General features: G+C 35.0%; 2 protein-coding genes and 2 pseudogenes across 2 annotated transcripts; 1 reads left to right on the forward strand and 3 right to left on the reverse strand.

Annotated features, from left to right (window-relative positions):
• The first annotated feature begins 1,033 nt into the window (after window positions 1–1,033).
• LOC125658670 (uncharacterized) lies at window positions 1,034–23,412 on the forward strand (annotated as a pseudogene).
• A 7,334-nt stretch (window positions 23,413–30,746) lies between these two features.
• LOC125660392 (neuronal acetylcholine receptor subunit alpha-6-like) lies at window positions 30,747–33,997 on the reverse strand. The gene is made up of 2 exons (XM_048892201.2): window positions 33,663–33,997; window positions 30,747–31,661 (listed from the first exon to the last, which is right to left on the reverse strand). Exons 1-2 carry the CDS (start codon window positions 33,963–33,965, stop codon window positions 30,753–30,755), a joined length of 1,212 nt encoding a protein of 403 aa, XP_048748158.1. The 5' UTR covers window positions 33,966–33,997; the 3' UTR covers window positions 30,747–30,752.
• A 9,488-nt stretch (window positions 33,998–43,485) lies between these two features.
• LOC125658669 (neuronal acetylcholine receptor subunit alpha-6-like) lies at window positions 43,486–47,966 on the reverse strand. The gene is made up of 2 exons (XM_048890004.2): window positions 47,545–47,966; window positions 43,486–44,385 (listed from the first exon to the last, which is right to left on the reverse strand). The coding sequence occupies exons 1-2, from the start codon at window positions 47,845–47,847 to the stop codon at window positions 43,486–43,488; spliced, it is 1,203 nt and encodes a 400-aa protein (XP_048745961.1). The 5' UTR covers window positions 47,848–47,966.
• Window positions 47,967–51,932: 3,966 nt separating this feature from the next.
• On the reverse strand, window positions 51,933–56,539 carry LOC125658668 (neuronal acetylcholine receptor subunit alpha-6-like; annotated as a pseudogene).
• Between the last annotated feature and the right edge of the window lie 15,550 nt (window positions 56,540–72,089).

Consider the following 72,089-nt stretch of genomic DNA (forward strand, 5'->3'; position numbering starts at 1 on the left):
ACAACCGCCGTCGTCCCGGGACTAAACCCCGTCCGTACATGGACACAAAGTCCCAGCGATACTCTATCAGAAGCAGGCCTCCCACCAAACATCAGCCACTACCCTGTCACGATTTTGTAACGTGCAGCGGTTTGAACACACTCGCCTTTGCTTTTGCGTGATCAAGAGAAATCATCAAAAAAAAAAAAAGAAGCTATCTCAAGATCGAGGCAGTAGAAGTTCCCTGTATAAATGCCAACAAGTCGATATTACATATATTTAACGATATCGTGCTTTCATACCATACGCAAGTTTAAATGTCCAAGTCAGCCGTTGATTGTGAAAGTCAGCCCTTCTCGCAAAAGTCCACTAGGAGTTACTAAGTTAAATATACAAAAACAAAGGTGTCCATATAAGCTAAGATCACTATTAAATCAGTCCTTTTTATACAAATACGAAACTAATAATTGCATAATATTCCTGTAAGATAAACGAGAACATATATCACTCTTTCGATGTTGAAATCAGATTTCTTAGGAGGTGATTAAACGAACCATTAAATAAGTTTTTAGTGTAATGACTCACCTTAAAATAACTTGAATATTTAACACTGACACCTTCCGACTGATGGTTGCAGACAAATGGGCGTGCTGAATCTTAATATATACATTTCTTCTATTCATACCCTGACAGCAATAATTACACACCAAGATCTAAGGCCTTAGCGTCCATTTATAAAGATAATTAGTAAGTATTCCGATATACATCAAAGGAATCTGATGTTATGGTATTTATCAATTATTTATAGAGATTTATAGTCTGATTTCATTGGCATGATTGTATGTTCCTAGGAAATGGAGAATCGTTAATGAGGTGAAAAATTAATTTTCAATACAGACAATGAGATGAGGGAGAATCCAGACAAGGGTACGCGATCAAATAAAGACAGCTTCGCGTATGTTAGAACTCTGGATCTAGACAAGGACTGGTCGCTTTTGTCTGGTAAAACGAAATAGACCTTGATTTGACTAAATCAATAGATCCTGCTTTGAAAATGTTCCATATATTGTGGTTTTGCACATTGTTTTCACCTCATGTTCAATCATTTTCGACATTTAATGGAAAATATTTATCTGGTCATTCTTTCCTGACTCTGGATAACATGGGGATGCGGATGTGTGCGCGGGACTGTGAAGCTTACGGGGGGGCTGTAAGTCCGTGAACTTTGACCGTGACCACTTCGTCTGTGAATTGAACGCAAAGAATTCGACAGACAATCCAAATGATCTGGTAGATAAATCGTCCAGTGTCCATATTCAAATTAACCAGTCCTCCGTAAGTGTATCTATATGTTGTTTTTGGAAAACAAGGTACCTTAAGGGTCAAATTGGACCCTTTTTAGGAGTTAGTAATTCTATGTCCTAGTACCATCTAAGGTATGCAAATTCCATACGTACATCTAGTAATTATATCCATGTATCTAGTGTGATATGAAATAGCGAAGTTGATATGCTTTGTGAGTAAAAAGTGGATATATCACTATCAAGATATGTTTTCTCTATTTTATACGGAACAAACATTAGTTTGATTTATCTGGTGGCTGTTAGAATGCTTTGAAAGTGTAAGAAATGGTTATCAAACGGGTTGTATCCTTAATTAGGATAAACAAGACCGACAATCGGATGTGAACAGTGGGATAATGAGATACAAATTAACATGAAACGATTAATACTGCAACATTATGGAGACAGCAAAAGGAATCTTTGTTTCAAAAGCCAAAATTAAGAATATAAAAAAATTTAATCAAGCAATATTTACAATAACAGTCAGTTTTGTTATTCCCTGTATTTACCTGATTAAAATTCAACACATAGATAATGGCTTCCCGAACCTACAAGTTTTTCTCCATAGTCAAAAATAATTATGTTGATTATTTAAATTTATACATGTAATCATTAAATGTTTTCTTTAAATGGTTTATAGCAATTCAGTTTTTTGAATGAGAATTTAAAAAGAATGGAACAGATTGAACGTATTCATCTTCAAAGCACAATAATAAAAATCTCGTTAATGTAAGTTGTAATTATTCGTCAATTCGGGATTCACAGTACTGTACAAAATGTTTCCAATATCTACCATTTCCGATCATGAACAAAGAGAAAATAATGGATGGATTATTTGTCAGAACTTAAACCATCGGATGGTGATGGAGAAAGGTTTGTATTTAGCCAATTTATGAATGAGTATGTTACGGCACATGCTATTTTTTAAATACTGAAAACATCATCAGCTTTTCTCTGTCTCTCGAAATGGAGATTTTGCAAGCATGTAAAATGCTATGATGAACACAGAAGAGTTTTAAAATTTACAATCCTTATGAAAATCATATAAATCATGAATATTGTATTGTAAAGTGTTGTAATATTTATTCCTTTATTATCAATATACATATAAACATTTTAGATATAGTATCAATAGGTCAAGTGTAATAAAAATAGATTTGAAAATAAAGTTTATAATTCATTAAAACCCGTTTTGAAAAGTTTATTGATGTGTTTATTCTTTTTTAAATCCAGGTAAATGCGCAAAATACCTATTCCAAAATCGTTGTTTATAGAAACGAATGAAGGGATTGTCACCCTTTCTTATGACGTCATCTGAGACAATTGTAGTTGTTTACGCCTGTATATCATCGTTTTAATTTCTGTGAGAAATTGCCAGTTTTAGCAACACCGTGGATAGTGACGATGAAATACCGTAGATACACTTGAGTTTAGGGATTCAACCTTTATAATGTTTGTACCTACACCCGTTTCGAAACCATCAGATAGTAATATTTATATGATATATACATTTATATGTTCGACAAATATCTCATTGGAATCTCATTTAGAAATTATTTACCGGGCCAGTCCATAGAAAATTGGGAATAATATTGGAAAAAAATGTTCTATCAAAAGGTAACCTTTGTGTTTTACACAATCGAGGCTAATCAAAATCAGACTTCATAGATACTCGCCGTATACTCTATTGTAGCGATTGTGAGCGTATTTAACTAGATTGACTCTCACGTTTGTATTTTTCTTATTATGGGATTTATTTGTATGAGATTGATCAGATCCAAATTATAATGTGTTTAGCTAGATATATATTTAACTTTAAAATGCCTTTTTGAAAAAAGAACAACAAAAGAAAAAAACTTATTGTGCACAACGTTATTTGTACCCCCCCCCCACCTCCCTTTAAAAAAACCCCAAAAAACATCTACATGTAGATACAATACCATAAAATGTAAATTGGGCCTATTAGTACATGTAATTTCTTCACAACACACGTCAAATGCGAAATTGATATATTAAGGCACAATGTTAACGAATTGTAGCATTTGAGGTGTGAAATTTTGCCTTAATGATTCATGATATATATGTAGCACATTAGGGATGTAGCATATTAGGAAAAGGAAAAACTTGTACTTGTTTTCATAATGAACTTGAAAAAAAAAGCTTTGGAAATTTGACTGACCTCGCAATAAATAAGGTTTTATCAAAATGGGTTTTTAAAATTAAGTTCATTTCCATTTTTACTATATTTTATTTTTTCAATATATATATAGTGAAGAAATGAAATGATGACGATGAGTCCCTTATAAATATAGTATGAGTACGACAATATTCGAAAGATATTTCATTTAATAAAAAAAATAAAATCAATTCGAACTAGGTAATGGGTGACATTAATTTTTATGTGCAATCGCAAACCCATTGAATATAATGTCGCATTAAAGCATTCAGTGGTGGATGTAGAGAGGGGTGGATTGTGGGCATCCCCCCTTTTGGGTTGAACTTTTTATATAATTAAAATACATCCCTCCACTTGTTTTGTAGGATGTCCAGTTAATCATCACTTTGCACTTTGTTTGGAATCAAACAGGATGATGGAAACCTGATCCTCGTTAATTAAAGTGTCACTCACTGATCCTCGTGGCTTGTCACAACTCTCAGTGTCTCTTTTCAGTTTCAGTATCCAAATTCTTAAAAATTTAGTATCTTTTGGGAAAAGAAACATACTTAATCCCTGTCCCGATTTCACATTGCAGTTCAAAGCAGCGCATTGTACCATAAATACAGGACTTTTCTATGTAAACACTATAAAACCCTATCAATGCAGTCGAAAGTTGTCTCAGATGACGTCATAAGCTACGAGCGATAACTCACGTCACAACACATTTATCGATCGCTCAGGTAAAAGTTTGATAGTGCCGTGTAATTCACACCTAGTGATTTTTATCAAAATTGCCATGGAAATTAATCCATAAGTGTACGACAGACATTTTTCTGTATAAAACTCAAGTTTTAGGAAAATCACCGTACTTGACCTTTAATTTGATATACTCGCACAGCACTAAGTTTAACATGTATAATGGGAGGGTAAAATTATACTCCGGAATCATATTGTTTGCTAACTGACCTATCTGCATCCATATAAGATGATATAATATATGATACGCATATAATAAGAAAGGTTGGTGCAATAACAATATAATTGAAAAAGGTTTTGAATTCAAAAGCAATACTGACTGATGAATCAATCATACATATTTTTTGCTGCTAAAATACACGTACTCCGTTTACCCGATGAAGACATAGGGATCACGGCGGGTGTTACCGGTCGACAGGGGATGCGTACTCCTCCTAAGTTCCTGATCCCACCTCTGGTATGTCCAGGGGTTCGTCTTTGCCGAACTCTTTATTTTGTATTCCCTGTGGAAGTTATGAGATTGATCATATTATTCACACTTTGAAGCAGGTTATGAAGTACATTTTTTTTAAATACTTACAACATATCAGATATTTACAGGTTTACATTTTCAATAAAAATCCATTTAACATGATGTAAATCTGGAAATTCCCGAAGTCTCTTAATCCTATCTAATATTAATGTTAAGAATAATGCATGAATACATTCCATTGCAACTATGGCGTCTATCGCTAGATTATGTCAAGTCATTAAGAATATGAATAATTGAAGCTTAAGAAAATGTAGAAATAAGATGCATGATACAGAAAAGGCTTAACCTAGGCTAATAGAAAGACGGAGCAGCAAAACTGACTGTGCTTTTATAATATTTGGTATACCTCTTTCCAGTAACAAATGAAATGAATAAAACTGATCTGAATACAGAATAATGATTGAACAATGTATTTGTAAATAAAAATCAGATAAAAAACATTTCTAAGTCCATACTTTTTGGAATATGTATAACGTGTCAATTTACTTATGTTGGATCTTATAACACATCAACGTAGAAACATAAACTCACAATAGTGCAAAGAGTTCAATATTAGCAGAAGTTCAAAAGCACCAGTACAGGGGAGGCGTCTAGTTAGTAATGTTATTCTTAGATCATGTGGTGTAGCAATGTGCCAAAAGTTCACAGAATATATACCCAGGTCATGGATACTGTCCGTTAGTATCAACAACTGGTAAGTCCTTGCCAATCAATACTCCGATCAGGATGACCTCCAGGTAATTTTGCACTTTTTAGTATTATAAGTCTGTTATAGGATCCATTAGCCATTGAGCTACCAATACCACATCTCCCCCCATTGGGGAATTTTCGAGACAATATGTTTTTGAAACCCTATTTTCTCGTTAGTAAATTGGCGGTTGTAGGCATTCTTGACAGTGGGGCGTTTGGGGGTTAAGGCGTTTAAAAAGTGATGTGTCAGCATTTCTCATGTTTTTAATACTGCTGTTGTGTGTAGTGTTATATACAGCTCCGAGTACCAATATTTTGACTGAAATATTTGATATTTTAATGATTAGATTTACAACACATATCTAGATATCTACAAAATTTGTAGACTGTTTTGAATCGAAAATGGTTGATTAAAGCCCTGTGAGCTGGTTTTTTTTAAAATTGTATTTTTTGTATTTTAGCAGTTTTGTTTTAGTAGATATTCAGTGGAGGTCATTTATGAAATTACATAAATTTATGTTTTTATTTAAGGATTTATCTAGTTATTATTTGAATTATACTAACATGAATTGAAGGACAAACTGTTTAAACACTTTTGGTCTGAAAATACAGTTTTGGCATCTATCTAGTCAAAGTATAGTTCAATACTGTTCATACAGGCCAGGCTGTTGAAATGCCATTTAAGATTGCATTATCAGAATATAGGACAATGGAAGAGCAGGTACCTAGGCATCCTTCAGGAACTATGCTTTCATTTGACGAAAGGAATACTCTAGATATACTAAACTACTAGACTGTTGCAAGTGGTAATGATATAAAGATGCTTCGTTTCTATCAGATCGATTTATGTGACCATGTCCACAAGATACAGGTTATACAGCAACAAAAGGTACATGGATATTGTCAAATCACATTATTTTAGCTATGTCCATATGGCATCTTATTGGATGCTCCGACATGATAACCATTTTATAAAGATTTTGTCACTGCCAGTCTATATTTTCAAACACTGGATTTGGAGACTGCAATGTGCAGAAGTGTCCGGTCAAGGTATATAGCTTTACCAACAAGTAAATCGCCAAACAATAATGCAACATTTATTGAAATACCTAATTCGGAACAATTAAATCTAGCTGCTGCACAGGAGAATGTGCAGATGTTGTACAAGATGTATACTTTGCATAAAGGAACTATCAGGGAGGGTGAGTTTGGGAAGACAACAGTTTTGGTTGAATTATATGGAGACTATGTGGTTAATCCTGATGTGTATTCAGGCAACTAACGAAAGCAGTTTGGAACTGCATATAGCCTCCCTAGATATCTGACAGGGGTAGTTCTTTCTTCTCAATCACGAATGACTTTTTGGGAAAATTTTCAAAGGCTTCAATCGTCTTTGTCACATCATTTTCACAGGTTTTCTGTTGAAATATCTTATGAGCATCGCATTCTGCAAATGTCCATCTGCTATATTCAATGTTGCTTTCACATATTTTGCTCTTGAATGCCTTGTTAGAAGGAAACGTTTTTAACTTTAGCTTCTTGAGAGGATCATGGAATTTGACAGTCTTTACTATAAACCACTTCAGTACAAAATATGTCATAACTCTTGTGTCAAGAAGAGGAGCTTCCAAAAGGTCATGGGCAACATCAAGAGAACCTGATACACCTGAAGACAAATGATGTGTCGGATCTGGATCTAAGACAAATAGGCCAAGATACTGGAAATATTTTATGTCAAATGATGAGAATAAATGACACCTTATGAAACTGCTGTTTGAGTAGTGGAAGAAAGGCCAGTATGCTCCAAGACTTGTTGCTCAACAATTGTCTGATCTCTGTGGAGAAGAATGCTTTTGTCTCCGTAGTGGTGATGGTACAATAGGTAAGACTGATCCAGTAAGGAATTTCTTTTTCCCCAAGAAGAGACTGGTATGATATGTTTCTTCAACGATGCCAGACAAAGGAAGAAGCACTATTCACCACCTATGATGGAATATATCTCGGCTTACTGCCACTATGTATCTATTCTTTTATAATGTATATTGCCAGAGCTAACTATCAAACAGTGATCTGGAACAGGGCACTTCAGAAGTATCCCGACATCCCTAGTCCACCAGAACATGGGTGAAATGTTGATGAAGCTGGCAGTATCAAATTCATATGGTGTCAGGGTGACATCTTACTTCAGCGGCTGGCTGATAATGTTTGTGAAAATTCCAGAAGTCGAGTTATTGAAGATGGACATGAGTGAAGGGGGCAACATGGTGGACATTGTAGGAGTCATGGTCATGATGATAGTGATAATGATGAGGGGGGAGTTGATATTCAGTAAGACATAGTGTATGATGACAATGATAGTGAATAATATGCCTATTTAATGATATACAAGTGAATAGAGTGATGATGATCCAACAGTGATAGATACCCTGGCATTTGGAATGTGTATGAAGTGTTCGTCATAATTTTGATGATTTGAAATGATAACGATTTTGTCATCAGCGTAATATAGGTGTTGGAGGGTGAGGCTGGATCGCAATGAGATTGATAGTATTATGTCAGATAATACATTCACCAATCGGTTAACGATATATAGTTAACCAATCCTACGAATATCAAACAAACAAGTGAAATAAATGCATTTTTGTCTGATTTTTAGAAATGATGATTTCATTTCAGTCTTCACTTTTGTGTACCTGTATTTGCTTTGGTGAGGGAAAAAAGGGGGGGGGGAATGAATTTGTGTAGTACGTTGCATAACAATGTTTGCAGAATGTTTTATAATGATCCATTAATTGACAATTGATAAAATAAAAATATCCATTGAAGGTCTTTTAAAAATATACGTATTTTTCTTATTATTTTCAAACATTTTAGTTTGCTGACGTCACTATGACGCAACGTTAGTCATTGTAGGTCTGAGTCGAGTTACCCTCTGGTTATCTTCATTCCTCTGATGATAAATATTATATTTCTATTTTTGATGTAAACATAATATACTTTATTTTCCCCTACCCATCTTTGTTTTTATACATTGAGACGACGTGTACTTAAATATCTAGCATTATGACTCTTTAAAGCCCCTCTTGCCAAACTGCAAACAAGTTGTATTGTGTAAAGGACATGATAAGCTTTCAATAAAACATAGTGTAGAAAATTCAACAAGGGAGGATATCACATATCCAGCTCATGGCCTACATTTCGCATTGTCCAGAAACAGCCCATTTAGCAAACCCAGTATCACGTAAGACTTCAAAGTATATTTATGAATAACACACAACACAGATATAAACAGCTCTATATTCACATCTGCAATTTGTTTTTATTGTACATTGCAAATAAAAAAGATTTACTACGGATAACTCCGTTTACCTGATCAAGATATAGGGCTTTCGGCGGATGTGACCGGTCGACAGGGGATGCTTACTCTAACTAGCCACCTGGTCCCACCTCTGGTAGATCCAGGGGTCCGTGTTTGCCCAACTGTCTATTTTTTATTGCTTATAGGTGTTGAGATTGATCACTGTTCGTTACCTTCACCTTTCATATATACTCTCGACAGCAAAAAAACAAAAACAAAAAAAACACCACCACCCCCCAAAAAAAACAAAAAAAACACACACAACCAACCAACCCCCCCCCCCTCCAAAAAAACAACAACAAAAAACAAAAAATCATACAAACAAACCGTAAGAATTCTACAGTTTCTTCTGATATTTGATGCAGGTTACTGGTACTTGTGGCTCCAAGATGTGTTCTACCTGGGATAAATGTATCGTCACACACTCAGGATCTCAATGTGTTCTTATGGGTAAGTTATATTTAAGTCTCCGCAGATTTACAGGCATAGTATCGAGCGTAAGAGGAGTATCAAGAAACAACATAGTGAAAATGATGTAACAAAAGGTAGATCTAAGGTATATCTTCAAAGGTATTTCCACTTCCGGTGGATGATGTTCATTTTGTATGCTAACTGATGGCTCTATAGTACCTGTAGATACTGACATTATATAGACTGTACTGTAGATGACTGATGACTATATGAACTGTACTGTAGATAACTGATGACTCTATAGACTGTACTGTAGATGACTGATGACTCTATAGACTGTACTGTAGATGACTGATGACTCTATTAACTGTACTGTAGATGACTGATGACTATATAGACTGTACTGTAGATGACTATATGAACTGTTCTATAGATGACTGATGACTATGTAGACTGTACTTAAGATGACTGATTACTATACAAAATGTACTATATATGACCGATGACTATATATACTGTACTGTAGATGACGGATGATTATATAGACAGTATTTTAGAGGAATGATAGTTATATTTACTGTAATTTAGATTCAAGGTGGTTTTTCGAGTGCAACAAGCTTTCAGAGAAATTTTGAGTTAAGACATATGCCCAATGACTTTTTGGTGTCCATAAAAAATCTTCTATGATCTTAACAACTGTCCCTTTTTATCTTGCGAAGTTATGTCTCGTTAATCTGAGATTACCAACTTGCGCAGATGATCTCAATTTTATCCTAGTCTTATGATCCCTTACAAAATACAATGTGCAACATCAGGCCAAATTCATAACGAATTTGAAATGTCGATCACAACCACGGCAAAGCGGTATGCATGAACACAGTAGAAATCGACCATGTCGCTTAAGTTACTGTGACAGAGACGTTGTGCTTATGGTTAAGGGACCGGTCAATATTTATTGGGAGTTGGGACCAGTGCATTCCATACTTCTATATTTAAAAAACCCTATGTCCTATCTTCTAAAAATACAAAAAAAAAAATTGTGCTGCTCTATAAAAGATGTGTAATTAAAACCTGTATGTCCTATTTAATGAACAATTATATGTATGTATTATTAAACATCATATTTACTTCATTTTGAAAATCTCTGGAGTTCTTCAGAATCGTCTCTCCACTTATACCAGCTGAGGGATTTAAGCTCCTGAGAAACTATTGTTTATGTTGTCATCTTTGTTCGATAATTTGTCTAGTGAAGTTACAAATCTCATTATTTTCATCTTATTTTTTTGTTTTTACTGAATTGTTGTTTAAAGTGCTACATTTTGCATATTTGTAAATTACTGTTTTACTGAATTGATGTCACATGTACTTGCAAGTATTTTTCACATCTCAGTATTCTCTATGAAAGGTGAAGATAACGAACAGTGATCAATCTCATAACTCCTATAAGCAATACAAAATAAGAGTCGGGCAAACACGGACCCCAGGATATACCAGAGGAGGGATCAGGTGCCTAGGAGGAGCAAGCATCCCGTTTTGACCGGTCACACCATCCGTGAGCCCTACATCTTTATCAGTTAAACGGAGTTATCCGTAGTCAAAATCGGTGTGCCAAGAACGGCCTAACACTCGGTATTAAACAATTCACAATGATAGATGTAATGGCAAACTGTCAAAATTAAAAAAGCGTTTAGATTTTAGTTAAATTCTGGTCTGCATCTTTCAAGTTATGACCAACATGATATGCCATTTTTATTTTCTATGATTGCAATCCATATGCCATGTAAATCTTACATGTAATGTTTGCAATTTTATTCACAACTGAATACTTCTTTTGTGATTTTAATTACCTGTTTTAATATTAAATTTTTTTAAAGGTCCAGTATTTTATTGGAATATTTTATTGTCTCTAGGATATTCTACTTGGACATGAAATAAAGCATGTACACAATTCAGCATTATTGTTTAAAGGATAGTTGAATTAAAAGTTTGAAATATTTTATAATATTTTTTTGTTAATTGATACAATTGCAATATATATATATATATATATATATATATATATATATATATATATATATATATATATATATATACGACAGGGGATGCTTCCTCCTTGTAGGCACTTGATCCCACCTCTGGTGTGTCCAGGGGTCCGTGTTAGTCCAACTATCTATTTTGTATTGCTTATAGGAGTTATGAGATTGATCACTGTTCGTTATCATCGCCTTTCATATAGCAGTGTGGAAAAAAACCAAGTTGAAGTCCTGTCAGTATGTAAGTCAAAATAAATGTGTGTCCTATTACATTGTGCACCGGTCCCAACCACCCAATAAATATTGACCAGCTCCTAAGAAAAGACGTAACTGAAAGCTTCATATGTAATGATCATGCGAACACACAAGATTAACATAGATCATTGTATTTTCCAGATAATCCCAATCAATATGTTTTTATAAAAATAATTGCAAAATAATGAAGGCAGAACTAGATTTAAACGTCCAATTGAGAGAGAGAGAGAGAGAGAGAGAGAGAGAGAGAGAGAGAGAGAGAGAGAGAGAGAGAGAAATTCAGCTGATGTTCTCTCTATGATCGGTTTTAAATCGAGGCAGGCTACCTTTCATTGGGTCAAATGCTGTCTGACGTGTTTCATACTAATTATTAGGCCGTTCTTAGCACACTGATTTTCACTACGGATAACTCCGTTTACTTGATCAATATAAGGGGTTCACGGCGGATGTGACCGGTCGACAGGGGATGCTTACCCTCTTAGCCACGTGATCCCACTTCTTGTATATAGAGGGGGCCATGTTTGCCCAGCTCTCTATTTTGTACTGATTGTGGGAGTTATGAGATTGATCACTGTTTGTTATCTTCACCTTTCATCAGAGAGAGGGAGAGATAGAGATAGAGAGAAAGAGAGAGAGCTCATCTATGATTATAATTATCTATATTAATTTAGTATGCTTTTAATTTATTACAAACTAATCCACATTCAAAACACGGATTATATGTATTTCTTATTATTAATATCAACGAAATTAAGAAAGGGGATTAAATTGAAATTTTTCAAAACCAAGTTTTCTCATAAACATATAGTGTTTGGTATTGTTGTAGTCGCCTCAATAAATTGAAAAACGATACATATATTAGGGGGAAATATTTTGAAAAAAAAAACTTTTTTGAAAACATCCATCAATGTAAAACTCATACGGTATCAATTTTGATGCACCAGATGCGCATTTCGACAAACAATGTCTCTTCAGTGATGCTCAAACTGAAATGTTGGAAATACGTGTATTTAGCCTGTGGCATATTTTCCTACCTCCTGCAAGACCACCAACAGCCACAGCATTTATTAGCATTTTGCAGTACCGACAATACTTTCCTCAGCACTCATCAGTAAATATGAGAACCTACAGTACAAATCATAGTAAATATCAGCAATTCTCAGCACCGACAGAAATTATCAATACCAACAGGCAAAAATATCAATAATTATCAGAACTTATCAGCACCAACAGCACGATAGCAGTAATTATCAGCAAATGAGTATATCTGCTAAAATGACACTCCTAGTGCATTTTCTGTCTAGTAGTGGCTGTATTTACAAATACAACCTGTCATTACATATGTAGGTCGAATGCTGTCTGACGTGGTTCATACAAGTTGTTAGACCGTTATTTACATGGGCACGAACTGTGTTCCTTTGTTAGCTGACTAGATCTATATTCATATGAAGCAGAATTTATTCAAAAACTTCTACGCGAGAAGAAAAAATCTCTCGCTGTGATCTTCAATTCGACATTTAGATATATCGATGACGTTTTGTCTATTAACAATAATAGCTTTCATTCATATGTCGATTTGATATATCCCTGTGAGCTCGAAATAAAGGACACCACAGAGTCGTCCACTTCTGCTTCATACTTAGATATTTTATTGAAAGTAGACATTAACGGCAAACTGACAACTCAACTGTATGACAAACGGGATGATTTCAGTTTCTCCATCGTCAACTTCCCATATTTATGTAGCAATATTCCATTATCACCTGCATATGGTGTTTATATATCTCAACTAATTCGATATGCAAGAGCTTGTTCTGTGTATAGTCAGTTTTTAAATCGAGGTAAGCTACTGACAAATAAGTTGATGGTACAGGGGTTTCAACAGTCTCGATTGAAGTCAGCATTTTGCAAATTATATGGTCGTTATAACGATCTAGTTCGTCAATCCAACCTCGCATTGGGTCAAATGCTGTCTGACGTGTTTCATACCCATTGTTAAGCCGTTCTTGGCACACTGATTTTGACTGCGGATAACTCCGTTTACCTGATCAGGATATAGGGCTCACGGCGGGCGTGACCGGTCAACAGGGGATGCTTACTCCTCCTAGGCACCTGACCCCACCTCTGGTGTGTCCAGGGATCCGTGTTTGCCCAACTATCTATTTGTATTGCTTATAGGAGTTATGAGATTGATCACTGTTCGTTATCTTCACCTTGCACTAGCTTTGACTACGGATTAATCTGCTTACCTGATCGATATATAGGGCTCACAGCGGGTGTGATCGGTCAACAGGAAATGCTTACTCCTCCTAGACACATCGACCCACCTCTGATGTGTCCAGGGGTCCGTGTTTGCCAAACTCTTTATTTTCTATTTTCATAAGAATTTTAAGATTGATCTCTGTTCTTTTTTTTTTTTTTTGCATAATGTTTTACAATATTTATCATGGATTTTTACAATTTAGATTATAAAGTGTGTGTGTTATGATGTATTATGTGTATATAATTTGTACATTACGATGGATAATGGTTGTGGGGTTCGAGATTGATCAATGTTCCTTACCTTCACCTTTGATGATGGGTATAGAGTTTATGCGGGATGATGGCTGTGAAGTTTGTACATTATGATGGATAGTGAGTATACAGTTTTCTGTTATGATGTATGATGGGTATATAATTTGTAACGTTATGATGGATGATGGTTGTGGAGTTTGAGATTAATCACCGTTCGTTATCTTTACCTTTCATGATGGGTATAGAGTTTGTACGTTATGTCAGATCATGAGATAGATGATGGTTGTGAAGTTTGTACATCAGGACAATTGATTGTTGTAACTTGTTTATGTAAGGATGGCTAAAAAGCCAGTAATTCGGGATGGCCCAGCATGAAGAAAATTTTGGTTTGTATTAGGTTTCAATATCAATGATTTTATGAACTATCAATGGTGTTACGATATTAGACCTGTGGATAAAAGATATTGAAAAATGGGCGTGCTTCGAACTTACCTAATTCGTCATTTCTCGCTAATACTATAGCTAGTTTGTAAAGGTAATTCATAGCTTGTCGCTAGTATCATAGCAAGTTTCTATGCCTTAATTATCTAACACATTGAGTAATATAGGTACAGTTGTTATTTATGTATTAGGACCATGTTAGAAGACAAGGAAACCAATTGGTTTACTATGCACGACCTCACAAACACTCGTCAAATTAATGATTTGTCAGAATTATTCGTTTCAGAAGACATAAATCAAACCAATCGACCATGATCAAATTGAGATTTTAGTAGATTAACGTTTACGTTGATTAAATTCAGATTTTAGTAGATTAACGTTTAGACTCTCATCAAAATGAAATTGCGGTACATTAACGTTTAGACTCTGATTGAATTGGTTTAAGATAACACCAAATAATTTCACGAGAAAACAATGAAGGAAACGATTATCAAAGCGTTGACTGTTTCAAAATAGACGAAGTACTGAAGTCTATAGAAACCGAAGTAGGTTTGTCTAATAATACACGTACCAATGTCAGAAATGGCTGTTGTAAAAGCTAGTTCATTTGCTTTGAGTGCTTTACTTCTCCTAGGCACCTGATCCCACCTCTGGTGTGTCCAGGGGTCTGTGTTTGCCCAAACTCTCTATTTTATATTGCTTATAGGAATTATGAGATTGATTATTGTTCGTTATCTCCAGCTTTCATTTGTAGGTTGTGAAGTGCCTAAGATTAAGAATGCGGTCTTCAATAGTGGTTTTCTTCCGTTCGGGAAGTCTCTGCAATGTCAGACTGGATATCAAAATTTAATAACTTGGACATGCGCAGACAAAGGGCTGGGCAAGGACCCCACTGACTTCAAATGCTGTGAGTAATTTCTGAATTTTACGTGACGTCAATAGCCTGAAAAAACATACAAACAATCCTTTTAAAAAATCCATGTTAAACTTGGGGATTCGTTTGGTAAACATCAGTTTACAAGCACACTTCTGTCCTGGTTTTTCCATACCGTCTCTAGACAATAGGCGTTGCAGACTAACTGAGTTGATCTACGAAAGGTATATTCGTTTAGAAAGTTTACAATAGCATATTTACATTTCCAATGTTTTTTTCTCTGATATCTTTACAAATTGCAATGATAAGTATTTCTTCCTGAAAACAATGCATGCAAGAATACAAAATTGAATGTAAAATACAGTACGCTTATCATACCTGGGAATTCCGACAGAAATGTATTGTAAATATGAAAAAAAAATAATTCAAAAATACACGAGGATACGAATTGCAGCGCTTCACACCAGCACACTATGATGCGTTAAAGATATGAGTGAAAGTTTGTAAAAAGGCCATAAAGACAAATCAAGGAAAGATGAATTTGCTGTTTGCTGTATCTGTATATGAAATAATGTTCTAAAATATGCATCAAATTTAACATAAGGCTTAGATATAAATATATACAGTGTTCGCTTTCCTTTGCTTTACCCCTTAAAACATTCTGGCTGAAAAATAATCATTAGAAAAAATGGCCAGAACGTATCTATAGAACATATTTTTCTGGACATTTTGAAAGGTATTCATCTCACCTGTCGGGCTTGTGCTACCTGCAACAAAGGTGACTTTGAAGTATGTAAATGGCGGTCTATTAGATAACACCTTTCGCTTCTCCGAGAAGTCATCGATAGATATGTGAATACTAACCTGAATTTGGCAAAATTATCCGCTCATAGAAACCCCATGCTTATTTCCTATAAGACAAACCCTAAAAGATATTTATTCATCAGATTATATCATTTCTAGCATTTAAAAGTTTTATATCAAGTTGGTAGGACGATGTTTTGAATAACTTTTGGAAGATATTCGATCAAAAATTGCAAGAATCATAACAGGAATAAGGTACGATTAATCCAGGCCTCATAAAAAATAATATTGTACACTGCATCGCTTACCGCCGGCATGTTCATAACAAATAATAGTGTACACTGCATCGCTTACCGCCGGAATGTTCATAGCAAATAATAGTGTACACTACATCGCTTACCGCCGGAATGTTCATAACAAATAATAGTGTACACTGCATCGCTTACCGCCGGCATGTTCATAACAAATAATAGTGTACACTGCATCGCTTACCGCCGGCATGTTCATAACAAATAATAGTGTACACTGCATCGCTTACCGCCGGAATGTTCATAACAAATAATAGTGTACACTGCATCGCTTACCGCCGTCATGTTCATAACAAATAATAGTGTACACTGCATCGCTTACCGCCGGCATGTTCATAACAAATAATAGTGTACACTGCATCGCTTACCGCCGGAATGTTCATAACAAATAATAGTGTACACTGCATCGCTTACCGCCGGCATGTTCATAACAAATAACATTGTACACTGCATCGCTTACCGCCGGTATGTTCATAACAAATAATAGTGTACACTGCATCGCTTACCGGCGGCATGTTCATAACAAATAATAATGTACACTGCATCGCTTACCGCCGGCATGTTCATAACAAATAATAGTGTACACTGCATCGCTTACCGCCGGCGTGCTCTTCAGGAAGCGCTTCATGAAATATGTCGCTGTTCAATGTACTTTTCAAAATATCAACTTGGAGACCAAACTAGTAACGTAAATACTGATTTGTTTTGTTAAAATGCTTTCTCTCTGATGACTCGCCAGTAATTCTTCTGTATAAGTGTATGGTATAGACAGGACCGCAATGTAAACTAGCTTGTACAACTAATTGTGCAATCCTGTATAAATAAAGAATATCATTATTCTTTGTACACATTCACTGATTTACAATTATCTGTTCAAATTCTTCTATAGTGGAATAAATGATTTCGGCTATTGTAATTAATATTGTTTTATGCTGTACAAACCTATATACATGTACACGTATAAGAAATAACCAATTAAAACAATTTCCTACTACGGTAGTATTTGATTCCTTTAACATTCACCATATAGATGTATCACTTGTATCTTTTCTTGTCTGTGTAGTTTAAAATTCAATTATTGAGTAAAGCCTTCTGTTTTTTATTCATTAAACCTTTTCATCTTAGTTTTATGTTTCGTGTCATGTTTCGTTTATGTTTATTGTTTTGGCGTATTGTGTAAGATATGTACCTTTTCCTATACAACATACATCATATGTGTTACAAGATACTTTTGTAATCATATAAAATGGAGAGGGCGTTTATAAGCATACCGTCTGTTGTCCAGTTCTTTTCTGTACTGAATAACGATATTTATAGACTATGATTTATCGAGAAATAGAATACATTGTAATATTCAGATAAGGTGTCATCAGGATGGGTGCTGATTTACCGAAGTCAGACGGGTGGAGATATCTCCGATTATTTATCGTTCATTTCCAATGGTACCAGCGATGAAACTAATGACGATATCGTCGACGAACATTGTACCGCTACCACCAAGTCCGCTTTGTGCACCTCCAAGTACAGAACATCGCTGATCGACCAATGGGAATCGCTGGATATTTCACAAGTGAGTATAGATTTACCCAAACCCATAACAACGTAAAGCATTTCCACGATTAAATCCCCACAAAGAGAAAAGTGGTTTTCCAGTGAATTTAACTACTCATTGTAAGAACAAATGTACTCACATGCACTTGTACCAAAGTGCTTTACTAGATAAGGTTACAGTTGACTTATTAACATTAAAGCAGATAAAATATTCAAAGTCAGATTACATTTGTCGTTCTTTCTCATGAGATTTGTTTTTGAAGTTTTCTTTTACAATCTATAATGAGAACAATTATAATTATCATAGGGAACCGAAATTTCCATTGCCGATTTAATGGAGATGATACCGTTAAGATACTTTAAATCAAACCCCACTAGTGTTTAAATTCATACAAATTGCAGTATTGTGGTAATATTTGTCCTATGTATTGACGAATGAACTGCATAGATATTGATTTCAAGTCAATTTATAAAATGTCGCTCTGGGTGAGTTATATAAGGGCGTTAGCTCCTCAACGTTTGAGCACAATTGCGCAGGATGCTACAACTACGTATTTACTGGTTCAATTCTGATCCCATTGGTGCAAACATATTACACATCTATTATTGAACCTTATCCAGCTGGAAAAAAAATCTGTGTCAATTCAAATTTTGAAAGGGTTTCGCAGGGACAATATTTTGTGCCGTAAGGATTGATCAATCAAAAAGTTTTGAATCTGCATGATATTGCAGTTTTCTTTTCACACAATATATCTTCTTTTTCATACTACAATGCGTGTATTTCGAATGTATGATTTATGATATATGTAATTAAGACTTAAAACTAGTTTAAATGTTGTAATTAATTAATTTGGGTGATATATTTTCCCAAACAGAACGCCGATTCTTACAAAGATCTCAATTAATCTACTTGAAATTTTTAATTTTTTTGATTTAAAACTTTGATCGCTTACCCCACTTGTTTTATTTCCATTTTGAATTTCAAGACATGACCTTGAAAATTATGTGAAATTTTAGAAATTGACATTATTGACTCCGAATATGTTCTTTTAAATCTCAAAGATATCATGAATTGTGTCGTCTATAAAGTGCAAAAAGGTCATTATTTATTTATATTACTAGTATTAAACATTTTGGTATTTGTAGTGTTAGAAGACATAATTATGTTTATTTGAGTAATTTTTAAGTGCAAAAAGGACATAGTTAGAACACTGTAGGTCAATAAAAAGCATTTTCTCGATCCCCAGTTTTTCTTTTTAATTTTCAAATTCTCCTTTAGGGTCGAAATCAATAATACACTTCCCCAAAAATTGACATTACTCCAAGTATCAGATGCGAACCTTTTTAAGCCTGAGAATTATGAAAAATCCGTGCTTGTCAATAACAATTGTATTTCACTTTATCACGAAAATGAGATACATGTTTCTCACATTATCACCAGTGTGAGATAGACTTTACCCATGTGAGACAGCCATGTGAGATTTTTCTGTCTCACACTGCTGCGACGTCATTTGATTGTGACGTCATATATTTTCTATGATTTACGTTACACGCAAACTCCCCGTCGAGGCCTCATTACGTCACCTACGAATAGACCTCTCCTATGTGACGCACCACTGTATACAGATTTGTATATTGTGAGTCCGCGATTATCACGCAGACAAATTACACTAAACAAGTAGTTCGCAATTAAAAGTTTGAAGATATTAATATTAAGAACATTAATATAAAAGTATGGATTTTATCTTAAACATAAAATGATCAAAAGATCATTAAAAAGTAGGGAGACTCTGTTCAAATTATTGTGTAAAGTAATGAACTTGATGTTTACGTTCTTGTTTTGAAAGTTGTTTACGTTTGACGTTATGTTTTTTCGTCATTCTACAGTGACGTCACAGTATACGCGGCCTAAGAAATCGCTATCCCATAATGCCTAAGTGGAAGAGTTTGGTTTGTGAACAAACGAACTCTGGTGGAAGTTTGACGTTACACGGTGAAGATTTATGTTACACGGTGAAGCAAAAATATTTTGCATTGTTATCTTTAAATTTTAATGTATATAGCTTTCTGTTGGACAACCTTGGGTTTTTTAGTTTACATTTACAGTGTAAACTTATATCATCGTTTCAATAACTGAGATTGGGCGAAAGTTCCGTGTACGGACGAGTCGATATTAATAGAATCCTTACACTTACACTTACAGTGTAAACCATTTTCGGTTATGCTCTTTCTGCCTATCTAATTAGTTTTTGCATCGAAGTTCAAATGAGGATTTTGATAATTTAGAATTTTCTCAAAGCTCCTAAATTTATGCACTAAACTGTAGGTAAAATGTGAGAAAAATAATCCTTCATTATTTACTCGTGTGGGATAGGGAAATTCCACCTCTGGAAAAAGATTCGTTGTCTAGGACTCGGCAAAGCCTCGTCCTAGACTGCGAATCTTGTCCCCTCGGTGGAATTTCCCTATCCCACACTCGTACTAATGAAGGATTCTATTAATATCGACTCGTCCGTACACGGAACTTTCGCCCAATCTCAGTTATTGAAACGATGATGTCTGCTCCACCACGCTTACCTCGCAACGCGGTGACGTCAGAGCAGAACAGGACGGATAGCAGGACATCGAGGACCGGATGTTTGCCTCTCGCAATATGTTCCTTACAGTATGATGACTTATCCGTCGATGCCCATGGACGCTTCTAGCGCTCAAAGAAGTCGAATGGAATCGATTACGCAAATGTGACATCCGTATATACATATCCTGCTGACGTGACGTCAAACGCGGGCGTCCAGATCGTGGGCGGTCCCGAACGGTGACTGTTTGCTGATGTCGTCTCCATAAGGCATTTACAGTGTTAACATAAATTCCAAAACTGCCTAGCCACACTGCTTTGAGACATCCCAGCTTCCACCACTCATTACACACGAACGATAATTTTCAATCATACGAGTTATCTCTCACTTAAAATTGCATTCCAAAAACCAATGTTTTTCTGTTTCAATACATTGGGAACTCTTGGAAATTCTAACCGATTACTAACCACTTGTCGCTTAGGCTCAAAACTCAAAAAAAAAAAAAAAAAAAAAAAAAAAGCGTGTTGTGGCTATCAAGGTAAATCGACCGCGATATTGAACAAATTGAAAACTCAAACACGGCGTTTAGTATATCAAACTATACACAGTTTCTTTTTTCCGCTAGTATGATACAAGAAGTAGAGACCTTGAACTAATACAAATGTTGTAACTTCATTAATTTGCTCGATATGTGATTGTAAACTGAACTCTGATTTTGACACCCATTTTTATATTAAATGCAAGAATGTCAGTATTTAATTCCAGTCTACTAGCATTAAACTTTTTATACATGTATCTTTATGCCTCCTATGAGAAGAAACCGTCCAGGCCGTAACAAATAACCAAACACTGTAATGCAGTTTTGTCGAATATGTCATTTATTGAATGACATAAGGTAAATTGTTAAGTAAAATGTATAACATATTGTTACATGTTCTTATATTATAAGTGTTTTATTTCAAATAGACATTTTATATTGACATTTCTTTATTCAATTTACATGAAGAAATATTTTCATTTGCTCCTTCAAAGGTTCAACTTCATTTATACAAGAATGGTACAAAAGTGGCGGAGGTTGTTTTTAACGGGACAGGAAGCACGAACATGGACTGGTTCTCCAGAAGCAGAGTCGTGTCGAGCACGTGGACAGATGTGACACCATCGCAGACATACAATCACTTCTCAATTGAAGGAGACTACCCCAACAAGTAATTATAATACACACATATTAGGCACGTAGAATCGGCTTCCACTTTTTCAACAATGATCATTATATGTTATTTTGATCGATTGGGAGACCCCCCTCCCGCAACTATTTTTGATACATGTAGTAAATGAGAAGAATGAAAGCTTATAACTTGTGTTTCCAACTAAAAAACGATGATATGTCTAAAACGATGATATATGTCTGCATATATTGTAGTATAACCCAAAGTTCATTAGGATTTCTTTTAAAGCAATGAATTTAACAGAATTTGCTGCCCATTAAAATATATTTTTATTCCATCGAAAGGTTGTACATGTACCTTGATTTTTTTTCATTGAGAGTCGAATATTTTATCTAAAATTCGTAATGGACTGCACCATACAGAAAGATGTTTTAAAAATCATCACAATTCAATTCAACGTGAAATAGAAAAGGATTTTTCGTACATTTAGACTCGAAAGCTTTTAAATGTAATTTTCTAGCGTTTTTGAACGTTAACTCTTAAATGCAAGACAACAAATGGATTGCTGTGTAGAATACAATTACATTTCATGACACTGTTGTACATCTTTCAGATTGTACTAATTATCTCATTGTGAAATGTAGACGCTAAAAGGTATTTCAGATTGCTTATCGAGACGGGTTACAGTGTATAGTTGCCTTGTCGTTAGGGTTCAAATCAGAATCGGAAGTGACGTCATAGAAAACAATTCGTCAGATAACGTTCTAATTTGACAAAAAAAATATACGAAACATTTTAAAATATTTAAAGATAATAAAAATGAATAACAGAATCAGTATAGAATCTTACGTTGAATTACATAGATATATAACAGCAAAACTCTGAATACTTTACACTCCTTTCACATTCAATATATATAATTCAACAGAATAACCAGTAGGCCTAATGGGTTAATTCATACTAATAAGAATGAAGTATTATTAGGTTTTACCAACAACAAAAAAACACAAAAAAATGAAATTCCATAAAATTAACTCAATTTCTGATTTATAGTCGAATAATTAATCATCTGAAATATATATATATATAAGCAAATACTGTATCACATTCGCAACTTTTGGGGTCATCGCTCACTCAAAAGTGTCAACCTGTATTAAAAATGATGATAATATCCCCTGTACACGAGGTAAATGAAGTATTTTTTGTAATGCCCTTTCAGTAACTACTGGAGAAATTTCCAAATTTGGCACAATTATGGAGGTTGTCCCAATGACGTGTTTTGGATGGGATCATCATTTGCTAAGCCTGGGCATAGTTGTCCTCTGGAACAGAAGAGTAAAATACAATACTTTTATTGTCCGCAGACAACGAAGTGTAACTTTGAAGATAGTAAGTACAATAAAAGTCTCTATGTCTGTATGAATATAACTTATTGTACCGCTCTATTTAGCTAGATCCAAACTTACCTAAGAAATCCAAGGAAGTGCTATTAAAAAAGTATAGCTTACAAAAGAAAACGGTGAGAAATGATATGAGAAAAGAAATGAAAAAGCATTATATCATTAAACATTTTGTCTCTTGAAGATATAGACTTGTATTTTCAGATCACGAGTTGGCTGACGTCATGACCATATCCATTCAGGTCCCAGGTGCAACTTAATGGAGACTTGCTGAGAATACTGCACAACACGTATCAGTCACATGCCTCGTTTGTGGAATTCATCGTGGTTGTTTAACATACTATAATATCTTACATTCTTATCATCTACAGTAGAGGGAATATTCATCTTGTGATACGAGACCATTCGGGAGCTATGGCTGACTGAATGTTTCGTGAGTTATTGAACTTGATCGGTATTTCTAATGGACTTACCCCACTCCTTGGACTGAAATAGATACATGTACGTCATAAGTCTACAATAGCATGATGCAACATGTTGGGCTGTGTTGAGAGAGAGAGAGAGAGAGAGAGAGAGAGAGAGAGAGAGAGAGAGAGAGAAAACCAGTATTGTTTAAACAGGTTAATTATAGAGCTTATATTTCTGCTTTTTACTTTTAGACTTTTAGTGCTTTATCAAGCGGCCGTGTGATAAAGCTAATGCATTATCTCACCACATGTATGGAATGAATATATAGATCTTTATTTATTTCGTGTCGTTGGTCATTTTAGTGTATATCTCTATGCACATGGATATATTGGATATATATATATATATATATATATATATATATATATATTACCTAAAGAATGCCTTCCAACGTTAACACAAATCTTGTGTTATATAAGGTGAAAATAACGAACAGTGATCAATCTCATAACTCATATAAGCAATACAAAATAGAGAGTTGGGCAAACACCGACCCCTGGATATACATGTACCAGAAGTGGAATCAGGTGCCTAGGAGGAGTAAGTATCCCCTGTCGACCAGCCACACCCGCCTTGAGCCCTATATTTGATCAGGTAAATTAATAGTTTAATATAAGGAAAAATTGACATCCTGGAACTTAGGCAGGGTACTAAGCATAACGCACAGAAGAATATGACAAGATTCGGGGTTAAAGTTAAGTATAATATACAGGAATAATGACTAGTGTAGTACTTATGAAATATAAATGATATAAAATTTGAGAAACCCTCATGTCATGCAGCTTTTCAGTTTTTTCGAGGTGACGAGGGGGCGGGGGAGGGGTTTACGTAATTGGTCGTTTGTCAACATTTTCTAAATTTGTACTCTCACTAACAAGGGGAAAACTAAAGTTTATCAGCATTGTTTTATGAGTTATTTGATACAAAAATGAAAATCAGTTACATTATAATTATATGCAATTTAGGTATGCATCCGAACGCTAGTAACTACACGTGTGTTTGTTTATTGTCGACATATTCTGGAATACTAGTGACTACACGTGTGTTTGTTTATTGTCGACACATTCTATTATACTAGTGACTACACGCGTGTTTGTTTATTGTCGACACATTCTGGAACGCTAGTAACTACACGCGTGTTTGTTTATTGTCGACACATTCTGGAATACTAGTGACTACACGTGTGTTTGTTTATTGTCGACACATTCTGGAACGCTAGTAACTACACGCGTGTTTGTTTATTGTCGACACATTCTGGAACGCTAGTAACTACACGTGTGTTTGTTTATTGTCGACACATTCTGGAATACTAGTGACTACACGCGTGTTTGTTTATTGTCGACATATTCTAGAATACTAGTAACTACACGCGTGTTTGTTTATTGTCGACACATTCTAGAATACTAGTAACTACACGCGTGTTTGTTTATTGTCGACACATTCTGGAATGCTAGTAACTACACGTGTGTTTGTTTATTGTCGACACATTCTGGAATACTAGTGACTACATGCGTGTTTGTTTATTGTCGACACATTCTGGAATACTAGTGACTACACGCGTGTTTGCTTATTGTCGACACATTCTGGAATACTAGTGACTACACGCGTGTTTGTTTATTGTCGACACATTCTGGAATACTAGTGACTACACGCGTGTTTGCTTATTGTCGACACATTCTGGAATACTAGTGACTACACGCGTGTTTGTTTATTGTCGACACATTCTGAAATGCTATTAACTACTCTTTCGTTTGTTTATTGTCTACACATTCTGGAATACTAATAACTACATGTGTGTTTGTTTATTGTCGACACATTCTGGAATACTAGTAACTACACGCGTGTTTGTTTATTGTCGACACATTCTGGAATGCTAGTGACTACACGCATGCTTGATATTGTCGACACATTCTGGAATGCTATTAACTACTCTTGTGTTTGTTTATTGTCGACACATTCTAGAAAGCTAGTAACTACACGCGTGTTTGTTTATTGTCGACACATTCTGGAATACTATTAACTACTCTTGTGTTTGTTTATTGTCGACACATTCTAGAAAGCTAGTAACTACACGCGTGTTTGTTTATTGTCGACACATTCTAGAATGTTAGTAACTACACGTGTGTTTGTTTATTGTCGACATATTCTGGAATGCTAGTAACTACACGTGTGTTTGTTTATTGTCGACATATTCTGGAATACTAGTAACTACACGTGTGTTTGATATTGTCGACACATTCTAGAAAGCTAGTAACTACACGCGTGTTTGTTTATTGTCGACACATTCTAGAAAGCTAGTAACTACACGCGTGTTTGTTTATTGTCGACACATTCTAGAATGTTAGTAACTACACGTGTGTTTGTTTATTGTCGACATATTCTGGAATACTAGTAACTACACGTGTGTTTGATATTGTCGACACATTCTGGAATGTTAGTAACTACACGTGTGTTTGTTTATTGTCGACATATTCGGGAATGCTAGTAACTACACGCGTGTTTGATATTGTCGACACATTCTGGAATGCTAGTAACTACACGTGTGTTTGTTTATTGTCGACACATTCGGGAATGCTAGTAACTACACGCGTGTTTGTTTATTGTCGACATTTTCTGGGGAGGAACGCTGGTCCCGCTCCTAACAATCGAAGTCACGGACAGTTCAGGATTTTTTTCGATAAAATCATTTATTTAAGATATTCAACTTTCCTCTCAATCATTCTGTAAGTAAAACGTTTAACAAAAATAGACATGACGTCTATCGGCGGGCCAATTTGAAGTAGATCAGAATGCAGAAAATCGTGAGTCTAGGGCATTTAAGTCAGATGAGTAAGGGACGCTTACTACTCCGAGACATCTGTATCCAGGGGTCCGTGTTTGTCCATCCATCTATTTTGTATTGCTTATAGGAGTTATGAGATTGATCACTCTTCGTTATCTTCGCCGTTTATGCATTATTGCACATCCGTAGAGATTTTATATCAATTAATCTGGCTAGGTTATTTCATTTACATTATCTGTTACGTTTTGGCATTGATTGTTTAAAGCGACCTTGTGCCGAGGTTGCTTTCTTAGGAACATAGCTTCAAAAAGAATATCAGAAAGGGTGACTGGAAAAAACTATTGGCCCTCTATGAAGTATAGCTTTTTTAAAAGAAATTAAATGACATTTGTTTTTGTTTGACATTTGAATGTCCTGGAGAATTTTTTGAAACTAATTATGTTATTGTTGTTAGGTAGTAGAGTAAATGTTGTAGAGTAAATGAATTGTTCTGTCTGTAGGGTGTGTACTTGTATCTACTATGAAATTGTACAGTGTTTCAATTTGAGACAAAATATGAATGAGAGGGGGGGGGGGGTATTACTGTACAGTATTTATAATTAATAAGTAAGAATTATTAATGTATGCCCAGGATAAAATTTTACAATGATTGATATTTGAAAGATGCAAACAGGTATTGGTTATCGGGGAAAAGTGGATTAAAATATATGACTGAATTCAAGAGATAAAACAACACATAATTGATAAGAGGTGAAAAATTCAAGAGATGAAATATTGATATGATTTGCAGGAGTTGAACAATTCAAGGGATCGAATATTAATCAAAATGATTTGCAGGATTTTATTATATTAGGAAATGAAGTGCTTTTGATTTGCAGGAGATGAACAAATGCAAAAGTTGACACAATCTATGATATGCAATTAAGAGATCAACAATTCGAGATATGACAATTTGGAAGTTAAAAAGTAATTAAAAATTTAAAGAGATGATACTTATAATTCTAAAACATTTTGAGCAGTATGTGTTTATCATTCAATAACTTTTCAAGTGATGACTTAACAACGATGTTGATTGGATGAAAAATTCGTTTGCTTTCTTAGTCAAAAAAAAAATTGTCCGGAATTCATCTGCACTAAGCACACCTGACTGCTTTCTCTGGAAAGCGTCTTCCCATTCTTATTTTAGCGATATTTATAGAACGGGAATTTCCACACAAGCATTATAACATTTGATGCTACTAAGGCCTTTTTTTTTTATTGAATTGGTTTACGGATCCGCCGCACTGATTTTTGGGATGTTGGAAAAAAAATGGTTTTTCACTCCTTTTTATATTTCCGACGCTGTGAGTTTTCCTTTTGACAAAATAAAAATTAAAAAAAATTAAAAAAGAGAGAAAAAAAAATAGATTCCGCTGGACTGAATATTTGGACAGACGCCTCCGTCGAAATCTCAGGACAGTCTATAATATTCATGTGTCATGTGTGGAATATCAGTCAACTTTAGCCGGTGCTAACAATTATTCTGCACCTTAGTGACAATGCTTTTTGCTTCCAATAAGTTATTTGTTTATGAAACTAACTTCTAATTAGCATTAGTTATGTATTACATACCATTTAGATATGTAAATCCCAAAATAAAAACAAACACTTGTTTTCAGATGGCATCCATGACCTACGTTGGGTTGCACTAATCACCTAAACAAGTATAACCCTGCCTGACCTTACCATGCATACATTTTGCCGAGGATACACTTTTAAAATCTTATTAATGAATTTTAAAGAAATATTCTTCATAATTAATATTTGTAATTCTGCATATATTGAAGGAGGTGAAAACATATTTAACATTATTGAATTCATTCATTGTATAACATTTGTTGACTACTAACAATAAAGTGATCTGACCTATATAAAATTCAGAATTTTTGAATAAATGTTTATAGGGTTCATGAATTTTATTTATAACTTTACTTGACTTCATAAATAAGACTTTAAAACTTAAAAGTAAATTTTTAGACAAAATATATGCTTGGTAAGGTCAGTCAGGATTTTAGTACTTCAGGTTATTAGTGAATCCCTATATACGTCATGGATGCCATCTTTTGAATGGAAAAACGATGTGGTTCTTTATTTTGGGATTTACATAACTAAACGGTAAACAATGGACATTTGATAATGATAAAAAGTTAATTTAATAAACAAATAACATTTTTGAGGGAAACAGCATTGTTGCCAAGGTGCACAATAGTCACTATATATACCACCGTCTTGACAGTGAAGAGAATATTAAAGTTGATAATAAAACATTGACCTCAAATCAAGTTAATATTTATTCTTAGCATTTTTTGTCATTTGACCTTTTTTTTTTACCTCCTCCGAACGGATTTGAAAATTTTGAAATCCGTAAACCATTTTAAAAAAAAAAAAAAAATTGTCTTAAGTATAAATACAACCAAAGATATGAATAAAATATAAATTAATTTAAAGAAACAATACATATAGGCCTAGTGATGACGTGGCAGAATAGTCAACTTGATGACGTAGGACACTGACTGGTAGAAGTAGACAGATTGTAAACACAAATTCCCGGTATGTATAGTCTGCTTTACCAGTTCGATAACATGACGGAGCAAGCAGCGATTTTTGATCTAGGAGGTATTAATGAAAATGAACTGCGTTATATGGGGCTTAGTCAACGAGGGCAATTTAGATTAAGAGGTGTTGATCTTTTTACTGGATGTTGAAATGGAACTGAGTTGCATTCCACCGTTCCAACGACACAACCAGTGTTCAACGTCTCCTCGAACGCAATGCAGCATAAATCCAGTCACCACTTGTTCTCTTCCTTTATATTTAATTCAGCTTTTAACCATTGTACCTTTAATGTGGCGTTTAATCCATTTAAATCTGCACAGTAACTGTACCTGACCTGAACGCACAGTTTTGTTGTTTTCATTGTTTAAATATGTATAGATATTCCTACGCGCCATTTCAAAAACGTTAATTCAGGCTTTTTGATGAGAGAAACTATTTGTTTTTCGATTTCAAAAAGGTAATTAAATGATAAGAAATAAAACTTATCATTCTTTATTTGATGCATGTATCAAACGAAAAATTGGATGGAAAACTTGTTCATCAATGCTACGCGGATTGATGAAGTTTTCCGTCCAATTTGACATTTGATACATGCATCAAATAAAGAATTATGAGTTTCATTTCTTAATTAGTTGTAGTTAATTTTTAAGTAATGTGAGTAAACTCAGGTGTCCTATTGTTAATGGTCAGCGCCAGAATAATGGACTCGACCTTTCGTTGACCTCTGCAATAGCCGTGATATAATGATGAATAAATATTTAATGTTGTCATGTTTCGTTAAGATATGCTTGAAATATTTGCATCTTGTCAAAAAATATTTATTATTTGATTATTGTTCATGCCCATTTTGAATTTGAAGACATTTGTAAAGTACAATAAAAGAATGAAATAATGTGTTTATTTTGCTGCTAAGAACAGTTTCATTCTCTAATATGAGATGAGACAGAATTTTGTTGTTGAAAATACCAGTCCTGTTGAATGTTGTTTGAAAGGATTAGGAGACGGTAACCGAAACGTCTAAAAGACGATTTGATGTGTTGATCCAAAACGAATGGTTTGTAACAACAAAACCTTACACCTTTTTGATATTTCTAGAGCGTACTACGACTGGCTGCCATGATTGGCAATCTAATTAAAATCAAATCCTAAGATACGCTCGCAATCGCTACAATAGCCATTTTCCTTGAATTGTGAACACCGACGAATTCATAGGCGACGTGCTGATTGGCTAACATAAAGTTCACATCTTCTTACGCAGAGTATACGGCGCGGATCTAAGAAGTCTGATTTTGATTAGATTGCCAAGATTGGTATGTCACTGTTATATCTGGTTTTGTATGAGCACCTGTGGGCTAATTTTCTTATAGTAATAGCGGTAAAATATCGGTTAACATAATGGTTGTCATTATACAGAATGATCAACTGCAAGACAATTTGCACTAAAGATTGGGGAATAGATTTTTCAAAGGCATTCTTCTCTAGCTGTTGTGCACTGGAAGAGAAAATAAAAGTCTGAAATGCAGGAAGATATATGCGCTGATGAGAGTTTATTAATCTTGTTTCACTCAATATCTCAATCATAACTTTTGTGCATTAAGCGTGACATGCAGTTTGAGGTTCTAGTATTGCAGTATTTTTATCAAACGAATACCATTGTGATATACAGTACTGGTGAACTGAAATGATGATAATTCTCAAGCTTCAATTTCTCGTGTAGGTACATGACATGTATTGCAGCTGAGTGTTAAGATTTTCTCATGATACAGCTGACACAGAAAACATGGTGACTGTAATTATAACGTTGGTGATCAGGAAAGACCAAAACGCGAAAAAGTCTATGGAGGAAGCAACATGGTTCCAACCACAAATCACATCCGGGCTATCGTCATCGGTATTTGCGATCTTTTGTACTTCATTTTCATTCAGATTCGTATCCAAGGCATCGATCTGTGTTCTTTTACATCTTAGTTTACGCTGTATTTGAACGACCTTGATCCAAAACGTCGGGATTTCCTCTGTCTTGTTTCTGTGGTGTAAGCGAAGTTGGAAAGCTGAGATGATTAGGGCTATAACGCCATATATTAACTGTATAATCAGGTATGTAGCAATGATCGGTGTATTCGCGGAACTCGTGGGAAGAAGTGTCGAAATGATGGTCAGAAAAACAGCGAATGACAAAAATACCGTCACAGAGAAGGACATCTTTTCTCCTGCATCGACTGGGATAACAAAAACCAGAATGTTTAGATATCCCAAGAATATCACAGGCAGAATGATATTTATCACGTAATACAATGGCTTTCGGCGTAGTGTTAACGTGAATTTGACTTGCGATTCTCGCTGTTCCTTTTGAATTTCTGAACTAGTGTCAACCAGGTCCCAGACACTGTTCTCTTCATATTCATAAAATTGTATTCCACTAGACGATCTCAGGATATCTATCTGTTGAACATAATGACTCCATGTTATGAACTTGATGTCACATGTCTGTGTGTCGAACGGGAAATGAGTGATGTCCATGGAGCAACGACTTTCAAATACATCAAATGGCCACCAGCTTACCAAACCATCATGAAAGACCATAAGATAGTAAAAACTACCTCCCAACTCTTCAAATTTCTGAAATCCATTCTTCAGTACGAGGTCTGGCTTCCATACATCATTCTGAAAATATGTGCAGTTATTATGAAACTTTTTATTTCCCTAATAACATGGAAATCTGAAGATAACGAATAGTGTAATCTCGTAAATCCATAAAGAGTAACATTGATGTTTGGTAAATTCGGAAGTGTGAAAAATGCCAAGGAGGAGTAAGACTTCCTGGATGTCTGAAATTTTTTTCTTCATTTTATCGTTAAATGAAATAATACAGGAGAGAAAATAGTGTTCATTCTATGTGTTAACTGTAGAAAAATGTCCAGTGACTCTAAGACGCAGATTTGCTCAGTGCACATAGAGCGTATTGCAGGACCCCCCCCCCCCCCCCCCCCCCCCAAAGAGCTTAGACCGCCCAAAATTAAGTGGGAAGAAATGAAATATTTTCATCCGTTACAGACAAAACATAGCTAACTCAACACAAATTGAAAAGATCTATCGCCGCACGGGCGGTAATATTTTTCAGCGCTGTTTCCTTTTGAAAACATAGGATTGAAATTCCAATTTTTTAGTTAATTTGCAAACTGCATAATTTCACACTTATTGTATTAATGAATCATAATGTTAAATATTTGGTAAAATTTATTCAAAGCGAAAATATGAGCTCTATAAGAGATTAAAACCAAGAGGAACATTATTTTTAGTTCAATCCCCATCCTTTTAGCTCATATCAGTACATGAGCGGGTTAACTGCAGTTCTTGATTTCAATAACTCTAGGCGTAAAATATGTATGAAAGATCAACTTTTCATTATATTCAATTCCAACACACATGTGACCTGTATATTTATTAAAACATGTTTAAATAATTAACATTTCAAGAAAACGGTGTACACTGTATGTATATATGGAACTTGATTTAAGAAGAAAATAAGAAAAAAATTTATCTCATATCTCATGCATATTTACGCATACGTTATTAAGTCAACTAAATTACAGTTACTTGTGTCACTTTCATCGATATTAACGAGACTGCGTTACATGTACATATCATATGTGTATATTGTATATATATCTTATATATCAAAATAAAAAAGAATACCGCACAAAACTAGACTTTTAACGTCTGCACTTTAATTTCCTTTTAAAAATTCTCTAGCATTGCATCTTTAAAAAATGTTTTGAAAACAATATCAAATTGTAACGCCTGGGGATTTTCAAACGAAAGCACTTTTTAAAAAAATGCTTTCAATATTTTATACCGGACACTCAATATTGGATACATATAAACTAACAATATAGAATTGTCAAATTTTCAAGACCCTCCCTTTTTCTACAGGACAGTATATTCACATAGACACTAAAACCAAATTACGATATGCCAATGACAAATGAATGTGCAAATTAGTTGATACTTTGAGAAATCATTGAACTCGTATTAGCGTTTCTCTAAGCCCTGTTATAATTAATGATTAAAGTCATCAGATATAATTTCTCCCAAGCATAGACCGTCTCATATTTTCATATTTCAATTTTACTTTAAAGATGAAAAGAGGGGGGGGGGGGGGGGGGGGGGGCAAATCAATGAAACATTGCATGTAGAAAATATGAGATTGTTTGTAAAAATAACGGGAAAAGTAAATTGTAAAAAAGGCCCTGCCCACCTCTACCTCCAACTCAACATGTCATTTACAAAAAAAGAGGAAAATTTCTTCAGTAGAATACAAGTAGATAAGAACTATAATTTAATTCTAGATGTGTACTTTTCGTAAATGTAATGATTAATTATCGAAAGCACAGCAAATTCCATATTGAATTCCTAGAAAATCAAATCAAAATAACGGGAAATTCTGTATTTTGTCGTTTTCTCGACTTTTCGTTATTTCGAGGCGAAAAGTCGGTAATTATCGTTTTGTCTTTTTTTTTTTTTTCGCCGCGAAAGGACGACAAGACGACAAATTGTAAAGTGGCACAAATCAACGAGACACTTTTTCAGAAATATTCAACAATACACACAATCACAATTATTTCTTGATTATTAAATACACTCAAATTTCCATTAGCGAAATACCTGCGGAATGAAGATTGTATCGGTGTTATTGTAGTCGGAGGGAGTCCATCTCAACAGCTCGTCTGTCCATGTCAAAGACAGGTATCCAGTGGTTACCAATTTCTCTCTGACCTCGTTGACCTCATTGATGCTGCTGAGGTAAAAACTGACGTCCAGAGGGAGTGGATCTTGCTGGTTTACCATTGGGCGGACTTTCGGTGAGTAGTTGGAGAAAATGTCGTTCATCAGAGACTGCATATTTTGATTGGTTTGTGACGTCACCCGATGAATGGAGAGACAAATGATGACGATTAAAATCCTCATTTCCGAAATAACTGTGTTAATCAAAATTATAAAGTCTTGAACTAACTGCAGAATATTTACTTCTTAAGAAGAATGAATGTACATATAGTCCATTGTTTTTTTAAAATTGCTATCAAAGTGAATCCTATTAAACACAAGTGCAAAACCAATTCTACGGACACACAGGAGGAAACCATTTAAATGTATCCATCATAATCATTTATATACACAATGCAGGAAATGTTTCTTCAACTATAATTTATTTCAGATTAAATTGAGCTGTCATCGAAAATGAGAGAACTAATTTGGAGATTTTCTACCGAGACGATCTTCCAACGTCATCTTGTTTTCTATTCTTATCAGAAATCATTAAATCCCCATGAATACTGAGAATTAAATATGGACGTCTTAATAGAACTTGCGGGATTTACATCCATTCAGACATAATATTGTTATTTAAATGTCTCCTCAACCAGCGAAATATTGAATTCAAATTTCAAACACTTCATTGCAGTAAATGATAATTAAAGTATTTTCAAATGTAATTACAATGAAATACAATCGGAATAATGGATGTTCCGCAGTCCTCCGGCTGTTTACACCATCAGATGACAGGTTCACACCTATTTTGGCCAGATAAACTATTCAAATCGGCGAAATACTTCCAATCGAAAATATTTCGAAATGATTTCATTCTGTTGAATGTTTCTCTGATAACGCGATTAGATGTACTTGTGCATACCAAGGCGAATCTGAAAGCGTAGAACCTACATGTAGTTCTGATTTAATGTAAGACAGGGCCGTGTTCAAGATCGTAGCGGCTACGTAGGGCTCGGTAGCGCTACGATCTTGAACAATGTGCTAGGCTAGCCCTACGTAGGGATACCAAGCGTTAATTCATACAGTGCGTTCAAAATACCTAGATATCTAGCCTAGCAGCTAGGCTAGCCGCTACGATCTTGAACGCTGCCCAGGACTTGGGGTTTATTTTCACGATGAATTACTAAAATGAAATACTCTTTAGCTGAGATATGCATAAATAGTTCCGGGAATGCATACAGAACGTTCAGATGCGACAGAGAATTGTGACTGATGGACGGAGAATTGTGACTGATGGACTGAGAATTGCTACTGATGGGGACTGAGAATTGTGACTGATGAACTGAGAATTGTGACTGATGGACTGAGAATTGTTACTAATGGGGACTGAGAATTGTGACTGATGGACGGAGAATTGTGACTGATGGACGGAGAATTGTGAATGATGGACGGAGAGTTGGGACTGATGAGAATTGTTACTAAGGGGTGGAGAATTGTGACTAGGGGGCGGAGAAATGTCACTGAAGAATGCGCCGTCAGAAGAAAGTCTATAACTGTATTAAAGCTTGAGTATAAAAAGTGACGCATGTTAATGTCCGCCGTTTTCTCTTGTAATGTGTGTATCCATTATACATATGACTAGGGATTCATGATTTGAAACCAGAAAAAAAATTTGTTTGTCCTTTATTACTATTAAAGGTTTTTATTTTATGTGTACATGTACTCAATCACAATGCTTGATTAAACTTGAATTCCATGATCAGCTGTGTTATACTTGTAAATGATTTATTAAGCTTATAACACAGTTCTCTTCATTATGAACATTTTACAATATGGCTACAACATGGATACCGGACACTTTTGAACTGCTGTCACAGAATACAGTCCTGGAAACTTTCTATTTCTCCACTTGAACGATGAGCGAATGGTAAATGCACGATGAACGAACACAGAAGGAACGGTTAGTAAATGTTGTCTGAACGCTGAATTTGATGAACGGTGAGCGATCGAACGCAGAACGCGAACGTTGAATGCAAGATGAACAATTATTCAGAAAATCTCGGGTGTTTCCTTGCATTATACTTGTCTTATAATCAGATAAGAATAAAAGATGATCTATGTGTTTAAGCAATAAATGAATTTTGTAGTGCAGACATCACCACACTGAGAAATGCTATATAGCTGTTTTAAACACTTCCCAGAGGAAATTACTATATCACGGGAAACATGCATATACGTGTACATTGCGTAATTTAAAAAAATATATACAAAGTATAATAGGAGATTATAATCTAGTAATTAGCACGGTAGTTACATCCAATATTTACAGGTGTACATGCATGACTTCAAAATTTACGAACTCGGTCATTTGGGATACACGTAATTGACAAACAACCTAAAGATAGATGTTACACAAACAACGGGCGGTATACATGTACATTGTAGGTACCTCGTGTCAATGGTGGCAAACGACTTCTAAACAGTATAAAAGAATTAGATTTTGTGTCTTTCACTATATCAAAATTACAGGAACCCGGGATAATCGTGTGATAGATTGCAATATTTGTATATCTTTGATACACATAAAATATTTAATATTGCACATTCTACAATTCGGAATGATTGAATAATAGTGAGGCGAATATAAGGGGGGGGGGGGACGAAAAGGAAACACAAATAATGATTTTTTTTTTTTTTGTATTGGAGACAAATGCAACAAAAGTGTCAAAGTCAGCGAAAGCGATGAATACATGTACATGTATTCAGGATATGTTTACATATACAAATAGAAACTTTTTACCTTGGGAATTAGAAATATTTATCGAATTAGTTTAACATTGCCGGCGCACTTTTAATCAAACAGAAATAATGTTCTGTAATAATATTAAATGTTCGTACTATTCTTTGAAATTTTAACACTAATAACATATTTACACTCAGTAAGCTGGATCTATTTTCACTTTGACGGAAATAATCTTAAAAGTGCATTTCAATTCGACCAGTTGTGGTCATGACGGTGAAGGAATAAATATTCTAAACTATCATTCGATCGAGAATTACCCAAGTAGATATAAGCAGATACGACGCAGTTGATACAAGGGTCTACTAAGCTGTGCAAAAATGATTTTCAATACGACTGTAACGAAATCGTGCAAATATTTAATTCGGTATAGCAATAAAAAGAAAGGAATTATACATTTTGTATTTCTAATTGCAAGAATTTTTAAAATATGAAATGATTTGTTTTTGTTTTAAAATTATTTTGTCAAAGTTGTAACTTATCAGAGATATATATATATATATATATATATATATATATATATATATATATATATATATATATATATGACTTTTCAGTCATAAGATTATATGGTTGTGTTTTGATATTCTGATGTAATATGAAAGTTTCCTTCCACATATGCACATGCAATTTTTTTCCATTTTGTCCTCGTTAAAATGATCGAATCGATTCACTTGAGAGTTCCGAATGACTATGCAAAGAAACAAATCTGAACGCTAAACCAACTGTGAACTCACTGAGACGGAACGATGAACGCTTTGTGAACGATGAACGTGAGCGGTTGGTGAGCGATGAATGCAAAACTGTGAACGGAGAACACACGCTTTACAAACGATGAGCGAACGGGAAAATGGTAACGTTGAACGTTTCAGGGATTGCAACAGCTATTTACGGTAACAGCAGACTCACAGTTTTCACTACGGAGGTCCAATGCCAAATTATGTCGTTTTGTATGGGAGTCTAGTCAATCCAATGCCAAATTATGTCGTTTTGTATGACAGTCTAGTCAATCCGATGCCAAATTATGTCGTTTTGTATGGCAGTCTAGTCAATCCGATGCCAAATTATGTCGTTTTGTATGGCAATCTAGTCAATGAGACAGTATAGGAGCTTGGTTTTGTAGGAGTAGTCCTCTTCAGATCTGGTTTATTATATGAAGAGATTGATTCACGATTTCTCCCAAAATTTTCTTTTTCATATTTAAAGGTCAACTGAAACGAAATATAACTTTTTCCATATTAAGTATGTATTTGCTTCATTTAGACCGTACGAAATGATTGTGCGGGTTTGTTCGGTTCATTTTGGTTATATATCCGCGATATGCGCGGATAAAGATAGCGCACCTGTGTCAGACCAGAAAATATTGCGGGAGTTATGCCCCTTTACACGAACCCGCCATATTGAAACTAAAGACGCTAAATCAGCAGGTGACGTCCGGTAAACAACGAGTAAATATGGTGTTTTGTGCGGTTCCTGACTGCAAGGTTTAATATAGACAGAGTAACAATGTTTAGTTTCCCTGCACACAAAAACAATTGCGGAATTTGGGTGAGGAAATTGACTATTTGCCGTGGAAGCACTCTATTGGGGACTGTTAGGCCTACATATTAAGCCGTCCATGGCATGGTCTTTGCATGGAACACTCAAGATTGCAATGAAAGAAAAAGCCAATCCCAATTCTCTTTGATAACAAACCGCTACACGTAGCTACAAAAACCTGAAAGGGCCGAAAACGGAAAACAGATTTGGACTTTCCCCTTCATAAACAAAACTCCAGAGCTGTGGAGAAAAGAACGTAAGTTTTGATGTAAATCATATTGGAATTTTTATTGACATTAATATAGTATGACACGATTTATTTATCCCCCTACCCCCACCCGTCACACAATTCTTATTTCATACTGAAGCTTATTTTTATTACACCCCCCCCCCCTTGTGCAGTCACACAAGTCATTCATACCTGAAGTTTACTTTTATTCTTTTGTTTATATTAGTTTAAATGAGTTAGAAGTTGATGACAATGTCCGAATCATTCTTCCCCCACTTCCCCAATTCCAGGACAATCAACAAAAAACAACCAATTCCATTCAATGTCATATGATCCTGCTATTCAAAATGATTAAATCATGAATGGGACAAACACTTATGAAATGACTACACAAACCACACATGGAATGATTGCAAGATTTGTATTAGAGCCACAAAATCTACTGTCTAATGTGTTTAAAAGAGTTCACATAAAAATTATGGTTATACATTATCACAGAAGCTTATTTTAGAGAGTTTATTATTTGTTTTGTAAACAAAGATTGCGGTATATATGTTACGAAATTTTTATATGAAAGGGATATCGATCTAAGTTTATTTTTTATCCTTCGCATTTGAAGCATTTTTGGGGTAAAATGTGTCATCAAAAAGTTTAAATTTGTGACTATTCAAAATTTAGATGCTTTATATTACAAAATCAATATTTCACTTGTTTGTATACATAAAAAGACTCGAGTCTTTGTTTACATAACACAGATTTAAGTCTAAAAGTTTTCTTTTATTCTTGCATTCAGACGGTCAAATTTTGGCTGTCAACATTAAATAAGTTATATTTGCAATGTTTACCATCAAAAATGGAAAAAAATATTTTTATCGAAAATCGTGATCCAGTCCCTTAAGGCAAGAAAGCATTTACATGTACATGTATCTGCATAAGCAGTATGTTGCAATTAAGAAAATTAAATTATTTGATTTATCTTTCAATTGTCAGTTACATGTAGATTTAAGAAAACTGCATCACCAGTGCTTTAGAACACAAGTAAAATATGGGGTTGTGAAAACATTGACATTATCAAGCGTGTCCATCAACGTGTACAAAGCACACCATGAATATATGAAATATAACAAGGTGCACTCTATGGAAAAAATTTTCAAGAATGATATCCCACTGGACCAAACTGCTATCAACCAACCAACAACAAAAAAGAAGATGAGCATATAAAATTATATAAATGCATTTGTACAATCGCTGTATTCGTGGTGACGATGAGTAATAATTGGCTTTTTTAGTATTCAATCAAGATATAGGACTCACGGCGGGTGTGACGGGTGGATAAGAGATGCTTACTCCTCCTAGGCTCTTCATCCCACCTCATGTATGTCCAGGGGTCCGTGTATGCTCAACTCTTAATTTTATATTCTTTATAGTATTTATGCGATTAATCTCTGTTCGTTACATGTATCTTCACACCCTTTCATTCAAAATGGCCTTAATATTACCCTCTGGACGAACAAATCCCCGCAATGTTGAATTTATAAAGACTACTGTCAATCACAGTATTAAATATCATTGTATTCAAACTGGATTTTAATGCATTCGTATCTTCCAAAAGTAATATATTTACAGCATTTAAAACAAAATAAGTAATGATTTATTCGTTACATAGGACATTTAAAAACATATTTGTAAAATTTCGAACTGGTAATCACCATTTCCCCGTGGAAAAGTGGGTAGGTGGAGTGGTACTCCAAAACCTGAAAGAATTTGTTATGTTTGTAAAAGTAACAAAATCGATTATGAATAGCATAAAATGTAAGGAATCTAAAATATTTTCAGATATACAAAACATTTCTTGGTTGTTCCATGCTGGCTTTAGATACTTTTAGCAATTTAATGTCAACTTGAAATACAACCAGGTGCGTTCGTTTAGAAAATATTAGAAACATCTGTTCTTTTGATTGTTTTGCTAATACATCGGTATAGTAAGGCTAGTGTCTAAAAACAAGAAAAAGCACTTTGTAACAATCTGCATGATCTTTATATTTACTATTGTATGTATTAAATATGCAAGAGCAAAATAAACTAACTTCAGATTTAGCTAAAGATTTTCAATATGCATATGTACAAGGGCTGTCCGATATGTACTGTGTATTGTACCACAGCGAGATACCGCTTTTCACGATTTCGTGGATGATGATGCTCTTGAATAGCTTTATTCAATACATTTCCAACGGTATAAACACGCGCCTTCAGCTCCATATAGTTTTAAACTTATAGTCATTTCAATAGCGACAGTCGTTGACCACTGTTGAAAAATGGTTGGGAAACGGGTTGAGAATATTGAAGAAATTAGAACTTATATAAAAGTTCGCACAAAACTCGGTCATTCGGTAATGCATATTTTTACTGAATTGGAGGAAGTTTATGGGTCTGATAAGGTATCTTTTGAGACAGGTCGTAGGCGGAGAAAGAACTTTCTGATTGGCAAAGAGTCTGTCAAGATGCAGCGAAATCTGGCCGACCAGTTACTGTAACAGGCACGGCAAATGTCTCAAAAGTCAGGGAAATAATTGAAAGTGAGGGCAGATACACAATTCGTGATATTGTCAAAGCTATTGGCACATTGCTATCGCGGGTGCATTTCATTTTGAAGCGTATTTTGAAAGCACGAACGATTTCTGCCAGATGGATACCACATATATTGACAGATGACCAAAAACGGGTACGAGTACAAACCTCTAAACAATTGCTCAAAATCTTTCCCAAATTCAATCAAAGAGAATTTGCAAACATTGTTACTGGTGACGAAACATGGGTTCACTATTTCGAACCAGTACGAACAATTGGAAACAAAATATGGCTAACTAAACATGGTAGAAAGCCCGTAGTTGCCAAACAAATTCCGGTGTCGAAGGGCAAAAGTGTTACAGATCGGTATTACCGATATGCTATACTAAAAAGGCTCAAGAAATATTATCATAAACGATGCCCTGTGTCAGGATTTAGGCATGTTCGTCTACTTCATGATAATGCTCCATCACAAACATCTGAGCTCGTGAAGCAATTTTTGAAGTTTGAGAAGGTTACCGTCTTGCCACACCCACCATACTCTCCAGATCTAGCCCCATGCAACTTTTCCTTTTTCCAAAACTTAAAAAGTTCTTATCTGGTCGTCGTTACAAGTCCCGACAAACCCTTGGCTCAGCTATCAGTAAGTGATTTAGAGGTCTACCTAAATCAGCGTACCGTGACGCATTTCAGAAGTGGATTTAGAGATTGAAATTATGTATTTCAAACCGCAGAGGTATGAAGGGATGTAATGTTCATTTCACTATTTGAGTCGAATGCTTTTGAGATATCGTACACATTGCATATCGAACAAACCTAGTATGTAAATATGACTCAAACATTGAATAAAGTATTTGCTCTTAGTGTTATTCGTTTGGTTTTCCATGAAATATATCTTTAGGTTCCGAGACCAAACGGCAGGTTGACTAACAAGGTCATTAAACGAAATTGTTAAAACCTACATAACTTCAACTTATTTTTCAGTCAAATGTCACAGTTAAGAAATGAACCATGCGCAGAACATGTTCTCACTTATTACAATAAATCAAGAAATGAAAGCCTGATTGCCCATTGAATTAGTTTAGAAACATAAACATCGTATGTGGGCACTAATAGAATAGTGTTATATTTATTTATTATATTATATTATTATATGTATTATATATCATATTTATATGAGAAGCGGACGAGTGAGAAGCCGAAATCATTTCATTTGTCATAAAGTTTACAAGTTTGTTTTTATAGCTTGTTATTACCCTCTATGTTAAGCACATTCAGCATAATATCCAAGAAGAACCTTTAAAATAAATTCTGCATCACAAGAATATAAAAACAGGTCAGTACAAAGCATGACTGGTGGCCATGAGAATTCCAACAAACAGTTGAAAAACCTTATCTTCAGAGTCTAAATAGATATTGTCTTTTAATAGTTTGCTACCGTCAATCGCAAGTAAATGCCTAAGCAAGTTACAAGGGACAAAAACCCTGAAGCGTACAAATACACATGCACATTTACATCTAGGTGAATAGTTAAGCATAGTGAAAAAGGAAGTTCCATATTTAGTAATTTTTATTCCGTTCATTAGACGCTATTGCCGGAAGGACTTAACAACGTTAGTATTATCCAATATCTGAAAGAGGTGAAACTGAATAAAGAATACTGTGGAATCATTAGAATTCGCGGTGGCTCAATTTTCCTCGAATTCGTGTGTACCCCTCACCCACGAATTTACATCCTCAACAAATATACAATGTATATATATATATATATATATATATATATATATATATATGTATGTATGTATGTATGTATGTATGTATGTATGTATGTGTGTGTGTGTGTATACAATATATATTACAAATATATAAATCCACGAAATTACGTCTCCATGAACCCGTAAAAATTCAGCAATCCACAAAAATTGGCACCCACGAATTTAAATGATTATACAGTAATTAGGCCGGGTAGAGAAAGGACAAATTAAGAATTAAAAAGATATAGTTGGATTGGACAGATAAAATTAAAAATTTAAAACACTTAAAATCCGTAGTAATGAAGAACATCACCAACACAATGTTAAAGAATACCCATACCTAGTGGCTCGTATGATTCTCATATGAAATTCGCATGATTTTCATGCAAATATTTCACAAGAGAAAAAGTAAGATAAATGATATACTCTTCACAAAGTTTTCATGTAAAATATTATGAAGGGAAATCATCTGAATATGATCGATCTTGAATCATATCTCGGTTTTAAGGCTGCAAATGATCACCCAAGATACTACCGTGGTGTCTGAAAGAGTTTTAATCAGGTGAGAACAACGTTTGATCCAGAAACTCTTTATGCTTGATTCATACATGTCTAATACTTGCATCTGCTTGGAAGTATGAGGTTCCAGCGCTTGAGAATTGGAGTTTGTTTTCATTATCAGTTTGAAATCACTGTCGATGTACGGCGAATCATTATAATCATCTTAATATTTTTTTTTCCATTATGTATATACATGTACTGCATTTAATTATACACAAAATAGAGTAGGTCTGAATGGAGGACCTTTTATCTGATACTCCGCTCTATATGTTATGATGCCGCCGACACAGAAAATACGACAACTGTAATCAATATATTGGTGATCATAAAAGTCCAGAATGCGAAAAAATCTATAGAGGACGCAACGTGATTCCACCCCACAACCACATCCGGGCCATTCTCCTCAGTTTTCGCGACTTTCTCATTCAGATTCGTCTCCAAGGCGTCGACTTTCCGTGTTCTTTTACATCTTAGTTTACGCTGTAGCTGAACGACCTTGATCCAAAACGTCGGGATTTCCTCTGCCTCGTTTCTGTGGTGTAAGCGAAGTTGGAAAGCTGAGATGATTAGGGCTATAACTCCATATATTAACTGTATAATCAGATATTTAGCAATGATCGGTGTATTCTCGGAACTCGTGGGAAGAAGTGTCGAAATGATGGTCAGAAAAACAGCGAATGACAAAAATACCGTCACAGAGAAGGACATCTTTTCTCCTGCATCGACTGGGATAACAAAAACCAGAATGTTTAGATATCCCAGAAATACCACAGGCAGAATGATATTCATTACGTAATACAATGGCTTTCGGCGTAGCTTTAACGTGAATTTGACTTGTGATTCTCTCTGTTCCTTTTGAATTCCCGAACTAGTGTCAATCAGGTCCCATACACTGTTTTGTTCATATTCATAAAATTGTATTCCATCAGAGGATTTCTGAATATCTATCTGTTCAACATAATGGCTCCAAGTAACAAATTTGATATCGCACGTCTGCGTGTCGAAAGGAAAATAGGTAATGTCCATGGAACATCGACTTTCAAATACATTAAAGGGTAACCAAATCACAGTGCCATCGTGAAAGACACTGAGATAGTAAAACGTTCCTCCCAATTCTTCAAATTTCTTAAATCCATTCTTCAGGACGAGGTCTGGCTTCCAAATATCATTCTGAAAATAGGTAAAAGGAATGAAGGTTTAAATTTTGTGTTTTGTATATACTTGCCCAACTCTCTGTTTTGTATTGCTTACAAGATTGGTTACTGTTCGTTTTCTTCACCTTTCATTCATATCACCTTTACTGCTGGATTAATTTTCGATGAAAACCTTTTAACAAATTAAGCATTATAAGAGTTTATCATTCCTCCTTAAACAAGGCTGGTATACCGTTCAATTGATATGAATTTTGACAGGTATTTTACATATCTAAGAATTCACTTTTGTATTGAAATGTTGATGATACACAAAATCTAACTGCTTGCCCATCTCCAGAAAGAATTCCCAGACTCTAGAGAAACACGTCTGCTGTTTTAAACTGTTTTGAGAATTTTTCTTTGATATGTCACCAGCCGGAAACTAATCAGTAAATAAAAGGAAAAAAGCACACTTCTAAACGATCAAATTGTCACATACAAATCAATGTATTCTATATAAACATGATGTATTCCATATAGCACAGCAATTAGTGATGAAAAAATGAAGGATTTGTGCTTAGTGTAGACATAAATCCACTGACATTGGAAAGATGGATGCTTTCCGAAAATGATAATGAGATAAATATGTTAATTTAGTATACACCCATTTCCTGGCTATGAGGACAATAGCAAGTTTATTGTTCCCCAAGACAGCAACTATTTCCAGAGGTGCTATCGAGGGGGACAATAAACTTGCTATTGTCCGAATAGTCAGTAAATAGGTGCTTTATTATACCAAAGTAGACTTTACTTGTGTCAGACATACCAAAGTGAAGTAAACTAACATTCGGCATTAGATGGAATCAACCGAGGTGATCCGAGTGGTAAACTAATTAGAGCAATCGTAACTACTCGGCTATTTCCGTAACCGCAAATGAGCCTCGTATGTGGATCGATGCCCAAACTCCCCGTCGAGGCCTCATTACGTCACCTACGAATAGACCTCTCCTATCTGACGCAGCACAATATACAGATTTGTATATTGTGAGTCCGCGATTATCACGCAGGCAAATAACACTAAAGAAATAGTTCGCAGTTAAAAGTTTGAAGATATTGATATTGAGAGCATTAATATAAAAGTATTGATTTTATTTTAAACATAAAATGATCAAAAGATCATAAAAAAGTATGGAGACTCTGTTCAAATTATTGTGTAAAGTAATGAACTTGATGTTTACGTTCTTGTTTTGAAAGTTGTTTACGTTTGATGTTATGTTTTTTCGTCATTCTACAGTGACATCACAGTATACGCGGCCTAAGAAATCGCTATCCCATAATGCCTAAGTGGAAGAGTTTGGTTTGTGAGCAAACGAACTCTGGTGGAAGTTTGGATCGATGTCATCAGAGTTGGTTGCTACGTACACATAAACGTAACTATGACGTCACAGTAAAACGTTACACTTTCAAACGTCAGCTTTCAAATGCACCTAAGATATTATACACATCTAAGGTATTGTACCAATATCAATTTCCACTTACATGTTTATGTATTAGAGTGAATAAGGCGTTAATGATACCAAAACTGAATTTCTGGTGAAAATATAAATAATACATTATTCAGGGTTTCTGTTTTGGCCCTTTAACCTAATCCACGGGCGCGCTTCCGGTGAAGAAATGCATCGATTTGATGTGTAGGCTAACAACATATATTACTTTCCTTGATCGTTGTTTGCCTACACATGTTTATTTCAAAAAGACGCCGACATTGAACTTTTATCAGAAGGTCAGGCCTACGTCAAAAAATAAATACTCGGTCAATAGTTGTTATTTTGTTTGAATGGCAAAACCATTATTATTTATAAAATATGATCCCTTCTGAAAGAATTTTCATGCAAGACTTCTTTCATAAAAATGCCCTTTTGCACTGTATTGGATGGATTATATGCGCACTATTTTTTCCCACATAAGGAAGACTGATAAATCACGACGTCTGGGCCACGGATTCAAAACAAATTCAATCAGCTGTTTTTACCATACTGGGGATCATCTCAAAATTAAGCGAAAAGAAGACGTATGAGATAAATAGAACATCTATAATTGCGTGTTTTGATATTTTGGTTTATCCAACTCGTTGTTATGGTGTACCGGTACTTATTCGCCCGACAAGCCTCGCGAATAAATATACCATATCAATTCGTTGGATAAACCAAATATCAAAACATGCAGTATAGATATCCTCTATATATTATTTTCTTGAATTCGTGAAATTTGTTTTGTGTGTTGATTCATTGGTTGATTATGTTTAACGTCCCTCTCGAGAATCTTTCACTCATATGGAGACGTCAACATTGCTGGTGAAGGGCTGCAAAATTTCGGCTTACGGCCATTGAGCAGGGAGGGATCTTTATCGTGTCACACCTGCTGTGGCACGGGACCTCGGTGTTTGTGGTCTCGTTCGAAGGACCGACCCATTTCGTCGCCTCTTACGAAAAGCAAGGGGTACTGAGGACCTATTCTAATACCCGAATCCCAAGGGAAAGTCAATATTCGAAAACTCATAACGAATAGTTTTTATATCTTACACATTTCCATTCCTGAGAGGTCTTCTTACAAAATCTTCTGTAAATCACTATCATCTGATTAATAATTAATAAAAATGAATACGAATTGTTTGGCCGTTCTTGAAACACTGATTTTGACTACGGATTACTGCACTTACCTGATCAAGATATAGGGCTCACAGCGGGTATGAGCGGTCTATAGGGAATGCTTATAGTACGCTTAGACACCTGAACCAACCTCTGGTATATCCAGGGATCCGTAATTTCCCACCTCTGTATTTTGTATTCCTTATAGGAGTTATGAGATTGATCACAGTTCGTTGTCTTCGCCATTAATGAAGGGTATACTTAATAGCAATTAAGATTGATATTCTTTTGTTTTAAATCTTCTTTTTTCTCTCGAAACTTTTATACGTGTTGTCAATAAAGAATTATTCTAACGAAACAATGGGGGAAAAAAAAGGATTTCTCATTTCCTCATGCGCAATTTTTAACATAACTATACATAGATTGGCTACTCCTGAGCGGAAATAAACACATAACATGATTAATTCAATATCAGAAATCAAAAGAGATTTAAATAAAATAAATGTTTCAAAAGATTAGTGGAGATAACTTTAGAGCTTTACGATTACCTGAGGAATGAAGATAATCACAGTATCATTATAATCAGCGGGAGTCCATCTCAACAGCTCGTCTGTCCACGTCAGCGACAGGTATCCCGTGGTCACCAGTTTCTCCTTGACCTCGTCGACGTCATTGATGCTGCTGAGATAAAAACTGACATCAAGAGGAAGCGGCTGTTCTTGGTTGATCACAGGTCGTACTTTGGATGAATAATTAGTGAAAATGGCGTTAATCAGAGTCTGTGTATTTTCATTGGTTTGTGATGTCACAGTAGTAATCCATAAACAAAGGGTGACCATTAGAATCCTCATTTTTGAAGGCGATGTTGATGGTTGATTATAAATCACTTCTTACGCGATGTACATGTCAGATCTGTAAAGAGTGGTTGATCTTTGACCTTTTAGCACTGACGTAAACACCAATCGCTCCAAAAAAAAAAAATCGAAAGACTAGCCCAAGTACCATCGTCTTTAGTCCAAATGATATGAAAAAATAACAGAAACGGTGTGTGTTCACACTAGACTAAACTGAGTAAATACGATCTGCATGCTGATAAAAGTGATATTTCCTCTGGGTAATTTGGAAATGGCAAAGGAGAATACGGATATTAATATATTTTATCCCTATCCAGAACACCTTTTGTAGACCTAGCAAATACTAATTATTGAACCTTGAAATCCACTTCTGATTTTGGAATTAAAACTCATGCACCATAAAGCAATAAGGTTTAAAGTTCATTACTACCATTTCAAATAACAAAATATATTTCAAGCACTTGTCAGATCACAATAGCATGATGGGGATAAACATCCCGAACAGTTGTGGAACTTGATGTGGGGACAAAATGTTCGTACGAATTAGAACATTTATTAATTGTTTGAAGTCCCAGATTGATTGAAAATAGAACAATCGCCCAAACTTCGAGCAAAGTAACGCTCACAAATATACTTAGTGAATCAATTATTGCCTAATACGTGTGCAGAGGCCCTCATCGTTGCACACCGTTACGTTTATACCACACCAATACCCTTGTGAATTACCTGTGGAAATGTAATGAATTACCTGTAGAGATGTAGTATAATCTCTATGAGCGTGGATTTCATTTTTAATTGGAATTTATATCCAGTGTTGTTTTTGTTTTCTTTTTCTAAAAGTTACACAAATTCTTTTGGAAAGTGTTTTCTATCTTTATTACACGCGTTGTAAATATTTTGTGTATATATTTTTGATTAATACTTCTCATTGATTGCACATAGTTATAAGCCTATTAACAATGTACAACGACTGAACAAGTACATGTGTATTAATCTCTGGAATAAAGAGCGCTGTTATTTAATACTGTGCAATAATATTGGTCAGTAGAATTTGATTAAATACGACAGGTTGTTTTATGCATATCTCCCGAGTGGTCAAAATATGTACCAATCTATCTCTGCCAATGGCTGATAAAATTTCAAATACGAAATAAACGAAATGCTTTCCAGCTGGGCCTCTTTAAAATTCACAGAGAGGAAGCTAACCAACCGATGGGAAATCACAACATGTTATTACAATGATTTAACTGATGATCAAAATAATTAGATTATAGCTAAAGTAAAGCTGAAACGTCATTAAAAATAAACTGAAAGAAATCCAAACTAAGGCAGCATTAGAAAGGAAGTCGGATTGGATCCAAAGTGATGCACATTTATGCTTATTTATTGGGCCCCAAATATCCCGCACCCGGATTCAATGCGAGTATTTCTCGTAAAATAAAGGTACCTTTTATTTTGTATGAAAAATAAATGCTCTTATAAACTCAAATAAATAAGGTTGCCTATACATCCCCCCTCTTCCCAATCTATTATACATGCCTGATATACATGTATTGTATCGATTAAAAAGAAATAAAATTTATCAGATTAACTGAATGCTGTTTTTATATTTCGAGGAATTGAGATCCCTCTAGGAAGAGGACCATCTTTAAATGCAACTGAGTTCAAGCATAGAGGATAAAATGAGCGTTGTATCAGAGCTGTAGCTGAACCAATTACAGGAATACAATCAAAATATGACATTTCTGACTGTGACGTTTGGTCATCACTCCTAGGACAAGCAACATTTTTCCATACCAGAGGGTGCAACCACATGCAGTCTGGTGTCTCTGGATGGTCAACAGGTACAAGTTGCGTATACAGTCCCTGAAACGTTCTTCTTTCCCACTTGAACGGTGAGCGAACGGTGAACGCACGTTGAGCGAACGGTGAACGAACGCAGCGCGAACGGTGAACGAACGCAGAGTGAACGGTGAACGCAATTTGGTGAACGGTGAGCGAACGCAGATCGCAAAGTGAACAGTGAACGAACGCTGAGCGCACGATGAACGCAAAATGGTCTATTTACTCAGAATGTTTCGGATTTTTCCCTGGGATTTTACTTATTCATAATCAAGTAATAAAATAAATGTACATGTATATTTCATCAATTAATAAAAAATTAAATAAACCGAAATCGTGATACAGCATATTTTACAGTTCTGGATATACATGTATTCAATGTAATATATTTTTGTACAAGTACCGAGTATACATGTATATATTTCATGAATTATCGCAAATTGTACATCAATACACGCAACAGTCATACACAAACAAAAGCAAATTTCGTATGTACATTGTGTATATCATTACATATATAGAGACATTTAATGCATGTGTATAATATATCTACAATGCATGTGAAAAGGAAAACATTATAGTCTACATGTGTAGTGACATCCAGAATTCATAGGTGTTCATGTATGGTTTCAAACTTTACGAGCTCGATGGTTTGGAATACCTGTAATTAACAAACACCCTGGAAAGGAGTCAAGATAGGTGCAGTAAACAAACAATACGGACAGTATACCCTGTGTCAACACCTCAACACTCCTAACAGTATTAAATATTCCTACTTACTTTTTGTGTCATTCATTTGTCGCAGCTACATCGACCCGAGGAAATAATCCTAGAATTTATGCACATGTTAGTACAAAACTTACTATTTTTATTATTGATGTGACCATAGATCGAGCAATATTTGTATAATGTTTAAAGGCTAATGCAGAAACGTACAAGATAAACAATTACATCTTTGAATTAAGGAAAAATGTTACAAAAGTTTCAAATTTGGCAAGTGTAGTAAATATCAGTTTATTGACAATGTCTTTCATAAATATAGGCGTAAAATAGCTATATCAATTTGACATTCTGACACGTACATACGGTACAATGTACATTATGTAGCATCATTTTTTTTTATTTTTCAAAGTAGGGGGGGTGGGGCTTGTTTAAAACTCGTGTCAAGCAATGCAAAATAATTATAATAATTTGTGCTTTTGCCCGAACTTGTAAATGTTAAATCGTCAACACAGGGGAAGAAGTTTTCGTTACCTGAAACTGCCTTATTTTTTGTACTTGGGTTAAATTCATAACGACAAACTCTTATATTCGTCTCTCATTTAGAATTATGTTTTTAAAACGAAAGCTCAAATGAACCTTTCGGCATTCACAGTGGATAATCCTGACATTTTGTACTTCAAAATTAAATTTCTGATATAGGAAGAAAGTCTCCTTTCACTCTTACGCACACGTTCAATTTTGATTTTCGCCTTGCTATCAAGATTGGTCCTTTCACTTTGGTGTTCCGAATGACAATAAAAAGACTGAACGATGAACGAACGGTGAGCGCACGCTGAACGGTGAACGAACGGTGAGCACACGCTGAACGCAAAACTGTGAACGGAGAGCGCACGGTGAACGTGTAATGATTCTGGATATTTGAGGTACGACCATGCGGAGATCTCAATTAGTCACTTTATATCATGTGATCCAATTTGTGTATAAATACCGAGACTCCGAAGTCGTCCTTTTATACATTCCGGCGATTTGAGTGTCAAGACACAGTCGGGTAGGAGAGGCGGTTCGTAAATTTAAGCAGTCAATGTTCTTCATTGACCTAGTACCTGCACCTACTATGGTGACAACGCAAGTTGTAATAATTCATTCTAGAATGTCAATGAAATGAAACCCTGTGTGTATACTTTGACATTATTGTCAGTATAGATAATTGAATCTATACGATATCTAGCTGCAGATTTGTAGCTCTTTGAAAACAAATACCGTGATGGAGCAGAGAGCTACATACCCAGCCCTTATAAAAGACTTTGATTTCCGGAGCACAAAAAGCTGCGCATGGTTGAGAAACTATATCGTTGTATTATTGTGTTGTTGTCTCATACATTGTGGGCCACCAATTATATTTTTTACGTATTCTACCTTATTTTGGGAGAAATTGGTTCTAATTAAATGTTATATTTAGACCCCCGCTGCGGGGATGATTAACTGATATACACTGTGAGATAATATTACGCTTTATGTTATTGTGTCGCCAACACAGAAAATACGACGACTGTGATCAATATACTGGTGATCATAAAAAACCAGAATGCGAGAAAGTCTACAGAGGACGCAACATGATTCCAACCAACAGTCACATCTGGGCTATCGTTATATATTTTCTTGACCCTGTTTCCTTCTTCCTTATTTAGACACATGTCCAAGACATCCACCTGTGTTCTTTTACATCTTAGTTTACGCTGTATAGTTGAACGACCTTGATCCAAAACCTCGTGATTTCCTCTGCCTCGTTTCTGTGATGTAAGCGAAGTTGGAAAGCTGAGATGATTAGGGCAATAACTCCATATATTAACTGTATAATCAGATACATAGCAATAATCGGTGTATTCTCGGAACTCGTGGGAAGAAGTGTTGAAATGATGGTCAGAAAAACAGCGAAAGACAAAAATACCGTCACAGAGAAGGACATCTTTTCTCCTGCATCGACTGGGATAACAAAAACCAGAATGTTTAGATATCCCAGAAATACCACAGGCAGAATGATATTCATTACGTAATACAATGGCTTTCGGCGTAGCTTTAACGTGAATTTGACTTGTGATTCCTTCTGTTCCTTTTGAATTTCTGAACTAGTGTCGATCAGGTCCCACACACCGTTCACCTCATATTCATAAAATTGTATTCCATCGGAAGATCTCTGAATATCTATCTGGTCAATGTAATGGCTCCAAGTAACAAATGTGATATCGCACGTCTGCGTGTCGAAAGGAAAATAGGTAATGTCCATGGAACAACGACTTTCAAATACACTGAAGGGTAACCAAACCACAGTGCCATCGTGAAAGACACTGAGATAGTAAAACGTTCCTCCCAATTCTTCAAATTTCTTAAATCCATTCTTCAGGACGAGATCGGGCTTCCATATATCATTCTGAAAATACATAAAGAGACTGAAGCTTTGAACTTTGTATTTAAAATTCAGATTAGTCTTATTTCTGGATTAAGGTAATACCATCCTTTTAAAACACTATGTCAATCAAAATAGTTTTTTTTTCATTTGAATAGCTTAAACAACTCTTAAACAGAGAGAAAAGATCATACAAGATATACCTCTCTTGCTTATTTTCTTATGCGTCTTAGTGCATATGCACCCAAAAATCAAAGATCCAAATTTCACACAAAAATTTGCTAAAACACATCATATTAGGTTAAAAATAAAAACGGTGACGATGACCAATAGTGATCAATTGCATAAATCCCATAAAGAATACACGAATTAAGAGAAGCGCGAACACGGTCCTCTGGATCCCAGCAATGATATCAGGTGCCTAAGAGGAGTAAGCATCTCCTGTCGACCGGTCGGTCACACTTGCGTAAGTCTTCTTTCTTGATCAGGTAAATAGAGAAATCCGTGGTGAAAATAAGTAAGTAAAGAACGACCTAACACTTGGTATAAAGCACGCCAGACAGCATTCTCCCAATGATAATTTGTGTTTGCAAATTAGACCTCTATAACAAACATAGAATTTGCGAAATGCTGACTTTAGACGAGACTGTAGTCTGTTGAAAATCCTATCATTAGATAATATTGACGGGTCTTCCTTTTCAAAAAGAGGAATGGCGTGAGGATTTCTCTAAAAGGTGGTGGGACAGTTCTGAAAATGACCTGTTAAATAACATAATAAGTGGTTTAGTAATAGTTAGTTGCTTTCAACATTTTATAACTTATACAATCTGGGCCAACAGCTTTATTGACTGGAAGTATTCTGATAATATCTACTACGTCTTGTTCGTCAATGATGATTTTCTTAGAGATTCATTATATAAGCTATAATATGTTTCATAAACCGATATTTTACGCTTGTTTGTGCGATCGCATTTATATTTGAAATAAGCGAGATGGGTGTTGTCAATCACAGGCTCTTTAAACCACCGCGGGTTATGGATGATATCCCTTCCGAATCGTGCCGCCAAGTCCTTAAGCTCAAATTTACTAACAAGGGAATAGATGCCATTGACATAAGCAACATTCTTCGTCATGAAAAAGTTTAGACTTGTATTTCTACATGTTTCAAGTTCAAATATACACCTTGTATTTCCTCCAAATATACTTCTACTATTGCATCCAAACTTTTAAATTACAAACAAACTTCGCAGTGCCTACACATAGACCATCCTATACTTAGTCCACTTACGTCTTCTTGTTCTTCTTTCACCTATAATCCAACTGGACATGCCATTATTGGTCATGTTGATGAAGTTGAAAATGCGGACCTGAAATAACTTTTTAACAAAAGCTTCTAAAGTCATAGAACCTCGATATTTCAATTGGCGATCGAACTTCATCTCTATTATATGAATTATGTCAAAACTTCTGTCAGACGATGGGCTAAATATCATAACGAAGAACTTGATACTTGTCAAAATGGATTTATCAACGTATCAGAGAAATATCAAAATCCCGCATTAGACACATCAAAACAAAAGTACATACCATCTATCTTTCTGTGTTTAGTAAACCAGAAATGATAAAAGAATCAAATAGGATACATGAGGAATATGTTTCAGTTCCAGCTGACAAATCTTTTAACAACATTGCCTTTGTTTGTAAGGCTCATTATTACAACTGTATTTTAAACGAACTTGACATTGCTTCTATTATTGTTAATCGTACTTATACTCCAACTGCCCTTTCAACCGATGAAATTCTTCAAAACCATGCTTCAGTTTTAGATACATTTAATATCCCAGTCAATGGGGCTGATAAATATAATCGCGTTTAAAATCAGCATTTCGCAAATTCTATGGTCGTAATGCTGGTCTGGTTTGCCGATGCAACCTGTCATTGGGTCAGGTGTTGTCTGACGTGTTTCATGCTAATTGCCTGATTAGGATATGGAACTCATGGCGGGTGTGACCGGTCGACAGGGGATCCGTGCTCCTCCTGGGAACCAGATCCCACCTCTGGTATGTCCAGGGTTCATGTTTGCCCAGCTATTAATTTTGCATAGCTTATGGGATTTATGACATTAATCACTATTCGTTATCTTCATCTTTTCATTTTAAGTGTAGGGCGTTGTGTTCTATATCGCCCCTTCCTGTATATTTCTTCAGGGAATAAAATTTCATAAAGCCTTTTTGTTGATTGATTGATTGTATCTTGTTTAACGTCTCTCTCAAGAATTGTTCACTCATATGGAAACGTCACCAAGACTGGTGTGTAAAATTGTAAATGATTTCCCTTTTATACAGTTTCTTAGAATCTTCTAATGGAATGACGACATTTAAGCAAATTCAGTTTGAAAACACCTTGTAGACGGTTTTGAAGCGGGCAATTTTGATCAGTAAAGCTCGCGTGACAGTAAGAAGTTATACGGAATTGTACATAATGAAATTTACAAAAATTATATTCTATTTTACAGAAACCGTCTTTCAAGTTGCGCAATATGCTACCATACAAACAGGGGGTGGAAATTCACTTTAATGCGTTGGTGATATGAATTAGAGTTGCATTGTATGTGTGCATTTTTATACTTAAATGTGTATGATATCTTGCACATATAAATAGACATTAATGCACATTGTGAAAGCCGTCATTGCCCATTTTGATAAATGATTTAATTCCAACTGGCAGGCACGGGAGGCCTGGAGGTCGTCGCCATGTTTAACATAAGTATTGACTGCCCCTTTGTCCAGTACCTGGAATTAGAGTGAATTTTGTGGTTCGTTTGGATATGACCTGAACAAGTTATAAAGAGTACCTAATTACATAGGACAAGACTTGTGGCACTTCACCTACTGTTGGTAATATCTCTACATGAGTTGACTGAAAAATTCTCGAAAGGGAGCGTAAAATAACCAACAACACAAAATCCAGGCATATGTGTCTGCTTCATTGTGCTTGTTTCGAACACAACAGAATGGTACGCTAACACAATTGTGCGAATACGATGATGCTATGGTTTCATCATTATAATTTCATCGTAGTGTTGTTATCATACCATAGTGGCATTTTCATCGCATCATTGTGTACATGCTTTAGTGACGAACTTTGAATTACCCATTGATTCTTTTAAACATAAATTTTTGCCTTCAATTTACTCTTCATGTTGCAGGAAAGCAATGCAAAATACTCAAGTTTAAGGGTGGTTTAGCATTAGAAAAAAGAAGTTCGATGAAGATATGCCGATGATATCAGTATCACAATTCTTTATCAAATAATAACCAGTATGTGATTAGTGTCAGAAATGAAATGAGATTTAAATAAAATACAAATGCAATAAAATAGTGTGGCAAAAATTTAAACTCCCACGTCCTGTGTTACCTGAGGAATGAAGATGATGTCAGTCCCGTTATAATCAGCGGGAGTCCATCTCAATAGCTCGTCCGTCCACGTCAGCCACAGGTATCCCGTGGTCACCAGTTTCCCGTTGACCTCGTCGACGTCATTGATGCTGCTGAGGTAGAAACTGACGTCAAGAGAAAGTGGATGACGTTGGTTGATCACCGGACGTACTTTGGATGAATAATTAGTGAAAATGGCGTTAATCAGAGTCTGCATATTTTCATTGGTTTATGATGTCACAGTAGCAATCCAAAAACAAACGATGACCATTATAATCCTCATTTTCAAAGAAGATTATAAAGAGATATATAATTAATCACTTCTTACTTAATCTATAAAGAATCTGATGTTATCTGAGTATACGGGACGGATATAAACACCAACCGCTCCCCATAAAATTGAAAGAGCACCTCAAGTACCTTCCTCTTTAGTCCAAGGGAATTGGAAAATAGCAGAAACAGCGTATATACAGGCACAACAGAAGAATTAGTATTTAAATGATGATGATGGCAATATTTCCTGGATATTTTTGAACCAGCAAAGGAGATTACGAATTTGAATATAATTAACTCCAATTCAGAACTATTTATTTCCTTTCCATATAAACCATCGATTTGTAAACCTTGCTAATAATAGTTACTGTTTTTTCAATGAAATAACGGATTTTGTAATTAAAATTCACATACCATAATGCAATCAATTTTAAAGGTCATTTTGACATAACTTTACATTGATTAACATTTATCAAATACTTATCCGACCACAGTAAAACTATAAGGATAATTACACACGGATTAAGTATAATTTGCTGTGGGAACAAAGTGCTCGGACCACACAATGAAAAGATTTATTACGCGTTTCAATCCCAGGTTGTTTACCTTCATAGATTAAAATAGAACAATCGACAAATCAACGAGCAAAGAAACGCTAACAAATATAATTTGTAAAATGACAGCGGACAATGTTTCGGTTCTGAATCATATGGGTAGGGAGTATACATCAAAGTCATGTTCTGACAAATTGATGGAAAATTATATTTCCCTTTTAAGTCAATACTTCTAGTTCGTATTTACGTAATTAATAATTCATAATAATTCATGACACTAAATCACATGCAATGCTGGTGCACAAAACATTCTCCGAGCAGGAGCCCCTTTCTCGCTTTGATTTTCTCTCATTTGGACTAAATCCGCATTACTCAACCCTCATTAGAGTATTGTGCGAGGGATTTTAGACACTGCACAATCAAGAATACTGACTGCCCCTGTTAAAATTCTGCCTTTCACATGGTGCCAATTCTCTCAGCTACATACATTTTTGCTGAACCATGTAGGTTTTCCTCTGAATTTCTTCAGCAAATGACTACGTGTCTTAGTGTCGTATTTGCACCGACCTATATGCTAGGAATCAAGGTGACACCTATCTTTTGCATTTCATTTTTTTTTTCGTACAATAAGATAGGGCTAGACGTGTTCAAAATATATTACAATATACTCACCATCTGTTAATAGCTGGGAAAGTTACAAATATGAAGAAAAATGAAATTCACAGTGAGAAAGTTACAGAAAACCGACCGCAGCCGTATAGTTTGTACAATCGCTTGTAAATTATAAAACTCTATTATAATGATTTAACTGATAATCAAAATTATTACACATAGCCATACATTTTAGTTAGAGTATCTAAGACGTTATTTAACACGAACTGAAAAAAGTGTAAATCGATGAATCAAATTACAATAATATTTAGAATTGCTTAACGTCTCGCTCGAGAATTTTTCACTCGTATGGAGACGTCACCAAGACTGGTGAAGGGCTTCAAATTTGGGCCTATGCTCGGTGATTATGGCCATTGAGCAGTAAGGGTTCTTTAGCGTGCCTCACCTACTGTGACACAGGTCATCTGTTTTTAAGGTCATCTCCGAGGACTCGTGACATTCACACCTGATGCCGATCGTTTATCGATGGAACTGCCGCTACCTGTTTTAACGACTTAGGTTTGTCGCGGCCGGGAATCAAACCCCGGCCTTCCGCATGCGGGGCGAACGCTCTAACAAGACACTATTGTCGCGATTTGAATGTTACACAATGTCTTTTCAATGTAACCGAGCAGGGAGGGAGATGTTGGTTTCATTAATTTATTCAGTAGAAAATAAAGGCATTGACCATAAGATGGGGAAGATATCAGCTGGTTGTAAACGTGTTACTGCTCTAACTACATAGGTAAACGCGGTAAATTTATACATATATTGAAAAACTATTATTGGATAAAGAAATATGAAATGACCAATGAAGTCAAAGAACCATTGAAATAACAGAATAAAATTTTACTCAGCCAACTCAATCAAGATGCGCAATTGAACTTACAGAAAATTAAATTGTAAGATTTACGATCGATGAAATATATCAAAACGAATAAATACATAGAGGAATTCATATTTATACTATCACATCAAAATTACAATTTTTTTCTCCACTTACAATTACATGTCTTGTTCTTATAGTATGCATCAGAGCGAAATTGCAAAACAAAATAATTTACTAATGCAATAGTGAACCAGATAATGTTCTAAACCCCCTTCAACACATGCACGCATCATGTACAATGTGTATAAATTTCATGGCCACTTTCTAGGTATACAAGGGAGATAATAAGGTTTGAATTACCAACCCCCCTTTTTCGAACATTGTGAATTTTACAAGATCATTCCGACTTTCAATTAAAAAGAATAATTTGATAGAACTTTTATCTATATCTTTTACAATAATCTTTAGAATATATGCAAAATATGAAATACGTGTATATGATAATAGCATGCTTAAACACAACCATATAATAAGAAATTGGGAAAATTTAAGGATTTGGGGTGGAAATTGGTACTCCAAAACAGGGTAGTCCAGATACTAAATGAGGCACTGCTCAAAAACTTGTCAATGAATTTTTTTGCAAACACTGCAATTAAAAGGTATTCATATACCTAACTTCCTGTAGAAATATGAAAGGGTGAAGCTAATCTTGATTTTGAGGTACATGTAGGCGTCCTTGAAGTTATACATTGATATGTTCACTTGGGGTTAGGCTTGGCGAAATATTTGTTATTAATAACTTTCAAGCTTATATTCTTTTCATGTACAACTATTGTTAAAAGTAATGGGGGATGGGACAGTCTCAATTTATCTGCACTACAAAATAAAAAAAACCTCATTGTCAAAGAGGGGGAGGGGGGGGCAGCCTAATTCTTTTTGCCTGTTTTGGAATACATTGTTAGAAACTATATTTGTTTTGAACCTATTGAAATATTTAGAATTATCATGATTATGGAACAAGAATAGAGTTAAAGAAAACATATTAATTTTTTTTTTTAAATATACATGTATATATTAAACATGGATTCGAAAAAACGTCTAGTCTAGCTCTAAACAATACGTCTTCTTTCAAACCACGGGTTAGGTCTAGTTGTCAATATGAGCTACTACTTCCTTTACAAGATCAACAGCATTTCCGCGGCCATGGTACATGTACGGCCAGCGCGGATTCCGTATTTTCCGCGCTCCCCCCGCGGGATAGAGCTACCGCGGTATAGCTCAGGTAACCCTGCATATCCCGCGCTCCCCCGCGGTCCCGCTGTCCTCGCCGCGGTCTCACCTGTAGATGATTAATGCCATCAACAAACGCGAGTTATCTCCCGTTAACGTAAAAATATATATATACTGATCATAAACTGAAAACAGATCGTTTTTTCAGCAATACTATAAATAAATCATTAAATTGCCATATACATGTGCATGCATCGCTTGTAAAACACATTTTACAAAAACTTCTCATGTTACCTTTATTGAACCACACATTCAATATAAGGGTAGATTACCATATACCAATGTCGGAAGATGACCATATACAAGTGCATATATATACGCTTTATCCGTAAAACGGCAAAGGTAACTTCACGAAAACTGATTATCCCTGTCAGTATCAATCACATATTAATTGTTTTTCAGGAATTTAATTCTAAACAATGTATTTGTATAAATATTTAAAAACAAAACATGGATAACATAAATTTATATCAAAGTAGGGAAAAGAAAACCTTGCATCAGCAAATTCTATCTTTATAAAATTTGAGAGAGAGAGAGAGAGAGAGAGAGAGAGAGAGAGAGTACTATTTAACATAGCTGACTGGACTGTGAAGAAACGTTCATGGGTATGTGTATATCTGTTACATAACACGCCCTGTCTGCTCCGAATACCGTCTGCTCCAACACCCCAGACATCGATCGGCACACGCTTTACCCGTGAAACAGCAAAAGTAACTTCACGAAAACTGATTATCCCTGTTAGTATCAATCACAGATTGGTGGTTTCATAACTTATTTTTCAGGAATATAAGTCTATACATGTATTTGTACAAATATATATTAAGAAAACCATGTATCACGCATATATTAAAGTAGGAAAAGGAAAGCCTAGTATCATCAAACTCTATATAAAATTTGAGAGGGGGGATAAAACGTGTAAAGTGAAGACAATTTTTAACCATTTGACAAAAATCTGTCCAAGTTACGTCTCCATAAACGTGACCCGCAGCATACGAAAGATGTAGATACAAAATGTTAGATTAGAGGGGACAAGTGGTGTGAAGATATGTTCAAATTAATATTCTCTCCAAACCATTTTTCCCCAATTCGAAAGAGAGTATTATATAGGTGCCCCTATAGCTATACCTAACACAGTACATTTTCTCTTCTAGACATTGTGAAGACGTCCTAACTTAACAGGTTTCATTGTGTATAGAACGTCTCGGGTATGGGTATATCTGTTACATAACACTTCCTGTCTGCTTCAACGTCCCAGACCTCGATCAGCGCACGCTCTACCCGTGAAACTGCTGAGTCAACATTAGACTACCCACACAAACACCGCTTGGTAATCAATACAAATAAAGCATCAATCTAATTAAAATAAAATATTAATTGGATCCAAATTCTCAAATTTTAATTACATTTCTGGGGCTTTGAACATCTGAGAGAGAAGAGAAAAAAAAACCGCAATGCATATTTTAAAGGAGGTAATATATTACCAAAAAGTAGATAACAAGTAAAACACAGTTTTGTGGTATACGCCACCCCTGTCGTATATGTGTGGCCTTCCTCTACAGCGTATATTAAATTTTGATTTAACATGCAATTAGAGAGTAATTTTGATGATACTGACATTCATATGTACCGTAATAAAAGGAATTAGTAAGTTGTAAGCGAGGAAACCAGCACTTGACGAAGGAATTAAAAACAAACACCCTAGTTTAATTACTGGTAAAATTTGTTGGGTATACATGTAGGTAATTGTAAGCTGATAAGCAGATCGCATGACGTAGAGACATTACCATTTTGACATCCTGTATTTGACGCGTTGAACATATACACGCAGGGTCTTCTCCCCTGTGTGTTGTTTTAAGAACACGTTCAGCAGGGACCCAACAGGTGTACATATAAACGATGTTCGATTGAAATGAGAAAACAAAAATCTTTCTTTTAGCATAATATAAAATTTAAATTTTGTTATTCTTAAAACATGCAAAATGATATTTTGTTACTAATAAATTATTGAACCAATTCTCGAAATCTACACAAACACCATTAAAACAGACAGAACATATTAATCTTGCACTCGTATACGGTCATTTGTAAATCTGTTTGTATTATTTTTTCACTGTAAAAAATATTAGGACACAGCTCCTAATCCTTATTATTAATTGTAGCATAAAAATACTATTAAAAAAACAAAATTAAATGCTGGGGTTTTTTTTGGGGGGGGGGGGGGGGGGTTGTTGGGTTTTTTTGGTTTTTTTTTTTAGAATAAAACAATTGGGGGTGTATTAAATATGCTAAATCCTTAAGTATATCTGGTTTTAGTAGGTCCCTGATTTTATTTTTCATTTTTCTAAAATGATTTATTTAATATACCGACCGGTATGTAATGCGAGATAGCTGTCCATAAGCAAGCCGTACTCATTTTTTGCCGACGAATGAAATAGCTATCGTACGGTTAGTTTGTCCTAACAGGTAAATAACGGTACTTTACACCGCGGCGGTGTAAATCTGCCCCGCGATGAAATCCCGCGGAGGGATAGCGCGGGAAGGATTAACATACCGCGGGGGGAACGCGGTCTAATACGGGATCCGCGATGGCCGTACTGTAGCTAATGTCGCTTGACTCGATCGTCTCCATGCTATTGTTCAAGGTATTTATGTATCGCACATGTTGTGACTTTGCACCTTTTTCATTTTCACACGTCTGCTTCTCGCATACATTCCGACGTGTGATATATATATATATATTTAAATTAGTTACCATTTCCGCAGCAGTGTTTCGTAAAGTTAGTAAAAATAATTTGGAATATGAAATAGCTTGAGAGATAAAGCGTACTTATATTTACATGAAAATGCTTGCAAAAATCAAACATTCCTAGTATGGACGTTAATATTTGACTAAAAGTAAGGATTGTCGTCTTAAGGGGGTATTTTTCGCAAACAAGGATCGATTATAAAAGCACCTGAATAGTTCGTACGTTTCCCAAGCACGATTCGGAGAAATGTGTGTCCAGTTCTAGTTTCACACCACTACAGTAAATATCAATAAACGATCATCATCTTACACTTGTACTGGGTCATTGTTTACAGACGATTGACTTTCCTTTTGTAAATGCCTAGAGATACTAATTGCTGACTTATAGGTTATACTATCAAACTTACTGTGTCACATACTATATATATGCAATGTATGTGACAAAGAGACTTGTAATCACTATGAAATAAAATAAAAAATATCATTTGACAAGAATTCGATCAACAGATTTACACATGACACTTGACAGCGGTAGCAAATTACGACAAAATATGATGCCATTTTCCCCGCGATACAACGTCGTGACGTACTATTTTTTTTATTATGACGTCATATAGTAGGTCTGTACAGCTTTGTGATTTTTCTTGGGAAGCTTTAACTACTCTGCGTCCGGTTCTAACTTTATAATAAATTCGCAACCATCACGGTATCATCGTCCCGCATATCCTTAAAGCTGACATGAATTAATAAATATAGTATAATTCTATTTGTCCGCCATATTTCTTTGCTAATCCGCCATATTAGTTGGAATTTCTATTGTTATTTGTATCGGGGTTCGCATGGTATATAAGGGGACGAGCTTTGCTACGCTTCACTTCACATCAGTGTCTTCGATTTACCTGTGCGGGTAGCTTCGACGGGTAACACGTACATCTCCGATACTAATTTATAGGACATCAAGAAGAAATGAAATCACGTTTTGGAACACCACGCAGTGCTCAAAATTATAATAAACATATCGTACAGTAGTAAATCATTCTAAATATATATATTTGGATAAATATATATAGAATGCCTTTTCTTTACGTGAACGTGCGTACATTTGCAGTAAATATGTCAAAACTATACAAAAATGCGGAGAAATATTTCATCTTTTATCTATTGATAAAATGGAATAAGCAAAGAGTATACAATCTATACCATTCACAATTACTTAGTAAAAGGCAAAGACATAAATACTACTGTACTTATAAAAATGGCATGTATGCTCGCCATGAAAACGCATCGAATGCGGCGACTATTTACCTGGGCCTACTCGTAATATCTGTAAAGGACCGCAGATGTACGTGTACACTTGTCGAAAATACTCTAAGTAGTAGTACAACTCCCTTTATTTGCATAATCCATGAAACAAAACGATAAACTCCATTTGCATTCCAACAGTAAACAACATTGTCCATTGTACAGACTGCGACACACTTAGCCCGTGCCGATCAGCTATCTTCAATCAGGGGAAGTATCAGAGTATAATATTTACCCTGTATTGTGCATGAATCCTTATAACATATGATTTACTGGTCAGAGTATTGCAGATTTATCAATCAGGAAATCATTTAGGTACATAAATTTGCATATACAACACTGTACGAGTGTATGGGATGAGAGAGAGAGAGAGAGAGAGAGAGAGAGAGAATCGATGATCTTGTAATAATCGTGCTCTTATTAAGACAAATGATATCGTTAATTCAATAAAAAGAGAACAGTACTAGTAACTCAATATTGCTCTCATTAATTGATAATACAGATTTATTTGATTCATTTAAAGCACGCATTAATTAAAAATTAAACATATTTTTAAATAATGTTATTTTCAATTACTTCATTTTATGCTAATTTGGCGCTCAATAGATCTTATATATCTATGCCATTTTGCGTTATTACATTCTGTGTCTAACTCGACGCAAATTGTACTAATGCAAAATGTAATAATCGAGTTTATCATATTATGCGTCGTTATCAAACATCAAGGGGAGAGGACAAGAGTGTCTGTCACCCACCTTTAATAACAATATCCATTTATTGTTAGTTTGTAATGCAAATAAAAGATACATTGAGTGACAACCCCTCCCCCACTTACCCCAGCTTGAAAGTTCTGATATAATAGTAGAAGACACACACCACCACCAATTAAGAAAATGAAGATATGAGGCACTCATAGTAGAGGACTCTAACCACCCCATCCGACCCCCAACGATTGAAGAAAATGAAGTGTAGGGGGAAATTATTGAGGTAGTCAAAGTAAAAGACTCTTTAACCCTTCACCCCACATTAGGACTTTGCACATCGGACAAAACATCTTGGTTTGTTTGGGTGTTTTGTTTTATTTTATTGCTGTTTTCGTTCATCTTTTTTAATTATTATTTTGAATGGCAAGAAATTTTGAAGAATCCAATTTTCCATTTCCCCCCCCCCCCCTGTTGTACCCCCCCCCCCCCCCCCCCCCCCCCCCATGAAAAATGACGATACATGTCTGGTTATTACATGTACATTTTGTTTTGCAACACATGCATGTATACTAATTGTATGGTGCATGTAGAATTGCACTCTTTACCAAGTTTTCCTTCATTTACACAGTGTAAGGAATGGTAAACCGAAATCACAAAACAAAATGCATAAAGACCAAGATATTTTCAAGCGTAGGAACTTCATTCATGAATACATAAATACATGTATTCAGAAAAATCGCATGCATGCATTGCAGGACTATAGCATTTGTGTGTTTTAACGTTTCTGTAACATGCCATAATGATTACTTTGAGGCTTGAGTGTAATTTATTCATAAATATTTTCATTTCGTAGATCTGGCGCAATGGCCATACCGCTGTACGTAGAAATTTCAAATTCAAATGTATTCGATAAGATGTTAGTATGCATAAATCAGTAAAATTCGTGTTGAGCTTTTATTTGATATGATACAATGTCAATATACTGTAATGCATTAGTAGGATATGCAGAAGGCAAGAGTATAAACATTTTCTTTTTTCATTATCAGTATCAATATCTATATGATCACGAAAAAACATTATACCGATTTAGATATCAATAAAAACAAAGCTGCATAGTTTGGGAGCGGGGTTTTTAATGAGTCTGATGAAATTAAAAGAAGGAATCCAACATTTGCATTCAAACTAGATATACTTCAACATGAATTAATCTCTGCTCTGACTGAAAGCATGATTCTAAATTCGGGAAAGAATCTTGCATACAAAATAATTAATAGGGGAACACATAAATTCGAGCTCCTTTGGAATTTAATGAAATGTAGATATGCACCTTTCTTTCAACACGAATTGATATGTTGTTTTAGGCACAAAAACAGAGGGTTGGGGTGGGCAGGAAGGCTGGTCTGCTTTCCCCACTTTTTTTGACAATTTACTTTCCCCCCGTTATTCTAACATACAAAGTCAGTATTTTCTACATGCACAGTTCAAACTAATATTTTTTTTTAAATTTGTAATGAATTCAATTTTAAGCATCAACTCCTGTAAGTTTCCAATAAATTGTCAATCACAAATTTTTAAATAGCTGGAAATTTTTAATGCTTGAAAGCTTACATTTATATAAGTGATCAATTTTCTTTCCTTCTGTGAAATGATATATTATAAATCGAAGTAGGACGGTCTCTCTCTCCCTCTCCCTCTCCATGAATACGGACATACAGAGACCGTAAATAATTATGTGGTTCCAAAAGAGACAACAAAACTATATTTTCGTTTATAAATTTCCTTTCATATGTGTCTTTGTGTAATGAACTGTTTATTATGGATGCAAATGTAATACACGCATTTGCACACAGATGTATATTTTCGATCATTATTCCCTTATTTGTATATCCAAGTTTGTATATGATCATCGAGAAATTTTGAATTGTGCACGCAATATATCCAACCAGATATTAGATTCCCCATTTCTATAAACTGCAAAACCTCGACCAGACAAGCATTCAATACAGGAAAAATTTTCGACTCTGACATCTCCCCTGATTGAAGACACACTGTTTGGCACGGGTGAAGTGTGTCGCAGTCTGTATAATGGAATGAAAACGTGTTGTAAAGTTCTAACGAGATACAAATGCAGTTTATCATTTTGTTTCGTGGATTTATCAGAATAAAGAGAATCTAATATTTTCGGTAAGTGCACATCTCCGATACCTGTTGAATAGACGCCCGTATTTGATACTTTTTTTGGCGATTATACCTTGTGCATTGCATATTATGCATATGGCATGCGCCTTTATTTTGCAAGAATTGATATAAATAATATATTTTATGCTCTTTGCCTATTCCATTCTATCAGTATGTAATTGGCAAATGATTTATCCGCATTTATTTTATTAGAAAATGCAAATACTTTTTTTTTTTTGTTGCATTTTTGTCTAACTTATCTAAACTTCCAGAATGTTGCATTAGTATACAATCAATATTTTGTAATTTTGAGCAAAGCATAATGTTTTAAAATGTTATTTTATTTGTTTCTCATTCCCTATATATTACTATCGGAGATATGCACTGGTCGAGTCCACCTAGAAAAATCACTCAGGTGTGACAATCACATTTGGGGTATATACGGGTAGAGTAAATTAGGCTACCTGAAAGAAATATGGCGGATAAGATGAGAAAGGTGTACGTATTTATTAATTCATGTCAGCTTTAAAAAATCTTTTGATTCATTCATATGATTGTGTTAACTGTTAATTACCAAAGGGAAAATGTTGTCATTACCAATGACTACTATTCGTACCATTGTTTAAGACAAAGGTACTATTGGTAGCCCTAGAACTGTAAGTGGAATTTTGTTAGCATTGGTTTGGAAAGTAACAATGGTAACCAGTAGTTACCAATGGTAACCATTGGTAACAAATGGTGTCATACCAGCATGTATTATTTAAGCATCATGGCTACAAATCAATTGAGGTTTGCTTTGTTCATGCAGAAACAGAACATTACAAATAGTGAAACACGGTTCTCCTGTACACTCAAATGTCGACGACCTTGCAAGCAACAGTATGTACTGCGATATATATTTAATATCCTTTCTTCTAACAGTCTAAGAATCTGCAGTCTTTATCATTTAATGTCCTTTGCAGTGGCAATGGATACTACACTTGAAACGTCAGCGAATTCCGCATGGACGCCTACATTAGTCACCATTTTGAAGATGTCACTAATAAAAGAATGTCCCGCGCTACCAATTCTACCGCGAAATTATTGATTTACCGATGTTGATCAAAGATACCAACAGTAACCATTGGGAGAACTGCGTATGGTGCGCACCCATTTGTTTGCTTGTCGGGAATTTTCTGACTATTGTGAAATATACCCACATCCCACACGATGCTATTTGCCTAAAATCAATCCCGAATTGAAATGTGGTATAGAGAGAGGAAAGGGAGAATGGGGAAAGAGAGGACCATCGCAGTTAAAGAGATTCACACAATACAGCAATATGAATCTATACAAGATAAATATGTGACATTTAATTGAGTATTACGAACACATCACACGTTGTAATAGCGGGATAATGACATGGTTATTACGAAACAATTGAATTGACCAACAACAAGAACGATTTAAAATTGTCAAATTGTCGGATCGACAAGTCCCTTCTTCAGGACGGCATAATATTTAGTACATAGAAATGAAAACTAAATGAGTAAAATGAAATTGCAAACTAGCACTAAAATTAAACTACAAAAGCTGAGAACAAACAGAGTGTCTACATATTGTCTCGAGTGTAATATAGGGAATAAAAAAGTATGTTCTGAACGAGCGTCAAGAATTAGGTATTACACTAGATGAAGTCATAAACAAAGAAAGCGTCTTGGTTTTTATAAACCAAACATACTTTACCGTCACAACGGAGAGACTCTATTTTAGATTTATCGATCCTCCCTACTATTTGTCGGGCTCGGACTTACGGACAGAGTCAAAATTAAACACTACATTTGTTTATCTTTTTACCTGTAAATGTTCTACAAATTGGGAACAAAATAGAATTGTGTAGTAAATTTCCCCAGGGGTTTGATACACCAACCAGATCTAATATGTAATTTATTAATTCAAGGCATCAATCGATAGAAAAGAGACGCACTCACAATGTATGAGGGTGTGGTAATTCGGTGAAATATTGCAAAATTTATTATTTTTTAGTTTTGTCTGTTCTTATTTGTACATAATTTGTCCCGTAGCTTTGATATAAAAAAAAATCAGACAAAGGATTTCGTTGCAAATATCAGGAAGCATGCTTACCGCTTTCCACAGTACTTTCAGTACTTTAAGTTAGTAATTAGATCTCATTCTGCAACGGTTATCTGTTCCTCTTTAATTTTACTACATATCCTGGAGTAGCAGACGAAGATGTATTCGAGGTTTTGGTTGTATCACAGTACTAACTAATTGCTGTAGAGTTCATCAATCAGCGCTCACAGAATCTGGTTGGTACGTGACGTCATAGAAAACAGAAAGGATATTACAATACTTTCTTATATACCGGTCCAATTACACCAAATCCATGTACAAGTCTTAAGGATACCAAATGATTTGCGATGAAACTTTGATAATCTATATTATATTATTTCTAATTTATTTATTACGTGGATGATGAAAGTCAAAATCAACAAGTAAAAGGAGTCCCATTTTTCCACGTCTTACTTCCCTTAGCTGCCTGACAGAAGGAAAGCTAGAAGTGTTTACGATGACTTATGATAAATCATCAGCGTTCCTCGCTATGAATTAAAGACTAAACTTTTTGACATCATAGACTAAAATTGAGAAAGGAAACATTCATAATTAGTGATCATTTATTCAAACAATTACTTTGTTAGACTCCACTTTCATTCTACGCCCAAGTACTGTGATGTTGATATCAAAAAGATATTGGAATCATCATTGACAATATATTCATTATCTTCCAATATTCTGTTAGAATGCCAATAGGCAAAATTTGTGTTTCTTTATCAGCTCACCTGTTTTTATTTTCTGAAGAGGCAGAATTTATTCAAAAGCTTCTAGATGAGAAGAAAAACTCCCTTGCTCCCGCCTTCAATTCGACGTTTGGATATATCTATGTTTGATCTATTAACAATAATCATTTTCATTCATATACCGATTAATATATCTCAGTGAACTCGAAATAAGAGACACCACAAAGTCTTCCACAGCTGCTTTATACTTAGATATTTTATTGAACACACAAATTAACAATTCAACTCCATGAGAACCATAATGACTTCAATTTGTAGGACCCATGGACTCGTAAGATTATTCGATATCAATCGACATTTATTGAATATAAATATCAAGATATTATCGAATATAAATCAAAATTACAAGATTAGCATAATTAACAAGATCTATCACATACAAATCAAACTTTTTGCATACGAATAATAAGTTTATTGATTTTAAATCAAGATTTACGCAGATGAATAACAAGATTTATGTAATATTGCAACGTTTTACACGCCATCGTCTGCCAAGCAAACAAATGTAGCGACGGGTGAAACACAAAAACCTTATCACAGACTATTGTATTAACATTCAGCAAGGTTTAGCTAGCAAAGATTTTAAAGTCAGTTGATAAGCACAGGTGTAAACTCAGCTTTATCAAAACTTCATAACAACCTTTCATTCATATAACATTCCATCTTTCATAGCACCTTAAAGTGCTAAATACTTAACTTGAAATGTGTGGCTCTTTCATATCAAAAGTGTAATTGTTGCATTCATAATTTTACAGTTTTCTCAAGAAAAATCGCTCTAGAATGAAAAGTGAAGATAACGAACAATAATCAATGTCATAACTCCTTTAAAAATATATAATAGAGAGTTGGGCAAACACGGACCCCTGGATATACAAGAGATAGGACCAGGTTGATAGGAGGAGTAAGCATCCCTTGCCAACCGGTCACACCCACCGTGAGCCCTATATCTTGATCAGATAAATAGAATAAACCGTAGTCAAAATCAATGCGTCAACAACGGCTTAACAATCGATATGAAACACGCCAGACAGCATTTGACCCAAAGGTAGGTTGTATTGACGAACTAGATAATTATAACACCATAGAATTTGCGAAATGCTGAATTTAAACGAGTATCGTAGAATGACTAAACACTGCAATACAGTGAGATAATTCTCAATATAGACGAATTTCTATGTTTTATCTCTAAAAAGCATATTAACTCGAACTAAAGTCGTTCCAGCAAGCAGGCAAGGCTTCTCTTTTACTATTATATATAAAAGATTACTAAGACTATATCGTCAACCATTCATCTTTTTACATGATACACTGGCTAACGTCCTGAAATAATACAATTTATTACACACAAACACAATAATCAATATATTATCTACAATGTTGACATTAACCTTCAAAGTTGACCTAAACGTACACACGCCCCCACCCCTACCCCCAATTAAGCAAAGATTTCGACATGGATTTTGACTTTAAAGTCCTTCAAGTCAGGCCTGCTTCCGATTTTTTAATATGTTTGATAGATTACAATCGTAAGGACAATTTACAATAGCATTTTTATGGCCGAGAGGTTAAATTCACGAACATGTGTTCTAAGAAGACAGTATAGCTCGCTAGGAAGTATATATCTAACTTACCTATCCCCTTAGTACCAAAGCTTAAAGGTTTTTTTTTTAAATATATGTCAAAGTCAAAGGATACTAGGTCAAAAGTTTTGATACTACATCAAAGGCCTGTCATGAGTTATCTAAGTATGAAATATCAAATCCGTATCCCCTTGATTCAAAAGATGTAGCCAAGGTTAATGTTTTTGAAAAGTAGGTCAAACTTTGTGGTCAATAGTTCTGGTAACAAAAGAAATGTCTTCTAATGCGGCATATATATTTGAAACAGAAAGGCTCTTTCACTCTTGTTTCAAAATATATAAAACGTTAAAGTTTTTAACATGAGGTCAAAGTTCAAGGTAAAGGTCATTAAGTCAAATGTTTTCTACCAAAAAGATCTCTTCATGAGGCATCTATATGAAAAATATCAACTCCCTATCCTTGTTTTTTCAAAAGATATAGACAAGGTTAAGGTTTGGGTTTTAAAAAGTTAATCAAAGTCCAATGTCAAAAGGTCAAATGTCTTGATACCACAACAAAGGTCAAGATTAAGATAACGAACAGTGATCAATCTCATAACTCCTACAAACAATACACAATAGATAGTTGGACAAACACGGACCCCTGGACCCATCATAGGTGGGACCAGGTGCCCAGGAGGAGTAAGCATCCCCTGTCGACCGGTCACACCCGCCTTGAGCCCTATATCTTGATCAGGCAAACGGAGTTATTCGCAGTCAAAAACAGTGAGCCTAGAACGGCTTAACAGTCGGTATGAAACACGTCAGACATCATTTGACCCAATGATAGGTTGTATTGACGAACTAGATCGTTGTAACGACCATAGAAT

This window comes from Ostrea edulis, chromosome 9, assembly GCF_947568905.1.
Source record: "Ostrea edulis chromosome 9, xbOstEdul1.1, whole genome shotgun sequence".
Taxonomy (NCBI): Eukaryota; Metazoa; Mollusca; class Bivalvia; order Ostreida; family Ostreidae; genus Ostrea; species Ostrea edulis.

What these genes read in the sequence shown, in the direction of transcription:
- LOC125660392 (XM_048892201.2), bottom strand. Translation starts at nt 33,965, where the DNA reads ATGAGGATTTTAATCGTCATCATTTGTCTCTCCATTCATCGGGTGACG. An exon ending in ATACAATCTTCATTCCGCAG is followed by an intron (nt 31,662 to 33,662) that starts GTATTTCGCTAA and finishes ACATATTTTCAG; the next exon opens with AATGATGTATGGAAGCCAGA.
- LOC125658669 (XM_048890004.2), bottom strand. Translation starts at nt 47,847, where the DNA reads ATGAGGATTCTAATGGTCACCCTTTGTTTATGGATTACTACTGTGACA. An exon ending in TGATTATCTTCATTCCTCAG is followed by an intron (nt 44,386 to 47,544) that starts GTAATCGTAAAG and finishes ACCTATTTTCAG; the next exon opens with AATGATATTTGGAAGCCAGA.